Source organism: Phocoena phocoena, chromosome 17, assembly GCF_963924675.1.
Source record: "Phocoena phocoena chromosome 17, mPhoPho1.1, whole genome shotgun sequence".
Classification (NCBI taxonomy): Eukaryota; Metazoa; Chordata; class Mammalia; order Artiodactyla; family Phocoenidae; genus Phocoena; species Phocoena phocoena.
The window spans coordinates 34,506,458-34,569,367 of NC_089235.1; the positions used below are offsets into that span (position 1 = coordinate 34,506,458).

The 62,910-nt window shown below is 40.6% G+C and overlaps 2 protein-coding genes across 2 annotated transcripts; both read left to right on the forward strand.

Moving 5' to 3' along the window:
* Positions 1–26,331: 26,331 nt before the first annotated feature.
* LOC136137353 (DPEP2 neighbor protein-like) lies at positions 26,332–29,066 on the forward strand. The gene is made up of 3 exons (XM_065895758.1): positions 26,332–26,398; positions 27,541–27,695; positions 28,959–29,066. Exons 1-3 carry the CDS (start codon positions 26,332–26,334, stop codon positions 29,064–29,066), a joined length of 330 nt encoding a protein of 109 aa, XP_065751830.1.
* A 13,402-nt stretch (positions 29,067–42,468) lies between these two features.
* Positions 42,469–44,885, forward strand: LOC136137352 (DPEP2 neighbor protein-like). The gene is made up of 3 exons (XM_065895756.1): positions 42,469–42,535; positions 43,677–43,831; positions 44,778–44,885. Exons 1-3 carry the CDS (start codon positions 42,469–42,471, stop codon positions 44,883–44,885), a joined length of 330 nt encoding a protein of 109 aa, XP_065751828.1.
* The last annotated feature ends 18,025 nt before the right edge of the window (positions 44,886–62,910 follow it).

Here is a 62,910-nt window from a genome sequence, read left to right on the forward strand (position 1 = left end):
TCTGGAGAAAGCAGGCCCAGGAGTAAGAAAAAAAGGAGAGGGCAGTGAAAAGAAGCGTGATTGCTTTATCTCCAGAGAAGCCTGCTCTCCCCACCATGTTAGCCCAAGCGTTGAACGGCTGCCTAGAGGTGACGAGGTGTGCGGAGGATCCCAAAGGGTCACTGTCGCTTGGGCTTCAAAGCCCGCTTGCCCGGGATTAGAGCCAGTGGGGTGGGGAACGCAGATTTCGGGGATCCGCGGTGGAGCCGCCAGGGCGCCCTACCTGTCGAGCAGCGGGGTATGAATGTGCAGGTGTTTCACGGCCACCTGAACGCGCCAGTCTGCGTGGCGAGCAGAAGACACGGTGCCGGACGCGCCGCGGCTCAGGTAGCGCAAGTCGGCGAGCTCGTGGTACGGGATGGTGGGCAGGACGCTGCAGATGGCCTCCTCGTTCATGGTAGCGGGTGGCGCGGGCACTCAGGCAGCCGGTCGATTCCGGAAGTGCCCGCCGCTACCGCGGCTCCACCCCCTGCGCGAGCCGGGTCGGCAGGCCGTACAGCCTGCCGGACATGAGGTCACGAGGCCGTCCATTCTCCGCGCAGCCCACGCCAAGCCGCTGCTTATCCGGAGCCGGAGCGGACTCTTCTCTTCTAGAGACTGGTCAACTCTGCGGCGGCGGGGCGCACAGGCGAGGAGCTTCCTCTCTCCGACCTGGCCCTCCCAGGCGCTGCCAGCGACCGGAGCCCGCCTGTCGGAGCTCTACTATCCCCAGACTTCTCAGGCGATGTCAGCGGCGGATGCCGAGGCGGGGATGAGGGCCACTGGCCCGCGATCCTCCCAGCAAGCCTCCGGCCTCGGCCTGAGTCGCGAAATCTCCGCCTTGTGGCGCCCAGACGACGTGTGCCACACCGGCGGGGCTCGGGCGGGGGCTTGGGAGTGGGGAAGTGAGCCAGGGGCGCTCAGTTTGTGTTCTCTCCACCCAACCCACTAGGTTGGAAAGGTTTTCTTTGGGGGAAATTTCCTCTTCGCAGCTTCACACCCAGTCAGCGGACCCTCCAACCCAGGAGGAATCTCCTCTGGTCCCATGGGCGCGTCTTCCGGGAGTCGCCAAACACCAGACAGAGGTAGTGGGGTGGGTGTGGCAGCTGCTGTTTCCTGACTCCAAGCCTGCGCGGAAAGCCCTTTGAGGACGTGCGGTGGTGACTTACTAGGGCTCCGCACTTCTCAGCCCGGTGAGTCAGGTAGGGGTGTAGATTCACTTGCTTATCTGGACTCCAATCTAACCTCACTTCCAACTACTTCAGTCGTGTGGGGGTGGCTCATAAGCCCTGTCAGAGTTTAATCCTGTCTAAACCTTCAGATGTTTAGTTCCTGTTGAGTGCTAGGGACGTATTTTTCTGACTTTTTTTTTTTTTCTCTCCTGACATGCATAATTACAGACAGAGATTGAAAATTAACCTTGAGAGAGTCCCTCCCTTGATTCCAGGTAAGACTGCAAACATTACTTTCTTATAGATCTGGGAAGAATGCGGTGTTTAATGCCAACCAAAAAAGACTGCAAAGATCTTTTTACCTTAAACAAACACTTTTCTACACCAGAAATGATTATTTTGCAAAGTGTGGTGCAAATATTATACACAATACCAAGTCCATGCTAGGCATTTAATGAATTCTAAAGCAAAAGTAATAGGGAATGCCTGACCTCAATCAGGGATTTCTGCCTACAGAAAATCAGTGCTTCCTGTATTTTTGTATTGCCTGAAATGAGAGTAGCAGTGTTACATTTCACAATACATGGAAGCTGTAATGAAAGAGTGTGTTTTAAAATTTGATAATTTAAAATAAAATTCTTAGCTCTAAAGATATGGTCTGATAATCTATGGTTCATTCCTTAATAAACTTTTTGCTACAAAAAGTGCTCAGAAAACTTTTCCCATTCATTCATTCATCCAGTCAGTTTACAAACTTAAGAATTCTAGAGAAAGAGAACAAAAATTAAGAAGGGAGGAAATGATCAAAATAATAATTCAAGAATTTCTTCCAGGACCAAAAGACAAAGATCTTCATATTTAGAGGACCCACCAGCTACCCACAGTGAATGAAGAAGGACCTATGTTAAAGCACACCATTAAAAAGATCAGAACACTAAGAATAAAGAGAGGATTCTAAAAGTTTTTAGAAGGAAGAAGCAGGAATAAACGGATGGGAATTAGAATGGCATTGGGTTTCTCAACAATAACACTTTTATGCTAAAACACTACAGTGAAATTTCAAGTTTTGTAAGACAATAATTTCCAACCTAGAATCCTATAGTCAAACTATCCATCAAGAGTAAGAGTAGAATAAAAACATTTTCACATATACAAGGATGAAAACAGTTATTTTCCATCCATCCATCCACCTTTTTTTTGTTTTTTTGAGGGAAAGTTACTAGAGGATGTGCTCCAACAAAACATGAGAGCACGACAAGAAAGAGAAAGACATGGGATCCAGAAAAAAGGACCAGGAGAATGTGAAGGGAAATGCCAGGGTGAAAGATATGTGGCAGAATTAGAGAGCAATCGTTCTCACCGGAGAAGGAAGTTGGCAGACTCCAAGAAGAAAGACTGGTTAGTGTAATTGAATTTATTTAGATTACTAATTTTGAGTATTTGGGTAGTTATATTGATAGATGTTTGATAGATCTAATGAAATACGTGATAAAATTCGAGAGAGAACTTAAAAAATATAAGCAAGTAAAAAACGGAAGCAATTATTAATTCCATGAAAACTAAAAATTAGACAAGAATGGAAACAGCGTTTCTCCAACTGTTCTGTGGTGAAAATTTTAAGACTTTTTAGAGCTTCTGAAATACTAGTATATTATAAATCTCGAAGGAGAGAACATGCAGCATAGAGCACTATAAAATTTATGTATATTTTTAATTATATTACTTTAAAATTTTTAAAAATTAGTATTCACATGATTCAAAATTTTAAAGTATAACAGACAGATAATTCAATAGAAAATTAGGCAAAACACCTAGATACTTCACACAAAGGTATATCTAAATAGCAAATAGTACATGAATGTGAAAAGGTGCTCGACCTCATCAGTCATTAGAGAACTGCAAGTTAAAACCACAGTGCAATATCACTACACAAATACAAGAATAAAATTAAAAGGACAGAATATAGCAAGTGTGGGTGAGGTTTTGTAACAATTGGAGCTCTTGTACATTGCTGGTGGGAGTGTCAATTGGTACAATCAATTTTGCAAACTGTATGGCAGTACTATTAAAATTGCAGATATGCGGATCCTCAGCAATTCCTTGCCTAGGTATATGGACATGCATATGCATATATTAGAAAGTTCATAGTAGTGCTATTTATGATAGCTTCAAACTGGAAATTACCCAAATATCCATACATAGTAGAATGAGTAAATGATTTGTGGCCCATTTACACAATGGAATACTAAACAGCAATGATATTGAGCAGTGTACAATATGATGAATTGCACAAATACAATACTGGATGAAAAAGCTAGACACAGAAGAGTATACATTTTATGAGTCAATTCCTATTAAGTACAAAAGTTAGCAAAACTAGCCTATGCTGTTAGAAATCAGGATAATGTCTACTCTTGTAGAGTGGTCATAGTGACTAGAAGGGACAGGATGAAGCCTCTGGGGTGATAGAAATGTTCTGTTTCTTGATCTAGGACCTAGACTCTTGGTGCCAGTTACATGGGTATGTTCAGTTATGAAAATTCTTTGAGGTTACACAGTGTGCACTTTTCTGTGTATATATATGTTATACTTCAATAAAAGGTTAATAGGTTGAAATACAAAATAAATATATGTGGGTGTATATTATGTCTCTTACTTTTATTTAATTAGTATTACAGTATATACCTGTTCACCTTGCTTGCCTTTCGCTTAGTAATCTATTTCAGATATCTTTCCATACAAATGCATAAAAAGCTTTCTCATCTTTTTTTTTTTAATGATGGATATGCCATAATTTACCCCTCATTGGTGGACACTTAGCTGGTTTCCACATATTTACTATTACAAATTATGCTGCAATAAGTAATCATATATGTCATTTCATACATGTGCAAGTGTATCCATATATATGTCCTAGAAGCTGAACTGCTGGACAAAAGAGTTATGTTCGTTTGTAATTTTGGTTTGTATTGTTGAATGGACCTTCACTGAGGTTGTTCCAGTTTTCTTTTTCTGCAGACAAATGAGAGTGCTGTTTTTCCACACACCTACTTTCATTTCTTTTCGAGATGGATAGTATAATGTTGATCTGCGGATTCCTGTATTTCAGTGCTTCTAAAGTCATTCAAATGCTAAGATTCTTTTTTTGCAGACCTTCTAAATATCTGGCTTCAATTTGCTTATCACAACATCAAACCTTTAGCTTTCATGATAGTTTCACCATTATAGAGCTAAAAATATGTATTCTTAGTGATATGTACATTGTTTAATTAATGCTCATAATGAATGGCTAATGACAGAAAACCTAAATAATACAAATGCTAAACTACATCAACTAAATGAGAAACAAAAAACATGAGAATAATTATGCAAATTAGGCTAAAAAACAAGCCTCTCACACCTATATGTTGAATTCATCTATTCAAAATTCTGTAGAATCATATTAAGTCATATTTTCCATTTACTGAGAATAAAGGTTATTTATATCTGCATGTGCTATTTTAGGGACTTGGTAGCTTGAAATGGCATGCTTGAAATCTCTCATAGTCTGTTCTTTTGTTTTGCTTGTTTTTTTAACTTCAATGCCTTTTATTCCTGTAAGGTCTTTATATTTGTTTATTTTTCTAATTTTTTTAAAAATTAATTTTTATTGGAGTATAGTTGCTTTACAATGTTGTGTTAATTTCTGCTGTACAGCAAAGTGAATCAGCTATATGTATACATATAATGTCCATCGACAGAGGAATGGATAAAGAAGATGTGGTATATATATGCAATGGAATATTATTCAGCCATAAAAAGGAATGCAATTGGGTCATTTGTAGAGACATGGATGGAGCCAGAGAATGTCATAAAGAGTGAAGTAAGTCGGAAAGAGAAAAACAAATATCATATACTAACGTTTATATGTGGAATCTAGAAAAATGGTATAGATGATCTTATTTGCAAAGCAGAAATAGAGACACAGACGTAGAGAACAAACGTATGAACACCAAGGGATGAAGTGGGCAGGGTGGGATGAATTGGGAGATTGGGATTGACATATATACACTATTGCTACTATGTATAAAATAGGTAACTAATGAGAACCTACTGTATATAGCTCAAGGAACTCTACTCAATGCTCTGTGGTGACCTAAATGGGAAGGAAATCCAAAAAAAGAGGGGATATATCTCATAGTCTTTTAAATTAGAAACAAGACAGAAAAGTTGAAAAATAAACCACTTAAAAAAGTACAAATGCAAGAATTTAAAACATCTCATATTCTAATTTTTTCTATTTTTTGGTCTGAAAGCATCTGGTAACCATTGGGGGAAAATGGGTGAAGGATATGTGGGACCACTCTGTATTATTTTTACAACTTCCTGTGAGTCTATTATTATCTCCAAATAAAAAGTTTTAAAAAGTTGTACCTGGGTGTATTAGTTTCCAGGGACTGCCATAACAAAGAACCACAAGAATTATAAAAAGGTATGTAAATGAGAAGTAAGGCTTCCTGATTCTTCAGATCTCCAGTTCACCTCCCCTAAGACAGCAAATAAATTTAACAAATATTATGTGCCATAATGCTAGGTGCTGGAAATACAGGGATAACAAAAGACACATGGTTTCTGTCCTTAAAATGCTTTTAGTGTTCTAAGGGAGATAGAACCTAAGCATACAATTACAGTAGAGTGTGATAAATGTTCTGGTAGGGAAGTCCAGGGCACACTCAGAAATTAGGGGAAAGAAGCCTGCATGGTAATTTAATGAAGAGAGGTAAGGCAAACTGCCCAAAGTCATAGAGTTTTTAAACTACAGAGACATGATTCCTGCACAAATCTATTTGAATTAAAGCTCATATTCTTTCTGGGAACTGCTTGCTGTATCACTAGGGTATTACATTTTCAGTTTCACTTTATATGATGTCTCAGGAGAGGAATTTAGTAGCAAGAGGGAATTTCCCAGCTACAAAAAGACAGTGATGGACAAAAATATATTATTAATGGACATTTCATGGGAAATTCCATTTTCTTTTGACATTTTAATTGGCAGGTTTCCAAGACTGTGGAAAGGTATGTTACCAGTAACTCAGTCTGCATTTAAAAATTTTAGCTCCTGAATTAAGCAGGATATTTTGCTTTTTCGAATGTCTTCAGAACTCAAAATCATTTTCTCCAGCTGTCACTCCTAGCTTGTAAGCAAAATATACTAAGATATATTTTTTAGGCAATACACACACACACACACACACACACACACACAGACAAAGCCACATTTTTTTTTTTTTTTTTTTTCTGCTTTAGGCAGTGGCTATATGAAAGAGATTATAAGTTCAGTGCCCTTTTTTGTATCCTTTTTTGGGCAAGTATAGACCAAGTTGTAGAAGAAGGCAGAGCTTTTCTTATTGTAGTAGCCAATATAGTGTAGGTCAGGAGTCCCCAACCCCCGGGCCCCAGACTGGTACCGGTGTGCAGCCTGTTAGAACTAGGCCGCACAGCAGGAGGTGAGCGGCTGGCAAGCGAGCGGAGCTTCATCTGCTGCTCCCCATCGCTCCCCATCGCTCGCCATCCCCCCCACCCAGTCCGGGGAAAAATTGTCTTTCACAAAACCGGTCCCTGGTGCCAAAAAGGTTGGGGACCACTGGTCTAGGTCATAACAGCGCCGGCTGGTGCAATTTGGAATCGGAAACATGACTGAAGCAGGGATCCAATGTCAGCAGCTGAACAGGTTGCCAGAGAGAACTCTTAAGGTTTATTGGGAACTAAGGAACACTCAGGAAGCTTCTTTGACTTAATTTTTATAATTGTAAAAAGGAATAGAAATGTCTGCCCTGCCAGGGAAACCTTGTTGCACAACTCCTGCCAAGGACACTGTTCACACTGGGGAGGTGCCATTCACGTGGAATACGTTATGAATGGGCCCCCTAGAGTTGTGCGATGTGGAGGCCCTATAGCCTACCTGTCTCCCAGGATTGTTCTGAGAGACTCAAGTTATACAATGAATATAAAAGAACTTTATAAGTTATAAACCTGTCAATCTATGTAAATAATAATAATAATAGTTATATTCCTGGCCAGCTCTGCCCTTCAAGCAAAACATTCTTACCTAGTTTAAGAAAGAGAAAAGCAGCCCTTATTAGCTTGGAGCTGGCCTGGCACTCCCAATGAATCTGTGGCATTCTCCTGTTTAATATAAGCACTTTCATAGAACATCAACCTCAGACAGGACTATTTTGTCACTGTAGTGGAGCAAGAAAAAATAAGACCACTTCATTATCATGTTTGAACAGACAGAGGTAAAAACATTGTTCAAACCACAAAAATGAGCAAACATTGCCCTTTCCTGGCTAATAATAAGTGCCTGCTTCTTCTTTACCAATTGTAGCTTTATCTCAATTTCATTATTCTCACTGTCCAGATATAAATTATTGAGATACCTGATCAGAGAATCACTCCTGCTTCCAGACAGCATCCAATGCAGGGAAGATACCTGTTTCCTTGAATGCTCCTCAGAATCACCTACAAGAAGTCCAAATCCTGTAATAAATTATTTCTAACATTCTCTTACTGAGATGTCCTGATTCCTCATGGTACAGATAACTCCTGCTTGCAATGAGTCAGTAAAGCCAGATTTACAGAACTGCAGATGTGTTCCTGGTGGTCTTTGGATAGAGGACATTGGCAGATTCATAGAGCAGTTATTATGAATGCTCTATGGAGCCCTCACTGTCTGCATTTCAGTTAAAGAACTGGCTCCTCTAACTTCTCTAGGGACTTAGCTATGGTGTAGTTTCTTTTTCATAGCCCAGAACTTCTGAGGAAGAGATTCTGGTTGGCCATAATATCACCCTTAAAGTCCTTTGTGGATTATGGGGATATGGACATGAGGTACTGAATTTCTAAAAAAGCAACAACAACAATATCGACAACAGCAATAATAACTAAGACTTATAGGTTAAGAATCCGCCTGCGAATGCAGGGGGCAGGGGTTCAAGCCCTGGTGTGGGAAGATCCCATATGCTGTGGAGCAACTAAGCTCATGCACTACAACTACTGAGCCAGCTCTCTAGAGCCTGCAAGCCACAACTACTGAGCCCCTGTGCCACAACTACAGCAGCCCACGTGCCTAGAGCCTGTGCTCCACATCAAAGAGAAGCCACCGCAATGAGAAGCCCACACACCACAACAAAGAGTAGCTGCCTTTCGCCGCAACTAGAGAAAGACCGCGCACATCAACGAAGACACAATGCAGCCAATAAAATTAATTTTTAAAAAAAACAACCTAACACTTATATAATGCTTGCTACGTGTCAGGGACTCTTCTAAGCACTTTCCATAGAGTCACTCACTTAGTACACCAACATTATGCAATAGATGCTCTTATCACTCTAACTTTGCAGATGTAGAAACTGAGGCACAGAGATGTTAATTACTTGTGTAAGGTCCCACAGCTATTCAGAGGCATAGCCAGCAATTGAACAAAGGAAATTATATTGCTGTATTCTGAATCAGTTCAACTGTTCTCATGAAGTAATAGAGTACTGAGAGATGGAGTGTGAATAATTTGGCACCACTCAACACACTTTTATATGAAGAGTTATTTTATACGTGAGCAAGGATATCTTTTAAAGGAGTTCAGTCTAGCAATCTTAAAGTGTTGATGTGTCTCTTTAATACTAGTGTCTGTTAGGAATAATTTAAACTTTATGGAAGTAACTCCATTGGCTATAATTTGCTTTTTCTTGTACATATGAACATTTTAATTCGGCATTTATTGACTGTCTGATGAGAATGGCTCTTTGGTGTGTAGTATGGGACAAAAGCTCTACATTGCTATCTACAGAATTAATAAGCTCTACACTGCTGTTTACAAAAGTGATGACTAAAGTCTTCATATACATCATGATGTTTCAAGTCTTTATATGCATCATTTTTATCGTTTAGAAATCTTCCTTATTATAATAACAACTTGGAATTGGAATATAATTGGCATTAACTGATCTGATTCTAGCAGAAAAATATGGGGCTTTGGCACCCAATAGAGTTAAAAGTCTCCTTCTTCGTTAATCTATGTGCATGACCTCTTTGGTATTTTGTAATCTCAGTGAGTCTCGTTTCCTTCAACTATTAAATAGTGAAAATAATACTTTTCTTAAGGGTGTTAGGAGAATTAAATAGGATAATGTGCATAAGATTATACCCAATAAGTATTAGTTTTCTTTCTCAAAGTAAAATATGTGGACCTTGCCAATTTTAGTCTAAGTGAGAATTAACAACTTTATGATTGTCAAGGCTAGGTTATGAATAGTGAAAAATGACTTAAAAACTGTGTAGCCATGCTGTTGTTTCAAATGTGATTTCTATGCAGACATGGGCCATATCTGTTTTGTTCAACAGTGCCTAGGACAATGAAAGTGATAATAATACACCTACTATCACCTTAGACTGTGGAAGGATGTTATGGCCAGTAGAAGACTGCAATTCTTGGGTGAAAAGCATGCAGAATTCTCTAGTGTGCTCATTTCAAGTTTTTGTTTTTTCAAAGTTACAAGTTCATGTTTAAAAATCATTATAGTTCACAAAGGTAAATAATAATATCATGACATCTATTATGACAAAAGTACAGGATTTTAAAAAATCTTTGCAGCCAATATTCTGATAACTCTCTGAATCTGAGCTGTATCTCTAAACTCTTATACTGTAGTCTAAGTAGAAGTAATATATTCTTTCACCTATTTAGAAAATTAAAGTATTATTAAAGAAACCATGTACAACTGAATATGTTGGATGGAAGATATTTTATTTTAAGCATAATTAGGTATTAAGTTTATTCCTTTTAGTAGATTTAGTTAAAACTTAGTCATCTGAATGAATGAATATATCAATCTTCTTTAAAAACTTATTATGAAATAAATAGATGAACGAAGTATTAAAATTGAAATACTTCTCACACATAAAAATGTTTTACATTCTAACAAATACAATATCATTAAGACAAGCTTGTGTTGTAATTATTATCTGTATTGAGATATGATGGGGCTAATAAATGATATTATAAAGACAGGAAGATTCCAAAGAGAAAGGTAAGAAAAAAGATGAGCTACTATGTTACCAAACCTACAAGTCAGGTAAGATACTTCTCTTCCCCTAGGAAGGAGTACTGGCCTGATGAAGGAAGGGGAGTGGATGGTACAGTGAGAGCCTGGATATGTTATTCCAGTGAAAGAACTCCTCCTGGAAGAAAATACCTGGAATGAGGGGATGGTGGTAAGTGTTCTCCCCAACAATTCCCATTTAAAAGATGGGAAAACTAAGTCTAAGAGTAGATTGACTAGCTTCAAGTATTACAAGTAAAAGGTGATAGAACTGTGAGTAAACCAGATGATTTATTTCAGGTTTATCAGAGGGCCCTTATTAATGAGGTACACGATATAGTATCCTAGAATCACAGTAAAACCAGGACCTATACATGTAAAAGTCAGAGCCGAATATCATAAATTTGCAGCTTTCTTTATCTTTGCTTTGTGATGAGGTAATGAACTTATTAGAATAAAAGCATTGTATATATTTTTATTTAGTGAGTACTCAGATGGTGCATACATCTGAATTAAATGCCTGAAATATCTCAGTTATTAAGAAGCTATCATTGGAGACGTAGCAGAGTGTACATATGTTTATGCACGCAAATATTTAACAGAAACACAGTAAAGAGGTTCAATTATATTCATGCTGAAGTATGGAGGTTACCAGGGAGTTAGTGAACGCAGAATTTACTCACTATTATTTTGTGGAGTGTAAATGATTGAGAAAACCTTACAGAAAGAGGTGATCTGAAGGTTAGTTAAAAGGAGAGAATCATTTTTAGTTGTTTCCAGAGAGTTTTTGGTACATTTTAGAGAGGGCTACAAAATCCAAGAATGAGAACCATGTCCCACCAAGACAACTGGTTGGTCTGCATGTTGCAAAGAAGCCATAGCATGGTGAATGAAGTCTGTACCTCACTACACTCTGGGCAATAAAATGTTTTAAGAGTCAGGTTCCATGATATGAGTTTGTAACATCTTGCCTATAATTTGTGGGTAGATGGGCAAAGGCTTGGCCTTAATCACACATATAAAAACACGTTAACAAGATCATGTTTGGTTTTAACCCCAGTCTCTAGTACCTGCATTGCTTATCCTTACTGAAACTTGCTTTCCTCATCCGTAAGGGAAGTACTTTATGAACTGTGACATACTAATTAATTTTAGTTTTGAATCATGGCTCTTGTTTAAGGTTTTCTTTGTTCTAGTTTAGTGTCATTTGAGGGTGAGCACTGCACAAGGCACATATAGAAAAACACAGGGTATTTCCTGCCTTCCAGGAGTTTTAAGAAAAGAGAGAACAGTTTTTAGAGGCTTAGCACTTATTCCACCCTTGGATGTTTCCCTACTGACATGGTTTCTAAAATTACTCATCTGTGTGGAGCTCAATAAATATTTCTCCACTGACTAACATAAGACAGGCAGATCAAATAATTAGATGTAACACTTTCATTCATACAATATAGCGTGTTATCTTACACATGAAAATTGCAAAAAAATGTTCAAAGAGTAACCAAACTGGCTTTTAGGATCTAGCTGTGTCAGTCAGTTTTGGTTTATTATCTCTCTCCTCTGCCTGCTGTATCTTGTATTTATTTATGTCATCTTCATGTATAACTTCTAAAGTATAAGAGCTAGCCACTATGGCTTTGAATGTAATGAAGTCACAGTATGATGAAGGAATTGTTTTCTAATGCAACTCTCCCTAAACCTCAAAACATTAGAATAATTCTGTAGTCCTCCATTTGTCTCAGTTACTGCTCAGAGCGCTAATGCAGCGGGTTGTGTGCCTGGGCATTATGGGGTACTTGCTTTCACTGCTGAGCTTTCTAACACTACAAATAAAACATAGATTATTCAGAAAGTACAAAGGTTCAACATCTTCCCACAAAATCGTTGATGAAGTTATTTCATTAATTAGCTCTTCAAAACAAAACAACTGATAACAACAGGATACCTATTGATTTATGAGGTAAAAAATTTCCTTTGAAAAGATAAATATTGTTGCCAATACACTGGTGATGAAGTGGAGCCTAGGGGATGAGGGGCTCCTCATGTGGGGATGAGGCCAGCTAGCAGGCATTGTCTGAGTAAGGACCTTGAGCTGGGTCAGGAGGTATAGACCTTATAACTCTCTTATTGGTCATTAATCCTGGGGGTGAATGACAACATCCTGTGAGATTTCTGAGTCAGTTCTGAAGTAGGTTCTCGTTCAAGTTGGGCAAACATGTAAGAGCAATATATAATTGCTTGCGCACCAGCCCAACCTGGAGTTGATGCTTAGGATGAGGTAGGTAGACAGAGACTAAAGGATCAATGTTTTAAACCAATGAGAAAATTGGTGAAGTTGCTCTACTCAAGCCAGGCGTTGCGGGGTGCAGAGTACAACTGAGGAGTGGTTTATCCTTAATTCTTAAGTGTGCTAAAAGTAGATGTGTAGTTTTATTATATGGTATTTTGGGTCAGTAATGATAGTCGTACATACATGTCTGCTTCTCTATGTTACTTATACATTATATATATTACATATGTGTATCTATATATGACATTAGTTCATACATGTACATTGTATAAAATTTAGAAGAATCAAAAGGGGTATAGTGAAAAGTTAGTCTCTACCCCTTTCTATGGCTCCCAGCCACCAATTTCCCTCCTGGAAGGTGAATTACAATTGCCAGTCTCTCACTTCCTCCTTTCATGCTCTTTGTTCTAGCCGATTAATCTGCCCAAGCCCAAGGGCTCCTGCTCAGAAATTTTCCAGCTTCTGCATTTTCCTGTCTGGTTAAATTTAACTTTATTTACCTATCTTTCAAAGCCTCAACGTTTTATTTATTCTTCTTTACTTTCTTTTGTCCAGTTCTCCTAACAAGCTCCCTCTGTCTTATTCCTACATGTACTTGTTCTCACTTCTCATTCATGATCTTCTCTCTTCTCTAGTCTATCTGAAATTTCTGCTTCTCTGAGACTGAAGTCAGACCCTATTTCTTCTGACTGCTCCACCCATCCCCATTGATTTCCTTTTTCTCTGAACTCCTAGGCATCTACAAAGTGGGTTATGCTTCAGTATCCGAAAATGATGCCAAAATATGTTAAATAAAATATTAAGTTGCATTATTTGGCTGGAACTATATAAATCCAAAGAGGCAAAGAAGTTAGCTCAAAGCTGTCAGCTGTTACAATGATCTTTGATTAATGAAAAAAATTAACATACAGAATTTTTCAAAATATGGTTCTTGCGGGGAAAGAGGAAAAGGAGTACTTGCTGGGGAGAAGTTGCAAACCACTAACTGTACACACATCTAGTACCTAACTATGTAGTCAAGTGGTTGAGAGCATGACCTTTGAAGTCAGGCACACCTAGTTTTGACACTCTCTGATCTTTTGGAGCCTTGGTTTCTCCACAAGGAAATGAGTTAGCAGGTAAAGCACTCAGCACAATGCCTACTGTATGGTAAATGTTCAATAAATGTTATGTGTTATTGTTGTTAAATCATATTTGCTATTTTGTAAGGTTTATCTCCTGTGTTGGGCAGAATAGTTGACCCTCTTCCCCCTCCAAATGTCCACATCCTAATCACCAGAGCCTCTGAATGTTACCTTACATGGCAAAAGGGACTCTGCCGATGTGACTAAATCAAAGATATTAAAATAGGGAACTTATTCTGGATTATCAGGTAGACCCAGTGTAATCACAAGGATCCTTTATAGATGGAAGACGAAGGCAGAAGATTCAGGGAAGAAGAATCAGTGTCAGAGTTAGAGTGATTTGATGTGAGAAGGAGTCAACCTGCTGTTGCAGGCTTTGAAGATGGAAGAAGAGCCAAGGAATACTGGCATCTCAAAAGAAGCTGGAAAACATAAAGGGATTGTCTCCCAGAGCCAGCAGAAAGGCTTTTAGCCCAGGAAGATCTGGTTCAGATTTGTGAGCCCTAGAATTGTAAGATAATAAGTTTGTGTTGTTTTAAGCCACTAAGGTAGTGGTAATTAATAAAGCATCAATAGGAAATGAGTGTATCTCCCCAGCTGAAGACCAATTTCGTAAAGCTCATAGTGTCCAGAGTAGTGTGGGATGGGAACATAAATGAAAAAATTGGGTCTACTGAGGGTTCCAGCAGAGAGGCGTAGCTACTTGTAAATTGCCCTTTATAGTGAAGAAGAGGAAATCAGAGTTAGCTACAAGCCAGGTGTCTTTCTAAATGTGGATTTCCATTACAATATAAATTGAAAATACTGGGGAAATTCCCTATCTCACTGCCCGGGAAAGATGCCAACAGGCCATAAATTCACCTATACTCCAGTCAGGTTTTCCCCCTAAGTGTCCTTGCCTCCCTTACTTACTGCTAATTTACAAGATCAGTAATAATCACTCTCATGCACTGGGTGCACAGTCTGTGTCAGGCATTGTGCTAAAGGTTTTGTACATATTATCATATTTAATCCTCACAAAATTCCCATGGTGGTAAAAAGAAATGTAGTACCTTGTTTTTCAAAGTTCAAGTCATGAGTCTCAGTGGAAGTTGAAATCAGTTTGGTGAGGATTGACAAGGAATTTTAAACAATAAAATACAGTAGAAAAATACCAGTGTACTGCATAAAATGAATAAGTATATTTTCATAAAATTTGGTTTCAATTATACATATAACAAAGACTCTCAAGTTACAGGTCAGTCTTAATTGATAAAATATATATGTATTGGGTTGTGTTGTAGAACATATTTCTTTTTTTTTTTTTTTTTCTTTTTCTTTTGGTACACAGGCCTCTCACAGTTGTGGCCTCTCCCATTGCGGAGCACAGGCTCCGGACGCGCAGGCTCAGCGACCATGGCTCACGGGCCTAGCCGGCTCCGCGGCATGTCGGATATTCCCGGACCAGTGCACGAACCCGTGTGCCCTGCATCGGCAGGCAGACTCTCAACCACTGCGCCACCAGGGAAGCCCTATAGAACATATTTCTTATAGTGGGTTACATTAAAAAAATTTTAAACCCACCAGTAAAGTGGTTAAGAGTACAGGCTCTGGCAAAAAGGTTACCTTGGTTTAATCCTAGTTCTTTGTCTTACCAGCTCTGTGATCTTGAGTGGGTTACTTGTTCTCTCACACAGTTACTTTGTCTCCTTGGGTCTCACCTCAAAGGGTCTTTTTGAGGATTAAATGGATGAATCTAAGTAAAGCAGTTTGAACGGTGCTTTAGTAGCAAACACTCAGTTACTGTACTTTCCCAATGTTACCTGGTTAGCAAGTGGCAGAACTGGGCAGATTCCTGTTCTGTCTGATAAAGTTTAGTCTTGAGTTTGAAATCAAAGGTAATTTCAAGCTGACTTAGGTGTCCCGTCAAAACAAACAAAGAACAAAATAAGTCTGCCTTTACAGTAATTTACCAGCAAATTAAAAAGATGGGAACCCTCATCTTCTCCGGAAGTTGGCCTATGTTGGCAGAGTCTTGTCTCTGAGAGAGTACAGGTTTCCTGTCTTGTTCTGCTCTAAGTTACAGGAGAAGAATATGTGGAAGGCACTAGGTTGTTTGACATATAGAACAAACCGGTGACTCACATAAAACTTTACCGTAGGATCACCATATAAATGTTTATATCCAAGAGGAATCAGGCAAATGAGGAAATCATGCAAGAGTCTGGAGGGAGGCCTTCAGCTAAAAGTTTGTGAGATGACTGCTTTTGTTATTGGTTGTATTTGTCTTTTGGTTTTTTCTGCTCTGTTTCCTCCCTCTGCTCCAGCAGGCAGCTGAGGCATTTTATCAATTTCTTAAAAAATGTTGTGATGCTACCTGGTGTTACGTGCTTTGAGTGTTGGTTGAAATATATAGCCAGGCTATACTGCTTTCACAGGCTCTGAAAATTTAAGAATTTAAGAAGCTAATGAGTTTCTTAAGTTGTGCGTAAGCCTTAGTTGCTGAAAATTATTCTGGGCCTTTAAACTGCTGATTATTATATTCAGCCAAAAGCCAATTTAAAAATGAATTCCATACTACCTCCAATTTGCTTGATTGTAGAGTAATTTTATATCTAGTTAAGGTTTTGTTGGAATATGTATTTCTAGATTCTACGGTTTGGAAAGTGTGTGAATCCAGCCTCTCTACCAGGATGTGGCAGGGAGTTAGCAGTGTTTTGAACCGTCAGGGAAAGGAAATAGATATATTCAGCGCCCTGCCCCATCTCAACAGATCCATTTTCTCATCTTAGTAGTGGTAATCTTTCATTTGTTATTTTGGATTGAATGTTGTTTGTAGCATATGGCCCTAATGCCTTACAGCCCTAAGTAGAAGGGAAAGTAGTGCTAATAACTCTCTGACAGAGACGTACCCCTTCTTCCCCCACTTCGTTGTTCTTGAAGGATATGATTTCTCTTTTATTATTTATTTATACTTTTTAAAAGAGCAGTTTGAGGTTCACAGCAAAATTGTGGGGTAGGTACAGGAATTTCCCTTATACCCACTGCCCCTGCACATGCATAGCCTCCCCTATTATCAGCATCCCCCGACCAGAGTGGTTCATTTATTACACCTGTGTAACATACAGTAACACATCATAATCAATCAGAGTCCATAGTTTACATCTGTTTACATTACATAGTTTACATTTCCGTTCATTCTTGGTATTACACATCTCACACCAGTCAGAATGGCCATCATCAAAAAATCTAGAAACAATAAATGCTGGAGAGGGTGTGGAGAAAAGGGAACACTCTTGCACTGCTGGTGGGAATGTGAATTGGTACAGCCACTGTGGAGAACAGTATGGAGATTCCTTAAAGAACTACGAATAGAACTACCATATGACCCAGCAATGCCACTCCTGGGCATACACCCTGAGAAAACAATAATTCAAAAAGAGTCATGTACCAAAATGTTCATTGCACCTCTATTTACAATAGCCAGGAGATGGAAACAACCTAAGTGTCCATCATCGGATGAATGGATAACGAAGATGTGTCACATATATACAGAGGAATATTACTCAGGCATAAAAAGAAATGAAACTGAGCTATTTGTAATGAGGTGGATGGACCTAGAGTCGGTCATACAGAGTGAAGTAAGTCAGAAAGAGAAAGACATGCTGTATGCTAACACATTATATGGAATTTAAGAAAAATCATGTCATGAAGAACCTAGGGGTAAGACAGGAATAAAGAGACCTACTAGAGAATGAACTTGAGGATATGGGGAGGGGGAATGGTAAGCCATGACAAAGTGAGTGGCATGGACATATATACACTACCAAACGTAAAATAGCTAGCTAGTGGGAAGCAACCGCATAGCACAGGGAGATCAGCTCGGAGCTTTGTGACCACCTAGAGGGGTGGGATAGGGAAGGTGGGAGGGAGGGAGACGCAAGAGGGAAGAGATATGGGAACATATGTATATGTATAACTGATTCACTTTGGTATAAAGCAGAAACTAACACACCATTGTAAAGCAATTATACTCCAATAAATATGTAAAAAAAAAAAAAGGAACACTTGAACAATTGTTTTTTTTGGTTTTGTTTTTGGTATTTTAGTTTAAATTTTATTTCCTGCCCCCAAACATCCATTAAGCCCCCAGGAGAAGGAAAAGTGGATGTGACTAGAAATAGAAACTTTCTTCACAACAATGGCCTTGGCAAGCTTAGGGACTTTTGGTGAAATCTCTCTGTGAAGTATTGGCAGAGGAATAAAATTCAAACTGACACAGAAGTATTGCTTTTTTTTTTTTCTTTTACATCTGTATTGCAGTATAATTGTTTTACAATGGTGTGTTAGTTTCTCCTTTATAACCAAGTGAATCAGTTATACATATACATATGTTCCCATATCTCTTCCCGCTTGCATCTCCCTCCCTCCCACCCTCCCTATCCCACCCCTCTAGGTGGTCACAAGGCACCGAGCTGATCTCCCTGTGCTATGCTGCTGCTTCCCACTAGCTATCTATTTTACGTTTGGTAGTGTATAATATGTCCATGCCTCTCTCTCGCTTTGTCACAGCTTACCCTTCCCCCTCCCCATATCCTCAAGTCCATTCTCTAGTAGGTCTCTGTCTTTATTCCTGTCTTACCCCCAGGTTCTTCATGACATTATTTTTTCTAAAATTCCATCTATAGGTGTTACCATACGGTATTTGTCTTTCTCTTTCTGACTTACTTCACTCTGTATGACAGACTCTACGTCTATGCACCTCATTACAAATAGCTGAATTTCATTTCTTTTTATGGCTGAGTAATATTCCATTGTATATATGTGCCACATCTTCTTTATCCATTCATCCGATGATGGACACTTAGGTTGTTTCCATCTCCGTGCTACTGTAAATAGAGCTGCAGTGAACATTTTGGTACATGACTCTTTTTGAATTATGGTTTTTCCAGGGTATATGCCCAGTAGTGGGATTGCTGGGTCATATGGTAGTTCTATTTGTCGTTTTTTAAGGAACCTCCATACTGTTCTCCATAGTGGCTATACCAACTCACATTCCCACCAGCAGTGCAAGAGTGTTCCCTTTTCTCCACACCCTCTCCAGCATTCATTGTTTCTAGGTTTTTTGATGATGGCCTTTCTGACTGGTGTGAGATGATATCTCATTGTAGTTTTGATTTGCATTTCCCTAATGATTAATGATGTTGAGCATTGTTTCATGTGTTTGTTGGCAGTCTGTATATCTTCTTTGGCGAATTGTCTATTTAGGTCTTCTGCCCATTTTTGGATTTCGTTGTTTTTTTTTTTTTTTTTGAGCTGCATGAGCTTCTTATAAATTTTGGACATTAATCCCTTGTCACTTGCTTCATTTGCAAATATTTTCTCCCATTCTGAGGGTTGTCTTTTGGTCTTGTTTATGGTTTCCTTTGCTGTGCAAAAGCTTTGAAGTTTCATTAGGTCCCATTTATTTATTTTTGTTTTTATTTCCATTTCTCTAGGAGGTGGGTCAAAAAGGATCTTGCTGTGATTTATGTCATAGAGTGTCCTGCCTATGTTTTCCTCTAAGAGTTCGATAGTGTCTGGCCTTACATTTAGGTCTTTAATCTATATTGAGCTTATTTCTCTGTAGGGTGTTAGGGAATGATCTAATCTCATACTTTGACATGTACCTGTCCAGTTTTCCCAGCACAATTTATTGAAGAGGCTGTCCTTTATCCACTGTACATTCCTGCCTCCTTTATCAAAGATAAGGTGACCATATGTGTGTGGGTTTATCTCTGGGCTTTCTATCCTGTTGCATTGATCTATCTTTCTGTTTTTGTGCCAGTACCATACTGCCTTGATTACTGTAGCTTTGTAGTAGAGTCTGAACTCAGGTAGCCTGATTCCTCCAGCTCCGTGTTTCGTTCTCAAGATAGCTTTGGCTATTTGGGGTCTTTTGTGTTTCCATACAAATTGTGAAATTTTTACTTCTAGTTCTGTGAAAAATGCCAGTTATAGTTTTATAGGGATTGCATTGAATCTGTAGATTGCTTTGGGTCATAGAGTCATTTTCAGAATGTTGATTCTTCCAATCCAAGAACATGGTATATCTCTCCATCTATGTGTATCATCTGTGATTTCTTACATCAGTGTCTTATAATTTTCTTCATATAGGTCTTTTGTCTCCGTAGGTAGGTTTATTCGTAGATATTTTATTCTTTTTGTTGCAATGGTAAATGGGAGTGTTTTCTTGATTTCACTTTCAGATTTTTCATCATTAGTGTATAAGAATGCAAGAGATTACTGTGCATTAATTTTGTTTCCTGCAGCTTTACCAAATTCATTGATTAGTTCTAGTAGTTTTCTGGTAGCATCTTTAGGATTCTCCATGTATAGTATCATGTCATCTGCAAACAGTGACAGCTTTACTTCTTCTTTTCCGATTTGGATTTCCTTTATTTCCTTTTCTTCTCTGATTGCTGTGGCTAAAACTTCCAAAATTATGTTGAATAAGAGTGGTGGGAGTGGGCAACCTTGTCTTTTTCCTGATCTTAGTGGAAATTCTTTCGGTTTTTCACCATTGAGGATGGTGTTGGCTGTGGGTTTGTCATATATGGCCTTTATTATGTTGAGGAAAGTTCCCTCTATGCCTGTTTTCTGCAGGGTTTTTATCATAAATGGGTGTTGAATTTTGTCGAAAGCTTTCTCTGCATCTATTGAGATGACCATATGGTTTTTCTCCTTCAATCTGTTAATATGGTGTATCACATTGATTGATTTGCGTATATTGAAGAATCCTTGCATTCCTGGAATAAACCCCACTTGATCATGGTGTATGATCCTTTGAATGTGCTGTTGGATTCTGTTTGCCAGTATTTGGTTCAGGATTTTTGCATCTATGTTCATCAGTTATATTGGCCTGTAGTTTCCTTTCTTTGTGACATCCTTGTCTGGTTTTGGTATCAGGGTGATGGTGGCCTCGTAGAATGAGTTTGGGAGTGTTCCTCCCTCTGCTATATTTTGGAAGGGTTTGAGAAGGATGGGTGTTAGCTCTTCTCTAAACGTTTGATAGAATTCGCCTGTGAAGCCATCTGGTCCTGGGTTTTTGATTGTTGGAAGATTTTTAATCACAGTTTCAATTTCAGTGCTTGTGATTGTTCTGTTCATATTTTCTGTTTTTTCCTGATTCAGTCTTGGCACCCTGTGCATTTCTAAGAATTTGCCCACTTCTTCCATGTTGTCCATTTTATTGGCATAGAGTTGCTTGTAGTAATCTCTCATGATCTTTTGTATTTCTGCAGTGTCAGTTGTTACTTCTCCTTTTTCATTTCTGATTCTATTTATTTGACTCTTCTCCCTTTTATTCTTGATGAATGTGGCTAATGGTTTAGCAATTTTGTTTATCTTCTCAAAGAACCAGCTTCCAGTTTTATTGATCTTTGCTATCGTTTCCTTCACTTCTTTTTCTTTTATTTCTGATCTGATCTTTATGATTTCTGTCCTTCTGCTAACTTTGGGGTTTTTTTCTTCTTCTTTCTCTAATTGCTTTAGATGCAAGTTGAGGTTGTTTATTCGAGATGTTTCCTGTTTCTTAAGGTAGGATTTTATTGCTATAAACTTCCCTCTTAGAAGCGCTTTTGCTGCATCCCATAAGTTTTGGGTCATCGTGTCTCCATTGTCATTTGTTTCTAGGTAGTTTTTGATTTCCTCTTTGACTTCTTCAGTGATCACTTCGTTATTAAGTAGTGTATTGTTTAGCCTCCATGTGATTGTATTTTTTACAGATCTTTTCCTGTAATTGATGTCTAGTCTCATAGCGTTTTGGTCAGAAAAGGTACTTGATACAATTTCAATTTCCTTAAATTTACCAAGGCTTGATTTGTGACCCAAGATATGATCTATCCTGGAGAATGTTCCACGAGCACTTGAGAAAAATGTGTATTCTGTTGTTTTGGATTGAATGTCCTATAAATATCAATTAAGTCCATCTTGTTTAGTGTATCATTTAAAGCTTGTGTTTCCTTATTTATTTTCATTTTGGATGATCTGTCCATGGGTGAAAGTGGGGTGTTAAAGTCCCCTACTATGAATGTGTTACTGTCGATTTCTCCTTTTATGGCTATTGGTATTTGCCTTATGTATTGAGGTGCTCCTATGTTGGGTGCATAAATATTTACAATTGTTATATCTTCTTCTTGGATCGATCCCTTGACCATTATGTAGTGTCCTTTGTCTCTTCTAATAGTCTTTATGTTAAAGTCTATTTTGACTGATATGAGAATTGCTACTCCAGCTTTCTTTTGGTTTCCATTTGCATGGAATATCTTTTTCCATCCCCTTACTTTTAGTCTGTATGTGTCTCTAGGTCTGAAGCGGGTCTCTTGTAGACAGCATCTCTATGGGTCTTGTTTTTGTATCCATTCAGCCAATCTGTGTCTTTTGGTGGGAGCATTTAGTCTATTTACATTTAAGGTAATTTTCTATATGTGTGTTCCTATTCCCATTTTCTTAATTGTTTTGGGTTCGTTATTGCAGGTCTTTTCCTTCTGTTGGGTTTCTTGCCTAGAGAAGTTCCTTTAGCCTTTGTTGTAAAGCTGGTTTTGTGGTGCTGAACTCTCTCAGCTTTTGCTTGTCTCTAAAGCTTTTAATTGCTCCATCAAATCTGAATGAGATCATTGCTGGGTAGAGTAATCTTGGTTATAGGTTCTTCTCCTTCAGCACTTTAAATATGTCCTGCCAGTCCCTTCTGGCTTGCAGAGTTTCTGCTGAAAGATCAGCTTTTAACCTTACGGGGATTCCCTTGTGTGTTATTTGTTGTTTTTCCCTTGCTGCTTTTAACATGTTTTCTTTGAATTTAATTTTTGACAGTTTCATTAATATGTGTCTTGGCATATTTCTCCTTGGATTTATCCTGTATGAGACTCTGTGCTTCCTGGAGTTGATTAACTATTTCCTTTCCCATATTAGGGAAGTTTTCAACTATAATCTCTTCAAATATTTTCTCAGTCCCTTTGTTTCTGTCTTCTTCTTCTGGAACCCCTATAATTTGAACGTTGGTGCGTCTAATGTTGTCCCAGATGTCTCTGAGACTGTCCTCAGTTCTTTTCGTTCTTTTTTCTTTATTCTGCTCTGCAGTAGTAATTTCCACTATTTTATCTTCCAGGTCACTTATCCGTTCTTCTGCCTGTTATTCTGCTATTAATCCCATCTAGAGTATTTTTAATTTCATTTCTTGTATTGTTCATCGTTGTTTGTTTCATCTTTAGTTCTTTCAGGTCCTTGTTAAATGTTTCTTGCATTTTGTCTATTCTATTTCCAAGATATTGGATCCTCTTTACTGTCATTATTCTGAATTCTTTTTCAGGTAGACTGCCTATTTCCTCTTCATTTGTTAGGTCTGGTGTGTTTTTATCTTGCTCCTTTATATGATGTGTGTTTTTCTGTCTTCTCATTTTGCTTCTCTTACTGCGTTTTGGGTCTCCTTTTTGCAGGCTGCACGTTCGTAGTTCCCTTTGTTTTTGGTGTCTGTCCCCAGTGGCTAAAGTTGTTTCAGTGGGTTGTGTAGGCTTCCAGGTGGAGGGCAGTAGTGCCTGTGTTCTGGTGGATGAGGCTGGATCTTGTCTTTCTGGTAGGCAGGTCCACGTCTGTTTGTGTGTTTTGGGGTGTCTGTGGACTTATTATGATTTTCGGCAGCCTCTCTGCTAATGGGTGGGGTTGTGTTCCTGTCTTGCGAGTTGTTTGCCATAGGGTGTCCAGCACTGTAGCTTGCTGGTCGTTGAGTGATTCTGCGTGCTGTGGTTGAGATGGAGATCTCTGGGAGATTTTCGCCATTTGATATTATGTGGAGCTGGGAGGTCTCTCGTGGACCAGTGTCCTGAAGTTGACTCTCCCACCTCAGAGGCACAGCACTGACTCCTGGCTGCAGCACCAAGAGCCTTTCATCCACCCGTCCAGGTACGTGGGGACTTTCTTCCCTTTTGGGAGGTCTGAGGTCTTCTGCCAGCGTTCAGTAGGTGTTATGTAGGAGTTGTTCCACGTGTAGATGTATTTCTGGTGTATCTCCGGGCGGCGGGCGCAGGTGCCCGTTTGCGGGCTGCTCTGGGCTCCCGGCTCCCGGCGGCGAGGGGCGGCGAAGGAACCAGGAGGGCCGGCGGCCGGTCTGGGAATGTGGCGGCCGCGCAAGAACGGCCCATGGCCCTCACTCACCGCTCCAGTGCAGCCGCGACACGGGCCCACGGCCACCACCCTCGGGTTCCGCCACAGCCGCTGGACACGCCGCGGACCCTCACGGCTAAGCGGAGCTGGGCTCAGGCGTCAGCCCTCCCACTCCAACTAACTCCCCAGAAGTATTGCTTGGTGTGCATTTCCAGACTCTGCCTTCTTTCTCATCTCTTGGTGGCAGGTTGAGGAAGAGGAGAAAAGGTTAAAGTTTTTCATAAACTGGCAGAATAAGCTTATAACATCCTCTCACTATCTCTGCATAGATTCTAGTCTCTGCAGCACTACATAAGCTTTGCCCAAAGTAATGAACAGTTAAAAGTCAAATACTTCACCAAACAACTTAAAAATGCTTGCGCACTGTAAAGGATTAAGTTGCAGAGAACACAAATGGACCCAGAGCAACTTTTGCCAAAAGAGAATATTGTGCTAAAGGTACAGCCATAGCTCTTTTCCATATGAAGAAACAGTCAGAAGGGTAAAAGAACTTGGTCAAAATCACACAAGTAAGTAGGACAGAATCTGGTCTGTCTGTCGTAAGGGTTGTGTTCTTTAACCAGCAGGCTAGCTTTTCTCAAATCTGATTCATGCATAGAATAACTAAACACCTCTGTTTGCCTTGAATATTCCCTGTTTATACGTAGGGCTGCTGCGGTTTCTCATATTGCCCACTTGGACTCCCAAAAGCAACCGAGAATACACAAGAATTTGGTCATTCTATCCATGGACCACTGTGGTGGGACTGCCCAGGAAGCTTATTAAAAGTGCAGCTTCCTGAGCCCTACTCCACATCTAGATAAGTTTTCTTAGGGTTGGCTCAAGAATCCAGGTACAAGTCTTTTTAAGTGCTTTTGTGGAACCCCCCAGGTGAGTCTCTCGCTCTCGTAGTTAATAAACCATTTATTCTGCCTCCCCCAGATGCCCAGCCAGGTCCTATTAAGGTAGACGTTCCCCCACCACATCAGAGGGATGCTCCCAGCCAAGTAATCTCTGGAGCCCTGGAGAATCTGAATGGTCTCATGCTGGCCCACCTGCCATGACAAAGCTCCTCCAGAGCATTCCCCTTCACATTTTACATTCTACCACTCCCAAAGGCAGTCGGCTCCAATGGGGCCTGACTTCGTGTGTCCTAACGTGCACCCGCTGATTCAAGCAGTTTAGGAATAGAAGGTGCTGTGGTTTTCAACCAGGGTGGGCCAACCTCTAAAATGGTAGTCGAAGCAGTCTCTACCTCCCGGGCACATCGCCTCTGCAACAGCCCCAGTAGACGAATGTCCCATCTTTGCTTTTTCGAGGTCGGCAACAGGGAGTCCCCTCCTAAAGAAGGTTGTCTCTCATTGCCACACTATCAAAGCCTGCCGCAAATGTTCCTTCCCGTAGGCTTGATCAGGCTAAGGGCAGAGTTGTCTCTTTCCTTCTCTGAGTCGGACCAAATCGTCTTAGAAACACCTCTTCACACTGTTGACCATGTTTTTCATGGGAGCTGCTGCTGAGTCTTTATCTCATCCTTTCATGGTGGAGAGAAAGAGGATTCTAATGCTTTTTACTTCTAGGGGAGAGGGGAGTGTAATGATTATGTTGTCATTTTCTATTATGTCCTTTTGCCATGAATTTGTTTTCAATTTCATGTTAAAATGGGCCCACCATTTCCACTTTGTGAGGTCATTCAGCACCCTCCTTTTGCACCTTTAACATCTCTCTCAGTATCACTTGGAAATATTTGAAATGGCATGAGCTTGTCCTCACATTCCTATCAGCTGTAAATCTGGAGCCCCGACGTGAACCTAACCGTTGAGCAGAACACCTGTCCACTACCTGTATAACGCTGGGTAGGCCCCTTAACCTCTTGGTTTTTTTAAGTCCTCAGTTGTAAAAATGTGAGGGTGCTATGAATTTATATTTGGGGCACGACAAGGTCGAGAAGAGTGTGTCTTTTCCTTTATTCTTCCAAACTGGCATGTCTTCCCTCTCTTCCGCATGGGTTAAAACCTCACTTGTCCTTCAGGCCGACTGCCAAGGAGCCTTCCCTGATTCCCCAGGCCACACAAATCTCTGCCTCTTAGGGTCAGTGCCATACAACCTAGCTGTCTCTTACGTTAATCTTGTCTCTCAAGCCAAACTCAGAATATGGGTCTCTCTTGCCCTCCTGTGGCCCCTGCGGCTGTGCCGGCCCACCGGCACGCCCCACGTGGGGTGTCTACTAGACTAGGGCATGGGTGGGGAGGCCCAGGGGTGAGGGGCGAGGCAGAGTACCTTTGCCTCTACCCTGTTCTCCTCCACAAAACTGCCCCTCCTCCTCAAGCCTGCCCCTCAAGTCAAAGGTTCCATATATGACGTCACTGGGTAGTGATGCCCTCACAGGCGTTCTCAGAGTTTCCATGGCAGCATAACTGTGGAAACGGGCTGCACTCAGAGAAACTTCTCTACCAGTTCTCCACCAGATACCAATCTTTTTGGCTGTCTGTGTGAGAATGTGTGACCGGGTAGTGTACGTGTACTCTCACCTGTGCTCTGTTCCCTGGGTGGGCAGTGCAGCAGGTACACCCAGACAGGGCAACTCTACAGGAGGTGTGATATACACACAACCTCACCCGGCTGGCACATGTTCCTGCGGGGGTTGCCAACTACGTACAGCTGAGCACTTTCCCAGATGTACGTAATACCAGTGAGCTGGGACGCCTTCAGGGATGCACAGTTCTCACTGCTGAGGACAAGTGAAAGCTCATCCCCGGACAAGTGTGCAGGACGGTTCTGAGCTTTATAAATGTAGCCTTACCCTTTGGGCTACAGGGTGCTTCCATTCAGACCCTTTCCCGATTGGCCTCTTAACAAAAGACAAGCGCATTTTTGTTGGCAAATTGCAAATGGAGCGGTTTGAGGAACAGGGCCGCTCTTGAACCGCACCTTCAAACCCAGGCACCACTGTGCTATCATGTAGACATCTATATCGGTCCCCTCAGACACATCCCTTACTGAGTTGCTGAGTACTAGGGGAGAGGGTGTTGCCATATTGATGGGAAGACCGTAAGAACGAAGGGGTGTGGGTGGGGGGCGGTGATGAAGTGCTAATGAGACTGGAGGGCTAAGGAGATGGTGTCCCAGGAGGCTGGGTTGATGTGAGCCTAGACTTGGTACCCAGAACCCGGTTCTGAGTCTCCTGATCACTCTGCCTCAGTATTTGGCCTTGTTCTAATCGACATAAAAGTATTAGACAGCTAGAGTTCGGTGTGGTTGAAATAGGCAGTATAAATGGGGCCCAAGAGGGGTTGCCAAGGTGGGCGGGGTTCTTAACCAATTTATATTAGATTATTTTTTTCCGAAACTTGAAAGACATTTCCATGAAAGCCTCAGAAGTGACAGACTGCAAGAAATGTTTTCTCTGTTGTAGAAGGGAGAGATGGAGAGGATCGTGATTGCAATTACTCTCGGGTTCTACCGTTTTCCCTGGGAACGGTGAGGAGACTTCCTCATGCGCTGCAGCCCTAGGCTCTAGGGATTGCTTTTGCAGCCAGTGTCCCTTCTCTAGGGACTCATAGAGATTATGGGCCAAGGCTGTGTTTTGGACGTCAAGTAGATTAAAAGGTCTTCAGCCAGAAACTGGGAGAGACATGAGAGAGGGAAATTCTGGCAGGAGACTGTGCACAGCAGAAGTGACTGATCAGTTCTGATTTTCTTTGCAGCAGCAGTGGCTCCCGCTTCTCATCCTACACCTGGTCACTACCATGTCCTGTACCGCGGGTGTGGAGAAATGCAGTTGGGCTGGCATGGGGAGACATACTGCCTGGTTGGTGGCTACCGGCTCTACGGGGATGTTCCTTTGGCCACGCCAGCTAAGGTAGAAGCAGAGAAGCCAGTCCCCAGACGTGCTCCGAAGAGAAAGCACTCTCTGGAATGGTCGGACGAAGACCTGGGTTGCCCTAGACCCAAAATCCGGCGATTGGAGCTTTCAAGCAGCACAGGAATACAAGGTGCTTTGATTGTCAAGCAGGGTGGCCCAACCTCTGGGCACATCACCTCTGCAAGAGCCACAGTAAACGAATGTCCCATATTTGCTTTTTCAAGGTCGGCAGCAGGGAGTCAGTCCCCTCCTAAAGAAGGTTCTCTCTCATTGCCACACTACCCAAGGTTGCCACAAATGTTCCTTCCTGTGGGCCTCATCAGGCTAAGGGCAGAGTTGTCTCTTTGCTTCTCTGAGTCACACCATATGGTCTTAGTAACACCTCTTCACCCTGTTGACCATGTTTTTCACGGGGGCATGCTGCTGAGACTATATCTCATCCTTTCATGGTGGAGAGAGAGAGGATTCTAATGGATTTTACTTCCAGGTAAGAGGGGAGTGTTATGATTATGTTGGCATTTTCTATTATGTCCTTTTGCCATGAATTTATTTTCAGTTTCATGTGAAAATGGGCCCACCATTCCCACTTTGTGAGGTCATTCAGCACCCTCCTTTTGCAACTTTTTTTTTTTTTTAAATTAATTCATTTACTTATTTATATTTTTGGCTGTGTAGGGTCTTCGTTTCTGTGCGAGGGCTTTCTGTAGTTGCGGCGAGCGGGGGCCACTCTTCATCGCCGTGCACGGGCCTCTCACTGTCGTGGCCTCTCTTGTTGCGGAGCACAGGCTCCAGACACACAGGCTCAGTAGTTGTGGCTCACAGGCCCAGTCGCTCCGTGGTATGTGGGATCTTCCCAGACCAGGGCTCGAACCCGTGTCCCCTGCTTTGGCAGGCAGATTCTCAACCACTGCGCCACCAGGGAAGCCCCTTTTGCACCTTTAACATCTCTCTCAGTATCACTTGGAAATGTTTGAAATGGCATGAGCTTGTCCTCAGATTCCTATCAGCTGTAAATCAGGAGCCCCAACGTGAACCTAACCATTGAGCAGAACACCTCTCCACTACCTGTGTAACACTGGGTAGGCCCCTTAACCTCTTAGTCTTTTTAAGTCCATAGTTATAAAAATGTGAAGGTGCTATGAATTTATATTTGGGGCAGGACAAGGTAGAGAAGAGTGTGTCTTTGCTTTTGTTCTTCCAAACTGGAATGTCTTCCCTCTCTTCCCCATGGAAGATGCTCCTTTGGCCACACCAGCCAAGGTGGAAGCAGAGAAGCCAGTCCCCAGACGTGCTCCGAAGAGAAAGCACTCTCCGGAAATGCCGGAGGAAGACCTGGGTTGCTCCAGACCCAAAATCCGGCAATTGTAGCATGGTGGCAGGAGGCGGACCCCACAGAATCTTGCAGGTGAGTCACCCTGAAGGGAAGGCAATGGTTTAAATGCCTAAGGCAGCGAATGCCTCTTCCTGCACTGACACACCCCCCCCCCCCCACACACACACACACACTGCCCACTGCCACAGATTAGAACCTGCATCGTTTTGTCTGAGCTTTCCCCAGTCAGGAGCCTCCTTCTATACTAAATGGCCATAAGCCAGGAGCCTCAGAAACTGAGGTTTGTAATGAGAGTCTGCCCTGAACATCCCAGGGCTGAAGCTGGCCTGGAAGAAACCCTGACGTTCCTCTGCTTAATCCTCAGGGGCCCCTTTGTGAGCTGAAGAAAGAAAAGTCTAGAAAAAACGGATACCTGGGAGGGGAAGATGGCGGAAGAGTAAGACGCGGAGATCACCTTCCTCCCCACAGATACACCAGAAATACATCTACCCGTGGAACAACTCCTACAGAACACCTACTGAACGCTGGCAGAAGACCTCAGACCTCCCAAAAGGCAAGAAACTCCCCACATACCTGGGTAGGGCCAAAGAAAAAAAGAAAACACAGAGACAAAAGAAGAGGGACGGGACCTGCACCAGTGGGAGGGAGCTGTGAAGGAGGAAAGGATTCCACACACTAGGAAGCCCCTTCGCGGGAGGAGAGTGCGCGTGGCGGAGGGGGGAAGCTTTGGAGCCGCGGAGGAGAGCACAGCCACAGGGGTGCGGAGGGCAAAGCGGAGAGATTCCCGCACAGAGGATAGGTGCCAACTGGCACTCACCAGCCCGAGAGGTTTGTCTGCTCAGCCGCGGGGGTGGGCGGGGCTTTAGTCGGAGCGCAGGGAGAGGACCGGGGTTGGTGGCGTGAACATAGCCTGAAGGGCTTAGTGCACCACGGCTAGCCGGGAGGGAGTCCGGGAAAAGATCTGGAGCTGCCGAAGAGGCAAGAGACATTTTCTTCCCTCTTTGTTTCCTGCTGCGCGAGGAGAGGGGATTAAGAGCGCTGCTTAAAGGAGCTCCAGAGACGGGCGCGAGCCGTGGCTAAAAGCGCGGACCCCAGAGACGGGCATGAGACGCTAAGGCTGCTGCTGCCGCCACCAAGAAGGCGAGCACAGGTCACTATCCACACCCCGCTTCCGGGGAGCCTGTGCAGCCCGCCACTGCCAGGTTCCCGGGATCCAGGGACAACTTCCCCGGGAGAACGCACGGTGAGCCTCCGGCTGGTGCAAAGTCACGCCGGCCTGTGGCGCCGCAGGCTCGCCCCGCACTCCGTGCCCCTCCCTCCCCCCGGCCTGAGTGAGCCAGAGCCCCCCGAATCAGCGGCTCCTTTAACCCCCGTCTTGTCTGACTGAAAAACAGACACCCTCCAGCGACCTACACGCAGAGGCGGGGCCAAATCCAAAGCTGAGCCCCTGGGAGCTGTGCAAACAAAGAACAGAAAGGGAAATCTCTCCCAGCAGCCTCAGAAGCAGCGGATTAAAGCTCCACGATCAACTTGATGTACCCTGCATCTGTGGAATACATGAATAGACAATGAATCATCCCAAATTGAGGAGGTGGACTTTGAGAGCAAGATTTATCATTTTTTCCCCTTTACCTCTTTTTCTGAGTGTGTATGTGTACGCTTCTCTGTGAGATTTTGCCTGTATAGCTTTGCTTCCACCATTTGTCCTAGGGTTCTGTCTGTTTTTTTTAAAAAAAATTTTTTCTTAATAATTATTTTTATTTTAATAATTTTATTTTATATTACTTTATCTTTTCTTTCTTTCTTTCTTTCTTTCTTTCTTTCTTTCTTTCTTTCTTTCTTTCTTTCTTTCTTTCTTTCTTTCTTTCCTTCCTTCCTTCCTTCCTTTCTTCTTTCCTTCCCTCTTTTAGACAAAGAATCATCCCAAATTGAGGAGGTGGACTTTGAGAGCAAGATTTATGATTTTTTCCCCCTATTCCTCTTTTTGTGAGTTTGTAAGTGTATGCTTCTGTATGAGATTTTGTCTGTATAGCTTTGCTTCCACCATTTATCCAAAGGTTCTATCCGTTCATTTTTTTTTTCTTAATAAGTAATTTTTAATTTAATAACTTTATTATATTTTACTTTATTTTATTTTACTTTATCTTCTTTCTTTCTTTCCTTTTTCCTTCCTTCCCTCCTCCCTTCCTTCCTTCCTTCCTCCCACCGTCCCTCCCTCCCTCCGTCCTTTCTTTCTTTCTTTCTTTCCTTCTTTTCTTCTTTCTTTCCTCCTTCCTTCCTTCCTTAAATTAAATTCAATATAGATATTTAAATTTAAGGTAAAACTAAATTATAATTTGAAATTATATGTGGAGTTTTATTTCCTAAAGAATATATTGGAAATTTCAACTCCTATTTTAACTTATATTTTCAGAGAAGGTATTCGGTCCAAATGAAGAATATCTTCAATGATTGTTCTTCTATTGCAAGCAAAAAAGGATTTATACTTCTTTTCATGAAATATGGTTGTTTGACAACAGAAGGATAAATATTTTATATTTTTAGAAACAACAGTCAGGCTACTGATATTCTTAATGAGTTTTAATAAATCTGAATGCTTCTTATCATCTACTCTTTAGCTGGTACCTGAGGAGTTGTATACCTCCGGGAAGATATGTGCTCCAGACCCGTAAATATGCAGTTCACAGAGCCCACCACCGGAGGACAATAATGAAGTAAAATCTTGAAACCATGTAGTGAAAATAGTGGGAGTTTAAATAAAAGCAACATTTCACAGTATGCTTTTCTGACCAATGTTATATCTAATAACCTAATGGATTATATGTACACGGATTCTGAAAAGTCAGCAGCACACTTCGCTGGTCAATTTCTATGATAAGGGGAACGGAATTTGAGTGTAGAAAAACAGTATACTTACATCTTAAAATTCCACCCCTACAGAATCTACTCACTATTGAAAACTGGTAAGAATAATAGCTTTCTGTGTCTCAGTGACCAGTTAACATTTTCAAGAGTAGGATTTATCTTCCTATGATGCTCAAATACACAGGAAAAAATGCATAGCTAGGACAATGGATAAACTCTATATGACATGAGAAAATAGTTATTCAAATGGAAAAAGTATAAGATCTACAAGGCACAGTCTTATATGCATTAGTGTGGATATATACATAAAGAAGCTCTAAGAAACATAAAAATCACTTCCAGGAAGTAATTTTAGGTAGAAGAGAATGAACATGGATGAGGAAGAAAAGAGAGTTGGTTTTAAAATAGTTTCATTTACTTGTTTTTTTGTTTGTTTATTTATTTGTTTTATTTATTTGGTCTTTGGAATATAAGAAAACAGTGGCTTTCAGATCAGTATCCCAGTGGAACAAAGGGACCGAGGTCTATCCTGGAGCCCGGCCACTGTTTGACTATCTTGTGATAATACTGGTGAAATGCAACCAAATCATTTGAACTATAAGCATCCTCTCTGACAATAAACTTAAGACACCAACATTATATATGAAAGAAAGTAAAGAGAGAATACTGTTTTCTTTAGAGAGAAAATACAGATCCTGGACCAAATCAATAATGTCAGCAAACCTCATGGGTATAAAATATTCTGCTGCCTATCATTTAGAACATGCCTCTAGAAGAGGGAAACTGGGCGATAATTTCCCCAGATTTTATATTTAATTCAAATATTTTAGATAAGAGGCATCTCTAGTAAAACATTGTATTATTGATTCTTTCCAATATGATAGCTCACAGGAGTTCCTCTTTCCTTCTCAAATACATATGGGGAAATGGAGGTGGGTGTGGGTTAGAGGAAGTATCTAACTAGAGCATAATAATCAACAGTTTGTTTTTTAAAAATAGAAATTTCTATTCAAATTGTTTCCAGAGACAGAAACACACAGAGACAATTCCATGCGACAACAGTGAAAGAGACCAGAGTGATGCAGCTGCAAATCAAAAAACTGCCAACACCAGTGATTGATGGCCACCACCAGAATCTGGTTAAGACAAAGAGGGATCCTCCCCTTGAGGCGTCAGAAAGAACATGGTCCTCTCAACACTTTGAGTTTGAACTTCTGGCCTCTAGAGCTGTGATAAGATAAATTTCTGTTCTTTTAAGCTAACAAGTTTGTGGTATCTTGTTATGGTAGCCCTAGAGATGACAGTATTTGATTCCTGAGCTGGCGACTGTATTTTGATTCTGTAATGACTATTCCAAGATAATCAACAGACACAAAGATAAAGGCAAAACTGAGACTAAGCCCAGTTCTTTTTATTCCCAGAATAATAAATGATTTTTTAATTAATTTAGATCTCTTTGTCTAACCCCTCTGCTTTTCAGAAGAGTATGTGGGACCAATCAAGTATTAATATGTTATGCTTTCATTTTAATTCATCTCAAATTATTTCTAATTCCCCTTATGAGTTCTTACTTGACCCATGAATTATTTAGGAATATATTCTTTAATTTCCATTTGTGATTTTCAACAAATTTCTTTCTGTTAACGATTTCTTATTGCATTCTGTTGTCATCTGAGAGCACTCTTCGTATTGTTTATATCCTTTAAAATGTACTGAAATTTGTTTTATGCTCTAGCATATAGTATATCCATGTGCATTTGAAAAGAATGTATATTCTGATGCTGTTGGGTGGAATGTTTTATAGATGGCTGTTAGGTCTACTTGACTGATAATGCTGTTCAAGGTTTTTATTTTCTTGTTGATTTTCTGTCTGTTCTGCTATTGAAAGAAGGGTATTAAAGTATACAACTATTATTGTAGAACTGTCTGCTTCTCTTTTCTGTTGTGTCGATTTTGCTTCATTGTATTTTGAAGTCCTGTTGTTACGTGCATATAAGTTTATAATTATTATGCATTCTAGATGGAATTATCATTTTCAAATATGTTTGTCTCTAGTAAAAATTTTCGTCTTAAAATGTAACTTTTTTTCTGATATTTTCTTAGCCACTCCGGTTTTGTTGTTGTTGTTTTGTTTTGTTTTTACTGTTATGGTATATCTATTCCAACCCTTTTACACTTCCCCTCTATATTTTCTTTTTTTTTTTTTTTAACATCTTTATTGGGGTATAATTGCTTTACAAAGGTGTTTTGGTTTCCGCTTTATAACAAAGTGAATCAGTTACACACATACATATGTTCCCATATCTCTTCCCGCTTGCGTCTCCCTCCCTCCCACCTTCCCTATCCCACCCCTCCAGGCGGTCACAAAGCACCGAGCTGATATCCCTGTGCTATGCGGCTGCTTCCCACTAGTTATCTACCTTACGTTTGTTAGTGTATATATGTCTATGCCTCTCTCTCGCTTTGTCACAGCTTACCCTTCCCCCTCCCCATATCCTCAAGTTCGTTCTCTAGTAGGTCTCTGTCTTTATTCCTGTCTTACCTCCAGGTTCTTCATGACATTTTTTTTTCTTAAATTCCATATATATGTGTTAGCATACGGTATTTGTCTTTCTCTTTCTGACTTACTTCGCTCTGTATGACAGACTCTGGGTCTATCTACCTCATTACAAATAGCTGAATTTCATTTCTTTTTATGGCTGAGTAATATTCCATTGTATATATGTGCCACATCTTCTTTATCCATTCATCAGATGACGGGCACTTAGGTTGTTTCCATCTCCGGGCTATTGTAAATAGAGCTGCAATGAACATTTTGGTACATGACTCTTTTTGAATTTTGGTTTTCTCAGGGTATATGCCCAGTAGTGGGATTGCTGGGTCATACAGTAGTTCTATTTGTAGTTTTTTAAGGAACCTCCATAGTGTTCTCCATAGTGGCTGAACCAATTCACATTCCCACCAGCAGTGAAAGAGTGTTCCCTTTTCTCCACACCCTCTCCAGCATTTATTGTTTCTAGATTTTTGATGATGGCCATTCTGACTGGTGTGAGATGATATCTCATTGTAGTTTTGATTTGCATTTCTCTAATGATTAATGACGTTGATCATTCTTTCATGTGTTTGTTGGCAGTCTGTATATTTTCTTTGGAGAAATGTCTATTTATTTCTTCTGCCCATTTTTGGATTGGCTTGTTTTCTTCTTTTGTTATTGAGCTGCATGTGCTGCTTGTAAATTTTGGAAATTGATCCTTTGTCAGTTGCTTCAGTTGCAAATATTTTCTCCCATTCTGAGGGTTGTCTTTTGATCTTGTTTATGGTTTCCTTTGCTGTGCGAAAGCTTTGAAGTATCATTAGGTCCCATTTGTTTATTTTTGTTTTTATTTCCATTTCTCTAGGAGGTGGGTCAAAAAGGATCTTGCTGTGATATATGTCATAGAGTGTCCTGCCTATGTTTTCCTCTAAGAGTTTGATAGTGTCTGGCCTTACATTTAGGTCTTTAATCCATTTTGAGCTTATTTTTGTGTATGCTGTTAGGGAGTGATCTAATCTCATACTTTGACATGTACCTGTCCAGTTTTCCCAGCACCACTTATTGAAGAGGCTGTCCTTTCTCCACTGTATATTCCTGCCTCCTTTATCAAAGATAAGGTGACCATATGTGTGTGGGTTTATCTCTGGGCTTTCTATCCTGTTGCATTGATCTATCTTTCTGTTTTTGTGCCAGTACCATACTGTCTTGATTACTGTAGCTTTGTAGTAGAGTCTGAACTCAGGTAGCCTGATTCCTCCAGCTCCGTGTTTCGTTCTCAAGATAGCTTTGGCTATTTGGGGTCTTTTGTGTTTCCATACAAATTGCGAAATTTTTACTTCTAGTTCTGTGAAAAATGCCAGTGATAGTTTGATAGGGATTGCATTGAATCTGTAGATCGCTTTGGGTAGTAGAGTCATTTTCACAATGTTGATTCTTCCAATCCAAGAACATGGTATGTCTCTCCATCTATGTGTATCATCTGTAATTTCTTACATCAGTGTCTTATAATTTTCTTCATATAGGTCTTTTGTCTCCTTAAGTAGGTTTATTCGTAGGTATTTTATTCTTTTTGTTGCAATGGTAAATGGGAGTGTTTTCTTGATTTCACTTTCAGATTTTTCATCATTAGTGTGTAAGAATGCAAGAGATTTCTGTGCATTAATTTTGTTTCCTGCAACGTTACCAAATTCATTGATTAGTTCTAGTAGTTTTCTGGTAGCATCTTTAGGATTCTCCATGTATAGTATCATGTCATCTGCAAACAGTGACAGCTTTACTTCTTCTTTTCTGATTTCGATTCCCTTTATTTCCTTTTCTTCTCTGATTGCTGTGGCTAAAACTTCCAAAATTATGTTGAATAAGAGTGGTGGGAGTGGGCAACCTTGTCTTTTTCCTGATCTTAGTGGAAATTCTTTCAGTTTTTCACCACTGAGGATGGTGTTGGCTGTGGGTTTGTCATATATGGCCTTTATTATGTTGAGGAAAGTTCCCTCTATGCCTATTTTCTGCAGGGTTTTTATCATAAATGGGTGTTGAATTTTGTCGAAAGCTTTCTCTGCATCTATTGAGATGACCATATGGTTTTTCTCCTTCAGTCTGTTAATATGGTGTATCACATTGATTGATTTGCGTATATTGAAGAATCCTTGCATTCCTGGAATAAACCCCACTTGATCATGGTGTATGATCCTTTGAATGTGCTGTTGGATTCTGTTTGCCAGTATTTGGTTCAGGATTTTTGCATCTATGTTCATCAGTTATATTGGCCTGTAGTTTCCTTTCTTTGTGACATCCTTGTCTGGTTTTGGTATCAGGGTGATGGTGGCCTCGTAGAATGAGTATGGGAGTGTTCCTCCCTCTGCTATATTTTGGAAGGGTTTGAGAAGGATGGGTGTTAGCTCTTCTCTAAACGTTTGATAGAATTCGCCTGTGAAGCCATCTGGTCCTGGGTTTTTGATTGTTGGAAGATTTTTAATCACAGTTTCAATTTCAGTGCTTGTGATTGTTCTGTTCATATTTTCTGTTTTTTCCTGATTCAGTCTTGGCACCTTGTGCATTTCTAAGAATTTGCCCACTTCTTCCATGTTGTCCATTTTATTGGCATAGAGTTGCTTGTAGTAATCTCTCATGATCTTTTGTATTTCTGCAGTGCCAGTTGTTACTTCTCCTTTTTCATTTCTGATTCTATTCATTTGACTCTTCTCCCTTATTTTCTTGATGAATCTGGCTAATGGTTTAGCAATTTTGTTTATCTTCTCAAAGAACCAGCTTTCAGTTTTATTGATCTTTGCTATCGTTTCCTTCATTTCTTTTTCATTTATTTCTGATCTGATGTTTATGATTTCTGTCCTTCTGCTAACTTTGGGCTTTTTTTCTTTTTCTTTCTCTAATTGCTTTAGATGCAAGTTGAGGTTGTTTATTCGAGATGTTTCCTGTTTCTTAAGGTAGGATTGTATTGCTATAAACTTCCCTCTTAGAAGCGCTTTTGCTGCATCCCATGAGTTGTGGGTCGTCGTGTCTCCATTGTCATTTGTTTCTAGGTATTTTTTGATTTCCCCTTTGACTTCTTCAGTGATCACTTCGTTATTAAGTAGTGTATTGTTTAGCCTCCATGTGGTTGTATTTTTTACAGATCTTTTCCTGTAATTGATGTCTAGTCTCATAGCGTTTCGGTCGGAAAAGGTACTTGATACAATTTCAATTTCCTTAAATTTACCAAGGCTTGATTTGTGACCCAAGATATGATCTATCCTGGAGAATGTTCCACGAGCACTTGAGAAAAATGTGTATTCTGTTGTTTTTGGATTGAATGTCCTATAAATATCAATTAAGTCCATCTTGTTTAGTGTATCATTTAAAGCTTGTGTTTCCTTATTTATTTTCATTTTGGATGATCTGTCCATGGGTGAAAGTGGGGTGTTAAAGTCCCCTACTATGAATGTGTTACTGTCGATTTCTCCTTTTATGGCTATTGGTATTTGCCTTATGTATTGAGGTGCTCCTATGTTGGGTGCATAAATATTTACAATTGTTATATCTTCTTCTTGGATCGATCCCTTGATCATTATGTAGTGTCCTTTGTCTCTTCTAATAGTCTTTATGTTAAAGTCTATTTTGACTGATATGAGAATTGCTACTCCAGCTTTCTTTTGGTTTCCATTTGCATGGAATATCTTTTTCCATCCCCTTACTTTTAGTCTGTATGTGTCTCTAGGTCTGAAGCGGGTGTCTTGTAGACAGCATCTATATGGGTCTTGTTTTTGTATCCATTCAGCCAATCTGTGTCTTTTGGTGGGAGCATTTAGTCTATTTACATTTAAGGTAATTTTCTATACGTATGTTCCTATTCCCATTTTCTTAATTGTTTTGGGTTCGTTATTGTAGGTCTTTTCCTTCTGTTGGGTTTCTTGCCTAGAGAAGTTCCTTTAGCCTTTGTTGTAAAGCTGGTTTTGTGGTGCTGAACTCTCTCAGCTTTTGCTTGTCTCTAAAGCTTTTAATTGCTCCATCAAATCTGAATGAGATCCTTGCTGGGTAGAGTAATCTTGGTTATAGGTTCTTCTCCTTCATCACTTTAAATATGTCCTGCCAGTCCCTTCTGGCTTGCAGAGTTTCTGCTGAAAGATCAGCTTTTAACCTTACGGGGATTCCCTTGTGTGTTATTTGTTGTTTTTCCCTTGCTGCTTTTAATATGTTTTCTTTGAATTTAATTTTTGACAGTTTCATTAATATGTGTCTTGGCATATTTCTCCTTGGATTTATCCTGTATGAGACTCTGTGCTTCCTGGAGTTGATTAACTATTTCCTTTCCCATATTAGGGAAGTTTTCAACTATAATCTCTTCAAATATTTTCTCAGTCCCTTTGTTTCTGTCTTCTTCTTCTGGAACCCCTATAATTTGAACGTTGGTGCGTCTAATGTTGTCCCAGATGTCTCTGAGACTGTCCTCAGTTCTTTTCGTTCTTTTTTCTTTATTCTGCTCTGCAGTAGTTATTTCCACTATTTTATCTTCCAGGTCACTTATGCGTTCTTCTGCCTGTTATTCTGCTATTAATCCCATCTAGAGTATTTTTAATTTCATTTCTTGTATTGTTCATCGTTGTTTGTTTCATCTTTAGTTCTTTTAGGTCCTTGTTAAATGTTTCTTGCATTTTGTCTATTCTATTTCCAAGATATTGGATCCTCTTTACTGTCATTATTCTGAATTCTTTTTCAGGTAGACTGCCTATTTCCTCTTCATTTGTTAGGTCTGGTGTGTTTTTATCTTGCTCCTTCATCTGATGTGTGTTTTTCTGTCTTCTCATTTTGCTTCTCTTACTGTGTTTTGGGTCTCCTTTTTGCAGGCTGCACGTTCGTAGTTCCCTTTGTTTTTGGTGTCTGTCCCCAGTGGCTACAGTTGTTTCAGTGGGTTGTGTAGGCTTCCAGGTGGAGGGCAGTAGTGCCTGTGTTCTGGTGGATGAGGCTGGATCTTGTCTTTCTGGTAGGCAGGTCCACGTCTGTTGGTGTGTTTTGGGGTGTCTGTGGACTTATTATGATTTTCGGCAGCCTCTCTGCTAATGGGTGGGGTTGTGTTCCTGTCTTGCGAGTTGTTTGCCATAGGGTGTCCAGCACTGTAGCTTGCTGGTCGTTGAGTGATTCTGCGTGCTGTGGTTGAGATGGAGATCTCTGGGAGATTTTCGCCATTTGATATTATGTGGAGCTGGGAGGTCTCTCGTGGACCAGTGTCCTGAAGTTGACTCTCCCACCTCAGAGGCACAGCACTGGCTCCTGGCTGCAGCACCAAGAGCCTTTCATCCACCCGTCCAGGTACGTGGGGACTTTCTTCCCTTTTGGGAGGTCTGAGGTCTTCTGCCAGCGTTCAGTAGGTGTTATGTAGGAGTTGTTCCACGTGTAGATGTATTTCTGGTGTATCTCCGGGCGGCGGGCGCAGGTGCCCGTTTGCGGGCTGCTCTGGGCTCCCGGCTCCCGGCGGCGGGGAGCGGCGAAGGAACCAGGAGGGCTGGCGGCCGGTCTGGGAATGTGGCGGCCGCGCAAGAACGGCCCATGGCCCTCACTCACCGCTCCAGTGCAGCCGCGACACGGGCCCACGGCCACCACCCTCGGGTTCCGCCACAGCCGCTGGACACGCCGCGGACCCTCACGGCTAAGCGGAGCTGGGCTCAGGCGTCAGCCCTCCCGCTCCAACCAACTCCCCAGAAGTATTGCTTGGTGTGCATTTCCAGGCTCTGCCTTCTTTCTCACCTCTTGGTGGCAGGTTGAGGAAGAGGAGAAAAGGTTAACGTTTTTCATAAACCGGCAGAATAAGCTTATAACATCCTCTCACTATCTCTGCATAGATTCTAGTCTCTGCAGCACTACATAAGCTTTGCCCAAAGTAATGAACAGTTAAAAGTCAAATACTTCACCAAACAACTTAAAAATGCTTGCGCACTGTAAAGGATTAAGTTGCAGAGAACACAAATGGACCCAGAGCAACTTTTGCCAAAAGAGAATATTGTGCTAAAGGTACAGCCGTAGCTCTTTTCCATATGAAGAAACAGTCAGAAGGGTAAAAGAACTTGGTCAAAATCACACAAGTAAGTAGGACAGAATCTGGTCTGTCTGTTGTGAGGGTTGTGTTCTTTAACCAGCAGGCTAGCTTTTCTCAAATCTGATTCATGCATCGAATAACTAAACACCTCTGTTTGCCTTGAATATTCCCTGTTTATACGTAGGGCTGCTGCGGTTTCTCATATTGCCCACTTTGACTCCCAAAAGCAACCGAGAATACACAAGAATTTGGTCATTCTATCCGTGGACCACTGTGGTGGGACTGCCCGGGAAGCTTATTAAAAGTGCAGCTTCCTGAGCCCTACTCCACATCTAGATAAGTTGTCTTAGGGTTGGCTCAAGAATCCAGGTACAAGTCTTTTTAAGTGCTTTTGTGGAACCCCCCAGGTGAGTCTCTCGCTCTCGTAGTTAATAAACCATTTATTCTGCCTCCCCCAGATGCCCAGCCAGGTCCTATTAAGGTAGACGTTCCCCCACCACATCAGAGGGATGCTCCCAGCCAAGTAATCTCTGGAGCCCTGGAGAATCTGAATGGTCTCATGCTGGCCCACCTGCCATGACAAAGCTCCTCCAGAGCATTCCCCTTCACATTTTACATTCTACCACTCCCAAAGGCAGTCGGCTCCAATGGGGCCTGACTTCGTGTGTCCTAACGTGCACCCGCTGATTCAAGCAGTTTAGGAATAGAAGGTGCTGTGGTTTTCAACCAGGGTGGCCCAACCTCTAAAATGGTAGTCGAAGCAGTCTCTACCTCCCGGGCACATCGCCTCTGCAACAGCCCCAGTAGACGAATGTCCCATCTTTGCTTTTTCGAGGTCGGCAACAGGGAGTCCCCTCCTAAAGAAGGTTGTCTCTCATTGCCACACTATCAAAGCCTGCCGCAAATGTTCCTTCCCGTAGGCTTGATCAGGCTAAGGGCAGAGTTGTCTCTTTCCTTCTCTGAGTCGGACCAAATCGTCTTAGAAACACCTCTTCACACTGTTGACCATGTTTTTCATGGGAGCTGCTGCTGAGTCTTTATCTCATCATTTCATGGTGGAGAGAAAGAGGATTCTAATGCTTTTTACTTCTAGGGGAGAGGGGAGTGTAATGATTATGTTGTCATTTTCTATTATGTCCTTTTGCCATGAGTTTGTTTTCAATTTCATGTTAAAATGGGCCCACCATTCCCACTTTGTGAGGTCATTCAGCACCCTCCTTTTGCACCTTTAACATCTCTCTCATTATCACTTGGAAATATTTGAATTGGCGTGAGCTTGTCCTCACATTCCTATCAGCTGTAAATCTGGAGCCCCGACGTGAACCTAACCGTTGAGCAGAACACCTGTCCACTACCTGTGTAACGCTGGGTAGGCCCCTTAACCTCTTGGTTTTTTTAAGTCCTCAGTTGTAAAAATGTGAGGGTGCTATGAATTTATATTTGGGGCACGATAAGGTCGAGAAGAGTGTGTCTTTTCCTTTATTCTTCCAAACTGGCATGTCTTCCCTCTCTTCCGCATGGGTTAAAACCTCACTTGTCCTTCAGGCCGACTGCCAAGGAGCCTTCCCTGATTCCCCAGGCCACACAAATCTCTGCCTCTTAGGGTCAGTGCCATACAACCTAGCTGTCTCTTACGTTAATCTTGTCTCTCAAGCCAAACTCAGAATATGGGTCTCTCTTGCCCTCCTGTGGCCCCTGCGGCTGTGCCAGCCCACCGGCACGCCCCACGTGGGGTGTCTACTAGACTAGGGCATGGGTGGGGAGGCCCAGGGGTGAGGGGCGAGGCAGAGTACCTTTGCCTCTACCCTGTTCTCCTCCACAAAACTGCCCCTCCTCCTCAAGCCTGCCCCTCAAGTCAAAGGTTCCATATATGACGTCACTGGGTAGTGATGCCCTCACAGGCGTTCTCAGAGTTTCCATGGCAGCATAACTGTGGAAACGGGCTGCACTCAGAGAAACTTCTCTACCAGTTCTCCACCAGATACCAATCTTTTTGGCTGTCTGTGTGAGAATGTGTGACCGGGTAGTGTACGTGTACTCTCACCTGTGCTCTGTTCCCTGGGTGGGCAGTGCAGCAGGTACACCCAGACAGGGCAACTCTACAGGAGGTGTGATATACACACAACCTCACCCGGCTGGCACATGTTCCTGCGGGGGTTGCCAACTACGTACAGCTGAGCACTTTCCCAGATGTAAGTAATACCAGTGAGCTGGGACGCCTTCAGGGACGCACAGTTCTCACTGCTGAGGACAAGTGAAAGCTCATCCCTGGACAAGTGTGCAGGACGGTTCTGAGCTTTATAAATGTAGCCTTACCCTTTGGGCTACAGGGTGCTTCCATTCAGACCCTTTCCCGATTGGCCTCTTAACAAAAGACAAGCGCATTTTTGTTGGCAAATTGCAAATGGAGCGGTTTGAGGAACAGGGCCGCTCTTGAACCGCACCTTCAAACCCAGGCACCACTGTGCTATCATGTAGACATCTATATCGGTCCCCTCAGACACATCCCTTACTGAGTTGCTGAGTACTAGGGGAGAGGGTGTTGCCATATTGATGGGAAGACCGTAAGAACGAAGGCGGGGTGTGTGTGGGGGTGATGAAGTGCTAATGAGACTGGAGGGCTGAGGAGATGGTGTCCCAGGAGGCTGGGTTGATGTGAGCCTAGACTTGGTACCCAGAACACGGTTCTGAGTCTCCTGATCACTCTGCCTCAGTATTTGGCCTTGTTCTAATCGACATAAAAGTATTAGACAGCTAGAGTTCAGTGTGCTTGAAATAGGCAGTATAGATGGGGCCCAAGAGGGGTTGCCAAGGTGGGCGGGGTTCTTAACCAATTTATATTAGATTATTTTTTTCCAAAACTTGAAAGACATTTCCATGAAAGCCTCAGAAGTGACAGACTGCAAGAAATGTTTTCTCTGTTGTGGAAGGGAGAGGTGGAGAGGATCGTGATTGCAATTACTTTCGGGTTCTACTGTTTTCCCTGGGAACGGTGAAGCGACTTCCTCATGTGCTGCAGCCCTAGGCTCTAGGGATTGCTTTTGCAGCCAGGGTCCCTTCTCTAGGGACTCATAGAGATGAGGCGCCAAGGCTGTGTTTTGGAGGTCAAGTAGATTAAAAGGTCTTCAGCCAGAAACTGGGAGAGACGTGAGAGAGGGAAATTCTGGCAGGAGACTGTGCACAGCAGAAGTGACTGATCAGTTCTGATTTTCTTTGCAGCAGCAGTGGCTCCCGCTTCTCGTCCTACACCTGGTCACTACCATGTCCTGTACCGCGGGTGTGGAGAAACGCAGTTGGGCTGGCATGGGGAGACATACTGCCTGGTTGGTGGCTACCGGCTCTACGGGGATGTTCCTTTGGCCACGCCAGCTAAGGTAGAAGCAGAGAAGCCAGTCCCCAGACGTGCTCCGAAGAGAAAGCACTCTCTGGAATGGTCGGACGAAGACCTGGGTTGCCCCAGACCCAAAATCCGGCGATTGGAGCTTTCAAGCAGCACAGGAATACAAGGTGCTTTGATTGTCAAGCAGGGTGGCCCAACCTCTGGGCACATCGCCTCTGCAAGAGCCACAGTAAACGAATGTCCCATATTTGCTTTTTCAAGGTCGGCAGCAGGGAGTCAGTCCCCTCCTAAAGAAGGTTCTCTCTCATTGCCACACTATCCAAGGTTGCCACAAATGTTCCTTCCTGGGGGCCTCATCAGGCTAAGGGCAGAGTTGTCTCTTTGCTTCTCTGAGTCACACCATATGGTCTTAGTAACACCTCTTCACCCTGTTGACCATGTTTTTCACGGGGGCTGCCGCTGAGACTTTATCTCATCCTTTCATGGTGGAGAGAGAGAGGATTCTAATGAATTTTACTTCCAGGGGAGAGGGGAGTGTTATGATTATGTTGTCATTTTCTATTATGTCCTTTTGCCATGAGTTTGTTTTCAATTTCATGTGAAAATGGGCCCACCATTCCCACTTTGTGAGGTCATTCAGCACCCTCCTTTTGCACCTTTAACATCTCTCTCAGCATCACTTGGAAATGTTTGAAATGGCATGAGCTTGTCCTCACATTCCTATCAGCTATAAATCCGGAGCCCCAACGTGAACCTAACCATCGAGCAGAACACCTCTCCACTACCTGTGTAACACTGGGTAGGCCCCTTAACCTCTTGGTCTTTTTAAGTCTATAGTTATAAAACTGTGAAGGTGCTATGAATTTATATTTGGGGCAGGACAAGGTAGAGAAGAGTGTGTCTTTGCTTTTGTTCTTCCAAACTGGAATGTCTTCCCTCTCTTCCCCATGGAAGATGCTCCTTTGGCCATGCCAGCCAAGGTGGAAGCAGAGAAGCCAGTCCCCAGACGTGCTCCGAAGAGAAAGCACTCTCCGGAAATGCCGGGCAAAGACCTGGGTTGCTCCAGACCCAAAATCCGGCAATTGTAGCATGGTGGCAGGAGGCGGACCCCACAGAATCTTGCAGGTGAGTCATCCTGAAGAGAAGGCAATGGTTTAAATGCCTAAGGCAGCGAATGCCTCTTCCTGCACTGACACCCCCCCCCCCCCCCCCACACACACACACACTGCCCACTGCCACAGATTAGAACCTGCATCGTTTTGTCTGAGCCTTCCCCAGCCAGGAGCCTCCTTCTATACTAAATGGCCATAAGCCAGGAGCCTCAGAAACTGAGGTTTGTAATGAGAGTCTGCCCTGAACATCCCAGGGCTGAAGCTGGCCTGGAAGAAACCCTGACGTTCCTCTGCTTAATCCTCAGGGGCCCCTTTGTGAGCTGAAGAAAGAAAAGTCTAGAAAAAACGGATACCTGGGAGGGGAAGATGGCGGAAGAGTAAGACGCGGAGATCACCTTCCTCCCCACAGATACACCAGAAATACATCTACCCGTGGAACAACTCCTACAGAACACCTACTGAACGCTGGCAGAAGACCTCAGACCTCCCAAAAGGCAAGAAACTCCCCACATACCTGGGTAGGGCCAAAGAAAAAAAGAAAAAACAGAGACAAAAGAATAGGGACGGGACCTGCACCAGTGGGAGGGAGCTGTGAAGGAGGAAAGGATTCCACACACTAGGAAGCCCCTTCACGGGAGGAGAGTGCGCGTGGCGGAGGGGGGAAGCTTTGGAGCCGCGGAGGAGAGCACAGCCACAGGGGTGCGGAGGGCAAAGCGGAGAGATTCCCGCACAGAGGATAGGTGCCAACTGGCACTCACCAGCCCGAGAGGTTTGTCTGCTCAGCCGCGGGGGTGGGCGGGGCTTTAGTCGGAGCGCAGGGAGAGGACCGGGGTTGGTGGCGTGAACATAGCCTGAAGGGCTTAGTGCACCACGGCTAGCCGGGAGGGAGTCCGGGAAAAGATCTGGAGCTGCCGAAGAGGCAAGAGACATTTTCTTCCCTCTTTGTTTCCTGCTGCGCGAGGAGAGGGGATTAAGAGCGCTGCTTAAAGGAGCTCCAGAGACGGGCGCGAGCCGTGGCTAAAAGCGCGGACCCCAGAGACGGGCATGAGACGCTAAGGCTGCTGCTGCCGCCACCAAGAAGGCGAGCACAGGTCACTATCCACACCCCGCTTCCGGGGAGCCTGTGCAGCCCGCCACTGCCAGGTTCCCGGGATCCAGGGACAACTTCCCCGGGAGAACGCACGGTGAGCCTCCGGCTGGTGCAAAGTCACGCCGGCCTGTGGCGCCGCAGGCTCGCCCCGCACTCCGTGCCCCTCCCTCCCCCCGGCCTGAGTGAGCCAGAGCCCCCCGAATCAGCGGCTCCTTTAACCCCCGTCTTGTCTGACTGAAAAACAGACACCCTCCAGCGACCTACACGCAGAGGCGGGGCCCAATCCAAAGCTGAGCCCCTGGGAGCTGTGCAAACAAAGAACAGAAAGGGAAATCTCTCCCAGCAGCCTCAGAAGCAGCGGATTAAAGCTCCACGATCAACTTGATGTACCCTGCATCTGTGGAATACATGAATAGACAACGAATCATCCCAAATTGAGGAGGTGGACTTTGAGAGCAAGATTTATCATTTTTTCCCCTTTACCTCTTTTTCTGAGTGTGTATGTGTACGCTTCTCTGTGAGATTTTGCCTGTATAGCTTTGCTCCCACCATTTGTCCTAGGGTTCTGTCTGTTGTTTTAAAATTTTTTTTTCTTAATAATTATTTTTATTTTAATAACTTTATTTTATATTACTTTATCTTTTCTTTCTTTCTTTCTTTCTTTCTTTCTTTCTTTCTTTCTTTCTTTCCTTCCTTCCTTCCTTCCTTCTTTCCTTCCCTCATTTAGACAAAGAATCATCCCAAATTGAGGAGGTGGACTTTGAGAGCAAGATTTATGATTTTTTTCCCCTATTCCTCTTTTTGTGAGTTTGTAAGTGTATGCTTCTGTATGAGATTTTGTCTGTATAGCTTTGCTTCCACCATTTATCCAAAGGTTCTATCCTTTCTTTTTTTTTTCTTAATAAGTAATTTTTAATTTAATAACTTTATTCTATTTTACTTTATTTTATTTTACTTTATCTTCTTTCTTTCTTTCCTTTTTCCTTCCTTCCCTCCTCCCACAGTCCCTCCCTCCCTCCATCCTTTCTTTCTTTCTTTCTTTCCTTCTTTCCTTCTTTTCTTCTTTCTTTCCTCCTTCCTTCCTTCCTTAAATTAAATTCAATATAGATATTTAAATTTAAGGTAAAACTAAATTATAATTTGAAATTATATGTGGAGTTTTATTTCCTAAAGAATATATTGGAAATTTCAACTCCTATTTTAACTTATATTTTCAGAGAAGGTATTCGGTCCAAATGAAGAATATCTTCAATGATTGTTCTTCTATTGCAAGCAAAAAAGGATTTATACTTCTTTTCATGAAATATGGTTGTTTGACAACAGAAGGATAAATATTTTATATTTTTAGAAACAACAGTCAGGCTACTGATATTCTTAATGAGTTTTAATAAATCTGAATGCTTCTTATCTTCTACTCTTTAGCTGGTACCTGAGGAGTTGTATACCTCCGGGAAGATATGTGCTCCAGACCCGTAAATATGCAGTTCACAGAGCCCACCACCGGAGGACAATAATGAAGTAAAATCTTGAAACCATGTAGTGAAAATAGTGGGAGTTTAAATAAAAGCAACATTTCACAGTATGCTTTTCTGACCAATGTTATATCTAATAACCTAATGGATTATATGTACACGGATTCTGAAAAGTCAGCAGCACACTTCGCTGGTCAATTTCTATGATAAGGGGAACGGAATTTGAGTGTAGAAAAACAGTATACTTACATCTTAAAATTCCACCCCTACAGAATCTACTCACTATTGAAAACTGGTAAGAATAATAGCTTTCTGTGTCTCAGTGACCAGTTAACATTTTCAAGAGTAGGATTTATCTTCCTATGATGCTCAAATACACAGGAAAAAATGCATAGCTAGGACAATGGATAAACTCTATATGACATGAGAAAATAGTTATTCAAATGGAAAAAGTATAAGATCTACAAGGCACAGTCTTATATGCATTAGTGTGGATATATACATAAAGAAGCTCTAAGAAACATAAAAATCACTTCCAGGAAGTAATTTTAGGTAGAAGAGAATGAACATGGATGAGGAAGAAAAGAGAGTTGGTTTTAAAATAGTTTCATTTACTTGTTTTTTTGTTTGTTTATTTATTTGTTTTATTTATTTGGTCTTTGGAATATAAGAAAACAGTGGCTTTCAGATCAGTATCCCAGTGGAACAAAGGGACCGAGGTCTATCCTGGAGCCCGGCCACTGTTTGACTATCTTGTGATAATACTGGTGAAATGCAACCAAATCATTTGAACTATAAGCATCCTCTCTGACAATAAACTTAAGACACCAACATTATATATGAAAGAAAGTAAAGAGAGAATACTGTTTTCTTTAGAGAGAAAATACAGATCCTGGACCAAATCAATAATGTCAGCAAACCTCATGGGTATAAAATATTCTGCTGCCTATCATTTAGAACATGCCTCTAGAAGAGGGAAACTGGGCGATAATTTCCCCAGATTTTATATTTAATTCAAATATTTTAGATAAGAGGCATCTCTAGTAAAACATTGTATTATTGATTCTTTCCAATATGATAGCTCACAGGAGTTCCTCTTTCCTTCTCAAATACATATGGGGAAATGGAGGTGGGTGTGGGTTAGAGGAAGTATCTAACTAGAGCATAATAATCAACAGTTTGTTTTTTAAAAATAGAAATTTCTATTCAAATTGTTTCCAGAGACAGAAACACACAGAGACAATTCCATGCGACAACAGTGAAAGAGACCAGAGTGATGCAGCTGCAAATCAAAAAACTGCCAACACCAGTGATTGATGGCCACCACCAGAATCTGGTTAAGACAAAGAGGGATCCTCCCCTTGAGGCGTCAGAAAGAACATGGTCCTCTCAACACTTTGAGTTTGAACTTCTGGCCTCTAGAGCTGTGATAAGATAAATTTCTGTTCTTTTAAGCTAACAAGTTTGTGGTATCTTGTTATGGTAGCCCTAGAGATGACAGTATTTGATTCCTGAGCTGGCGACTGTATTTTGATTCTGTAATGACTATTCCAAGATAATCAACAGACACAAAGATAAAGGCAAAACTGAGACTAAGCCCAGTTCTTTTTATTCCCAGAATAATAAATGATTTTTTAATTAATTTAGATCTCTTTGTCTAACCCCTCTGCTTTTCAGAAGAGTATGTGGGACCAATCAAGTATTAATATGTTATGCTTTCATTTTAATTCATCTCAAATTATTTCTAATTCCCCTTATGAGTTCTTACTTGACCCATGAATTATTTAGGAATATATTCTTTAATTTCCATTTGTGATTTTCAACAAATTTCTTTCTGTTAACGATTTCTTATTGCATTCTGTTGTCATCTGAGAGCACTCTTCGTATTGTTTATATCCTTTAAAATGTACTGAAATTTGTTTTATGCTCTAGCATATAGTATATCCATGTGCATTTGAAAAGAATGTATATTCTGATGCTGTTGGGTGGAATGTTTTATAGATGGCTGTTAGGTCTACTTGACTGATAATGCTGTTCAAGGTTTTTATTTTCTTGTTGATTTTCTGTCTGTTCTGCTATTGAAAGAAGGGTATTAAAGTATACAACTATTATTGTAGAACTGTCTGCTTCTCTTTTCTGTTGTGTCGATTTTGCTTCATTGTATTTTGAAGTCCTGTTGTTACGTGCATATAAGTTTATAATTATTATGCATTCTAGATGGAATTATCATTTTCAAATATGTTTGTCTCTAGTAAAAATTTTCGTCTTAAAATGTAACTTTTTTTCTGATATTTTCTTAGCCACTCCGGTTTTGTTGTTGTTGTTTTGTTTTGTTTTTACTGTTATGGTATATCTATTCCAACCCTTTTACACTTCCCCTCTATATTTTCTTTTTTTTTTTTTTTAACATCTTTATTGGGGTATAATTGCTTTACAAAGGTGTTTTGGTTTCCGCTTTATAACAAAGTGAATCAGTTACACACATACATATGTTCCCATATCTCTTCCCGCTTGCGTCTCCCTCCCTCCCACCTTCCCTATCCCACCCCTCCAGGCGGTCACAAAGCACCGAGCTGATATCCCTGTGCTATGCGGCTGCTTCCCACTAGTTATCTACCTTACGTTTGTTAGTGTATATATGTCTATGCCTCTCTCTCGCTTTGTCACAGCTTACCCTTCCCCCTCCCCATATCCTCAAGTTCGTTCTCTAGTAGGTCTCTGTCTTTATTCCTGTCTTACCTCCAGGTTCTTCATGACATTTTTTTTTCTTAAATTCCATATATATGTGTTAGCATACGGTATTTGTCTTTCTCTTTCTGACTTACTTCGCTCTGTATGACAGACTCTGGGTCTATCTACCTCATTACAAATAGCTGAATTTCATTTCTTTTTATGGCTGAGTAATATTCCATTGTATATATGTGCCACATCTTCTTTATCCATTCATCAGATGACGGGCACTTAGGTTGTTTCCATCTCCGGGCTATTGTAAATAGAGCTGCAATGAACATTTTGGTACATGACTCTTTTTGAATTTTGGTTTTCTCAGGGTATATGCCCAGTAGTGGGATTGCTGGGTCATACGGTAGTTCTATTTGTAGTTTTTTAAGGAACCTCCATAGTGTTCTCCATAGTGGCTGAACCAATTCACATTCCCACCAGCAGTGAAAGAGTGTTCCCTTTTCTCCACACCCTCTCCAGCATTTATTGTTTCTAGATTTTTGATGATGGCCATTCTGACTGGTGTGAGATGTGTAATACCAAGAATGAACTGCAATGTAGACTATGTAATGTAAACAGATGTAAACTATGGACTCTGAATGATTATGATGTGTTAGTGTATGTTAAGCAGGTGTAATAAATGAACCACTCTGGTCGGGGGATGCTGATAATAGGGGAGGCTATGCATGTGCAGGGGCAGTGAGTATAAGGGAAATTCCTGTACCTTCCCCACAACTTTGCTGTGAACCTCAAACTGCTCTTTTAAAAAGTATAAATAAATAATAAAAGAGAAATCATATCCTTCAAGAACAACGAAGTGGGGCAGAAGGGGTACGTCTCCGTCAGAGAATTATTAGCACTGTTTTCCCTTCTACTTAGGGCTCTAAGGCATTAGGGCCATATGCTACAAACAACATTCAAACCAAAATAACAAATGAAAGATTACCACTACTAAGATGAGAAAATGGATCTGTTGAGATGGACCAGGGTGCTGAATATATCTACTTCCTTTCCCTGATGGTTCAAAACACTGCTAACTCCCTGCCACATCCTGGTAGAGAGGCTGGATTCACACACTTTCCAAACCGTAAAATCTAGAAATACATATTCCAACAAAACCTTAACTAGATATAAAATTACTCTACAATCAAGCAAATTGGAGGTAGTATGGAATTCATTTTTAAATTGGCTTTTGGCTGAATATAAAAATCAGCAGTTTAAAGGCCCAGAATAATTTTCAGCAACTAAGGCTTACGCATAACTTAAGAAGCTCATTAGCTTCTTAAATTCTTAAATTTTCAGAGCCTGTGAAAGCAGTATAGCCTGGCTATATATTTCAACCAACACTCAAAGCACGTAACACCAGGTAGCATCACAACATTTTTTAAGAAATTGATAAAATGCCTCAGCTGCCTGCTGGAGCAGAGGGAGGAAACAGAGCAGAAAAAAACAAAAGACAAATACAACCAATAACAAAAGCATCATCTCACAAACTTTTAGCTGAAGGCCTCCCTCCAGACCCTTGCATGATTTCCTCCTTTACCTGATTCCTTTTAGATGCAAACATTTATATGGTGATCCTACGGTAAAGTTTTATGTGAGTCACCGGTTTGTTCTATATGTCAAACAACCTAGTGCCTTCCACATATTCTTCTCCTGTAACTCAGAGCAGAACAAGAAAGGAAACCTGTACTCTCTCAGAGACAAGACTCTGCCAACATAGGCCAACTTCCTGAGAAGATGAGGGTTCCCATCTTTTTACTTTGCTGGTAAATTATTGTAAAGGCACACTTATTTTGTTCTTTGTTTGTTTTGACGGGACACCTAAGTCAGCTTGAAATTACCTTTGATTTCAAACTCAAGACTAAACTTTATCAGACAGAACAGGAATCTGCCCAGTTCTGCCACTTGCTAACCAGGTAACATTGGGAAAGTAACAGTAACTGAGTGTTTGCTACTAAAGCACCGTTCAAACTGCTTTACTTAGATTCATCCATTTAATCCTCAAAAAGACCCTTTGAGGTGAGACCCAAGGAGACAAAGTAACTGTGTGAGAGAACAAGTGACCCACTCAAGATCACAGAGCTGGTAAGACAAAGAACTAGGATTAAACCAAGGTAACCTTTTTGCCAGAGCCTGTACTCTTAACCACTTTACTGGTGGGTTTAAAATTTTTTTAATGTAACCCATTATAAGAAATATGTTCTACAGGGCTTCCCTGGTAGCGCAGTGGTTGAGAGTCTGCCTGCCGATGCAGGGCACACGGGTTCGTGCCCTGGTCCGGGAAGATCCGACATGCCGCGGAGCCGGCTAGGCCCGAGAGCCATGGCCGCTGAGCCTGCGCGTCCGGAGCCTGTGCTCCGCAACGGGGGAGGTCACAACTGTGAGAGGCCCGTGTACGGCAAGAAAAAGAAAAAAAAAAAAAAAGAAATATGTTCTACAACACAACCCAATACATATATATTTTATCAATTAAGACTGACCTGTAACTTGAGAGTCTTTGTTATATGTATAATTGAAACCAAATTTTATGAAAATATACTTATTCATTTTATGCAGTATACTGGTATTTTTCTACTGTATTTTATTGTTTAAAATTCCTTGTCAATCCTCACCAAACTGATTTCAACTTCCACTGAGACTCATGACCTGAACTTTGAAAAACAAGGTACTACATTTCTTTTTACCACCATGGGAATTTTGTGAGGATTAAATATGATAATGTGTACAAAACCTTTAGCACAATGCCTGACACAGACTGTGCACCCAGTGCATGAGAGTGATTATTACTGATCTTGTAAATTAGCAGTAAGTAAGGGAGGCAAGGACACGTAGGGGGAAAACCTGACTGGAGTATAGGTGAATTTATGGCCTTTTGGCATCTTTCCCGGGCAGTGAGATAGGGAATTTCCCCAGTATTTTCAATTTATATTGTAATGGAAATCCACATTTAGAAAGAGACCTGGCTTGTAGCTAACTCTGATTTCCTCTTCTTCACTAAAAAGGGCAATTTACAATTTGCTATGCCTCTCTGCCGGAACCCTCAGTAAACCCAAATTTTTCATTTATGTTCCCATCCCACACTACTCTGGACACTATGAGCTTTACGAAATTGGTCTTCAGCTGGGGAGGTACACTCATTTCCTATTGATGCTTTATTAATTACCACTACCTTAGTGGCTTAAAACAACACAAACTTATTATCTTACAATTCTAGGGCTCACAAATCTGAACCAGATCTTCCTGGGCTAAAAGCCTTTCTGCTGGCTCTGGGAGACAATCCCTTTATGTTTTCCAGCTTCTTTTGAGATGCCAGTACTCCTTGGCTCTTCTTCCATCTTCAAAGCCTGCAACAGCAGGTTGACTCCTTCTCACATCAAATCACTCTAACTCTGACACTGATTCTTCTTCCCTGAATCTTCTGCCTTCGTCTTCCATCTATAAAGGATCTTTGTGATTACACTGGGTCTACCTGATAATCCAGAATAAGTTCCCTATTTTAATATCTTCGATTTAGTCACATCGGCAGAGTCCCTTTTGCCATGTAAGGTAACATTCAGAGGCTCTTGTGTTTAGGATGTGGACATTTGGAGGGGGAAGAGGGTCAACTATTCTGCCCAACACAGGAGACAAGCCTTACAAAATAGCAAATAAGATTTAACAACAATAACACATAACATTTATTGAACATTTACCATACAGTAGGCGTTGTGCTGAGTGCTTTACCTGCTAACTCATTTCCTTGTTGAGAAACCAAGGCTCCAAAAGATCAGAGAGTGTCAAACGTAGGTGTGCCTGACTTCAAAGGTCATGCTCTCAACCACTTGACTACATAGTTAGGTACTAGATGTGTGTACAGTTAGTGGTTTGCAACTTCTCCCCAGCAAGTACTCCTTTTTCTCTTTCCCCGCAAGAACCATATTTTGAAAAATTCTGTATGTTAATTTTTTTCATTAACCAAAGATAATTGTAACAGCTGATAGCTTTGAGCTAACCTCTTTGCCTCTTTGGATTTATATAGTTCCAGCCAAACAATGCAACTTAATATTTTATTTAACATATTTTGGCATCATTTTGGGATACTGAAACATAACCCACTATGTAGATGCGTAGGAGTTCAGAGAAGAAGGAACTCAGTGGGGGTGGGTGGAGCAGTCAGAAGAAATAGGGTCTGACTTCAGTCTCAAAGAAGCAGAAATTTCAGAGAATAGAGAAGATCATGAATGAGAAGTGAGAACAAGTACCTGTAGGAATGAGACATAAGGAGTTTGTTAGGAGAACTGGGCAAAAGAAATTAAAGAAGAATAAATAAAACATTGAGGCTTTGAAAGATAGGTAAATAAAGTTAAATTTAACCAGACAGGAAAATGCAGAAGCTGGAAAATTTCTGAGCAGGAGCCCTTGGGCTTGGGGAGATTAATCGGCTAGAACAAAGAGCATGAAAGGAGGAAGTGAGAGACTGGCAATTGTAATTCACCTTCCAGGAGGGAAATTGGTGGCTGGGAGGCATAGAAAGAGGTAGAGACTAACTTTTCACTATACCCCTTTTGATTCTTCTAAATTTTATACAATGTACATGTATGAATTAATGTCATATATAGATACACATATGTAATATATATAATGTATAAGTAACATATAGAAGCAGACATGTATGTACGACTATCATTACTGACCCAAAATACCATATAATAAAACTACACATCTACTTTTAGCACACTTAAGAATTAAGGATAAACCACTCCTCAGTTGTACTCTGCACCCCACAACGCCTGGCTTGAGTAGAGCAACTTCACCAATTTTCTCATTGGTTTAAAACATTGATCCTTTAGTCTCTGTCTACCTACCTCACCCTAAGCATCAACTCCAGGTTGGGCTGGTGCGCAAGCAATTATATATTGCTCTTACATGTTTGCCCAACTTGAACAAGAACCTACTTCAGAACTGACTCAGAAATCTCACAGGATGTTGTCATTCACCCCCAGGATCAATGATCAATAAGAGAGTTATAAGGTCTATACCTCCTGACCCAGCTCAAGGTCCTGACTCAGACAATGCCTGCTAGCTGGCCTCATCCCCACATGAGGAGCCCCTCATCCCCTGGGCTCCACTTCATCACCAGTGTATTGGCAACAATATTTATCTTTTCAAAGGAAATTTTTTACCTCATAAATCAATAGATATCCTGTTGTTATCAGTTGTTTTGTTTTGAAGAGCTAATTAATGAAATAACTTCATCAACGATTTTGTGGGAAGATGTTGAACCTTTGTACTTTCTGAATAATCTATGTTTTATTTGTAGTGTTAGAAAGCTCAGCAGTGAAAGCAAGTACCCCATAATGCCCAGGCACACAACCTGCTGCATTAGTGCTCTGAGCAGTAACTGAGACAAATGGAGGACTACAGAATTATTCTAATGTTTTGAGGTTTAGGGAGAGTTGCATTAGAAAACAATTCCTTCATCATACTGTGACTTCATTACATTCAAAGCCATAGTGGCTAGCTCTTATACTTTAGAAGTTATACATGAAGATGACATAAATAAATACAAGATACAGCAGGCAGAGGAGAGAGATAATAAACCAAAACTGACTGACACAGCTAGATCCTAAAAGCCAGTTTGGTTACTCTTTGAACATTTTTTTGCAATTTTCATGTGTAAGATAACACACTATATTGTATGAATGAAAGTGTTACATCTAATTATTTGATCTGCCTGTCTTATGTTAGTTAGTGGAGAAATATTTATTGAGCTCCACACAGATGAGTAATTTTAGAAACCATGTCAGTAGGGAAACATCCAAGGGTGGAATAAGTGCTAAGCCTCTAAAAACTGTTCTCTCTTTTCTTAAAACTCCTGGAAGGCAGGAAATACCCTGTGTTTTTCTATATGTGCCTTGTGCAGTGCTCACCCTCAAATGACACTAAACTAGAACAAAGAAAACCTTAAACAAGAGCCATGATTCAAAACTAAAATTAATTAGTATGTCACAGTTCATAAAGTACTTCCCTTACGGATGAGGAAAGCAAGTTTCAGTAAGGATAAGCAATGCAGGTACTAGAGACTGGGGTTAAAACCAAACATGATCTTGGTAACGTGTTTCTATATGTGTGATTAAGGCCAAGCCTTTGCCCATCTACCCACAAATTATACGTAAGATGTTACAAACTCATATTATGGAACCTGACTCTTAAGAAATTTTATTGCCCAGAGTGTAGTGAGGTACAGACTTCATTCACCATGCTATGGCTTCTTTGCAACATACACACCCACCAGTTGGCCGGGTGGGACATGGTTCTCATTCTTTGATCTTGTAGCCCTCTGTAAAATGTAACAAAATCTCTCTGGAAACAGCTGAAAATCATTCTCTCCTTTGAACTGACCTTCAGATCACTTCTTTCTGTACGTTTTTCTCAATCAGTTACACTCTACAAAATAATAGTGATTAAATTCCTCATTCACTAAAACTCTCTGGTAACCTCCATACTTCAGCATGAATATAATTGAACCTCTTTACTGTGTTTCTGTTAAATATTTGTGTGCATAAACATATGTACACTCTGCTACGTTTCCAATGATAGCTTCTTAATAACTGAGATATTTCAGGCATTTAATTCAGATGTATGCACCATCTGAGTACTCACTAAATAAAAATATATACAATGCTTTTATTCTAATAAGTTCATTACCTCATCACAAAGCAAAGATAAAGAAAGCTGCAAATTTATGATATTCGGCTCTGACTTTTACATGTATAGGTCCTGGTTCTACTGTGATTGTAGGATACTATATCGTGTACCTCATTAATAAGGGCCCTCTGATAAACCTGAAATAAACCATCTGGTTTACTCCCAGTTCTATCACCTTTTACTTGTAATACTTGAAGCTAGTCAATCTACTCTTAGACTTAGTTTTCCCATCTTTAAAATGGAAATTGTTGGGGAGAACACTTACCACCATCCCCTCATTCCAGTTATTTTCTTCCAGGAGGAGTTCTTTCACTGGAATAACGTACCCAGGCTCTCGCTGTACCATCCATTCCCCTTCCTTCATCAGGCCAGTACTCCTTCCTAGGGGAAGAGAAGTATCTTACCTGACTTGTAGGTTTGGTAACATAGTAGCTCATCTTTTTTTCTTCCCTTTCTCTTTGGAATCTTCCTGCCTTTATAATATCATTTATTAGCTCCATCATATCTCAGTAGAAATAATAATTACAACACAAGCTTGTCTTAATGATATTGTATTTGGTAGAATGTAAAACATTTTTATGTGTGAGAAGTTACTATTTCAATTTTAATACTTCTTTCATCTATTTATTTCATAATAAGTTTTTAAAGAAGATTGATATATTCATTCAATCAGATGACTAAGTTTTCACTAAATCTATTAAAAGGAATAAACTTAAGTTAATACCTAATTATGCTTGAAATAAAATATCTTCCATCCAACATATTCAGTTGTACATGGTTTCTTTAATAATATTTTAATTTTCTAAATAGGTGAAAGAAAATACTACTGCTACTTAGACTACAGTCTAAGAGTTTAGAGATACAGTTTAGATTCAGAGAGTTATCAGAATATTGGCTGCAAAGATTTTTTAAAATCCTGTACTTTTGTCATAATTTTACCTTAGTGAACTATAATGATTTTTTTTTTTTTTTTTTTTTTTGGTATGCGGGCCTCTCACTGTTGTGGCCTCTCCTGTTGCGGAGCACAGGCTCCAGACGCGCAGGCTCAGCGGCCATGGCTCACAGGCCCAGCCGCTCCGCGGCATGTGGGATCCTCCGAGACCGGGGCACGAACCCGCGTCCCCTGCATCAGCAGGCGGACTCTCAACCGCTGCGCCACCAGGGAAGCCCTATAATGATTTTTAAACATGAACTTGTAACTTTGAAAAAACAAAAACTTGAAATGAGCACACTAGAGAATTCTGCATGCTTTTCACCCAAGAATTGCAGTCGTCTACTGGCCATAACATCCTTCCACAGCCTAAGGTGATAGTAGGTGGATTATTGTCTCTTTCATTGTCCTAGGCACTGTTGAACAAAACAGATATGGCCCATGTCTGCATAGAGATCACATTTGAAACAACAGCATGGCTACACAGTTTTTAAGTCATTTTCCACTAATTCATAACCCAGCTTTGACAATCATAAAGCTGATAATTCTCACTTAGACTAAAATTGGCAAGGCCCAAATATTTTACTTTGAGAAAGAAAACTAATACTTATTGGGTATAATCTTATGCACATTATCCTATTTAATTCTCCTAACACCCTTAAGAAAAGTATTATTTTCACTATTTAATAGATAAAAAAATGAGACTCACTGAGATTACAAAATACCGAAGAGGTCATGCACATAGATTAATGAAGAAGGAGACTTTTAACTCCATTGGGTGCCAAAGCCCCATATTTTTCTTCTAGAATCAGATCAGTTATTGCCAATTATATTCCAATTCCAAGTTGTTATTATAATAAGGAAGATTTCTAAACGACAAAAATGATGTATATAAAGACTTAAATCATCATGATGTATATAAAGACTTTAGTCATCACTTTTGTAGACAGCAGTGTAGAGCTTATTTATTCTGTAGATAGCAATGTAGAGCTTTTGTCCCATACTACACACCAAAGAGCCATTCTCATCATAGACAGTCAATAAATGCCGAATTAAAATGTTCATATGTAAAAGAAAAAGCAAATTATAGCCAATGGAGTTACTTCCATAAAGTTTAAATTATTCCTAACAGACACTAGTATTAAAGAGACACATCAACACTTTAAGATTGCTAGACTGAACTCCTTTAAAAGATATCCTTGCTCACGTATAAAATAACTCTTCATATAAAAGTGTGTTGAGTGGTGCCAAATCATTCACACTCCATCTCTCAGTACTCTATTACTTCATGAGAACAGTTGAACTGATTCAGAATACAGCAATACAATTTCCTTTGTTCAATTGCTGGCTATGCCTCTTAATAGCTGTGGGACCTTACACAAGTAATTAACATCTCTGTGCCTCAGTTTCTACATCTGCAAAGTTAGAGTGATAAGAGCATCTATTGCATAGTGTTGGTGTACTAAGTGAGTGACTCTGGAAATTGCTTAGAAGAGTCCCTGACACGTAGCAAGCATTATATAAGTGTTAGGTTGTTGTTTGTTTTTTTAAATTAATTAATTAATTTATTTATTGGCTGCATTGTGTCTTCGTTGCTGTGCGCGGTCTTTCTCTAGTTGCGGCGAGAGGCAGCTACTCTTTGTTGCGGTGTGTGGGCTTCTCATTGCGGTGGCTTCTGTTTGCTGTGGAGCACAGGCTCTAGGCACGTGGGCTGTAGTAGTTGTGGCACGTGGGCTCAGTAGTTGTGGCTTGCAGGGTCTAGAGAGCTGGCTCAGTAGTTTTAGTGCACGAGCTTAGTTGCTCCACAGCATATGGGAAAAATTAGAATGTGAGATGTTTTAAATTCTTGCATTTGTACTTTTTTAAGTGGTTTATTTTTCAACTTTTGTCTTGTTTCTAATTTTAAAGACTATGAGATATATCCCCTGTTTTTTTGGATTTCCTTCCCATTTAGGTCACCACAGAGCATTGAGTAGAGTTCCTTGAGCTATATACAGTAGGTTCTCATTAGTTATCTATTTTATACATAGTATCAATAGTGTATATATGTCAATCCCAATCTCCCAATTCATCCCACCCCCCCACTTCCTCCCTTGGTGTCCATACGTTTGTTCTCTACATCTGTGTCTCTATTTCTGCTTTGCAAATAAGATCATCTATACCATTTTTCTAGATTCCACATATAAACGTTAATATGATATTTGTTTTTCTCTTTCCGACTTACTTCACTCTTTATGACAGTCTCTGGCTCCATCCACGTCTCTACAAATGACCCAATTTCATTCCTTTTTATGGCTGAAGAATATTCCATTTTATATATGTACCACATCTTCTTTATCCATTCCTCTGTCCATGGACATTATATGTATACATATAGCTGATTCACTTTGCTGTACAGTAGAAATTAAAACATTGTAAAGCAACTATACTCCAATAAAAATTAATTTAAAAAATAAAATTAGAAAAATAAATAAGAACTTATAGGAATAAAAGGCATTGAAGTTAAAAAAACAAGCAAAACAAAAAAACAGACTATGAGAGATTTCAAGCATGCCATTTCAAGCTACCATGTCCCTAAAATAGCACATGCAGATAAAAATAACCTTTATTCTCAGTAAATGGAAAATATGACTTAATATGACTCTACAGAATTTTGAATAGATGAATTCAACATATAGGTGTGAGGCTTGTTTTTTAGCCTAATTTGCATAATTATTCTCATGTTCTTTTTTTCTCATTCAGTTGATGTGGTTTAGCATTAGTATTCTTTAGGTTTTCTGTCATTAGCCATTTATTATGGGCATTAATTAAACAATATACATATCACTAAGAATACATATTTTGAAGCCGTATAATGGTGAAACTATCATGAAAGCTAAAGGTTTGAGGTTGTGATAAACAAATTGAAGCCAGATATTTAGAAGGTCTGCAATAAAAAGAATCTTAGCATTTAAATGAGTTTAGAAGCACTGAAATACAGGAATCAGCAGATCAACATTATACTATCTATCTCGAAAAGAAATGAAAGAAGGTGTGTGGAGAAACAGCACTCTCATTTGTCTGGCACAACCTCAGTGAAGGTCAATTCAACAATACAAACCAAAATTACAAATGAACATAACTCTTTTGTCCAGCAGTTCAGCTTCTAGGACATATATATGGATACACTTGCACATGTATGAAATGACATATGTAATGATTACTTATTGCAGCATAATTTGTAATAGTAAATATGTGGAAACCAGCTAAGTGTCCACCAATGAGGGGTAAATTATGGCATATCCATCATTTAAAAACAAAAAAAGTTGAGAAAGCTTTTTATGCATTTGTATGGAAAGATATCTGAAATAGATTACTAAGTGAAAGACAAGCAAGGTGAACAGTATATACTGTAATACTAATTAAATAAAAGTAAGAGACATAATATACACCCACATATATTATTTATTTTGTATTTAAACCTATTAACCTTTTATTGAAGTATAACATATATATACACAGAAAAGTGCACATTGTGTAACCTCAAAGAATTTTCATAACTGAACATACCCATGTAACTGGCACCAAGAGTCTAGGTCCTAGATCAAGATACAGAACATTTCTATCACCCCAGAGGCCTCATCCTGTCCCTTCTAGTCACTATGACCACTCTACAAGATTAGACATTATCCTGATTTCTAAAAGCATAGGCTAGTTTTGCTTATTTTTGTACTTAATAGGCATTGACTCATAAAATGTATACTCTTCTGTGTCTAGCTTTTTCACCCAGTATTGTATTTGTGCAATTCATCATACTGTACACTGCTCAATATCATTGCTGCTTAGTATTCCACTGAGTAAATGGGCCACAAATCATTTACTCATTCTACTATGTATGGATATTTGGGTAATTTCCAGTTTGAAGCTATTATAAATAGCACTACTATGAACTTTCTAGTATATGCATATGCACGTCCACATACCTAGGCAAGGAATTGCTGACGATCCGCATATCTGCAATTTTAATAGTACTGCCATACAGTTTGCAAAATTGATTGTACCAATTGACACTCCCACCAGCAATGTACAAGAGCTCCAATTGTTACAAAACCTCACCCACACTTGCTATATTCTGTCCTTTTAATTTTAGTTATTCTTGTATTTGTGTAGTGATATTGCACTGTGGTTTTAACGTGTAGTTCTCTAATGACTGATGATGTCGAGCACCTTTTCACATTCATGTACTATTTGCTATTTAGATATACCCTTGTGTGGAACTACCTAGGTGTTTTGCCTAATTTTCTATTGAATTATCTGTCTGTTACACTTTTAAATTTTGAACCATGTGAATACTAATTTTTAAAAATTTTAAAGTAATGCAATTAAAAATATATATAAATTTTATAGTGCTCTATGCTGCATGTTCTCTCCTTCGAGCTTTATAATATACTAGTATTTCAGAAGCTCTGAAAAGTCTTAAAATTTTCACCACCACAGAACAGTTGGAGAAACGCTGTTTCCATTCTTGTCTAATTTTTAGTGTTCATGGAATTAATAATTGCTTCCTTTTTTTACTTGCTTATACTTTTTAAGTTCTCTCTCGAATTTTATCATGTATTTCATTAGATCTATCAAACATCTATCAATATAACTACACAAATACTCAAAATTAGTAATCTAAATAAATTCAATTACACTAACCAGTCTTTCTTCTTGGAGTCTGCCATCTTCCTTCTCTGGTGAATACGATTGCTCTCTAATTCTACATATCTTTCACCCTGGCATTTCCCTTCACATTCTCCTGGTCCTTTTTTCTGGATCCCATGTCTTTCTCTTTCTTGTCTTGCTCTCATGTTTTGTTGGAGCACATCCTCTAGTAACTTGCCCTAAAAAAAAAAAAAAAAGGTGGATAGATGGATGGAAAATAAATGTTTTCATCCTTGTATATGTGAAAACATTTTATTCTATTCTTACACTTGATGGATAGTTTGACCATAGGATTCTAGGTTGGAAGTTATTGTCTTACAAAACTTGAAATTTCACTGTAGTGTTTTAGCATAAAAGTGTTATTGTTGAGAAACCCAATGCCATTCTAATTCCCATCCATTTATTCCTGCG

What these genes read in the sequence shown, in the direction of transcription:
- LOC136137353 (XM_065895758.1), top strand. Translation starts at nt 26,332, where the DNA reads ATGTGTGACCGGGTAGTGTACGTGTACTCTCACCTGTGCTCTGTTCCC. An exon ending in CTGGGTGGGCAGTGCAGCAG is followed by an intron (nt 26,399 to 27,540) that starts GTACACCCAGAC and finishes TTTTCTTTGCAG; the next exon opens with CAGCAGTGGCTCCCGCTTCT. An exon ending in CTTTGGCCACGCCAGCTAAG is followed by an intron (nt 27,696 to 28,958) that starts GTAGAAGCAGAG and finishes ACACCAGCCAAG; the next exon opens with GTGGAAGCAGAGAAGCCAGT.
- LOC136137352 (XM_065895756.1), top strand. Translation starts at nt 42,469, where the DNA reads ATGTGTGACCGGGTAGTGTACGTGTACTCTCACCTGTGCTCTGTTCCC. An exon ending in CTGGGTGGGCAGTGCAGCAG is followed by an intron (nt 42,536 to 43,676) that starts GTACACCCAGAC and finishes TTTTCTTTGCAG; the next exon opens with CAGCAGTGGCTCCCGCTTCT. An exon ending in CTTTGGCCACGCCAGCTAAG is followed by an intron (nt 43,832 to 44,777) that starts GTAGAAGCAGAG and finishes ATGCCAGCCAAG; the next exon opens with GTGGAAGCAGAGAAGCCAGT.